General features: G+C 44.0%; 1 long non-coding RNA gene and 1 pseudogene across 1 annotated transcript; both read left to right on the top strand.

Annotated features, from left to right (window-relative positions):
- The first annotated feature begins 1829 nt into the window (after window positions 1–1829).
- On the top strand, window positions 1830–6790 carry LOC114118702 (large ribosomal subunit protein eL20-like; annotated as a pseudogene).
- Window positions 6791–19612: 12822 nt separating this feature from the next.
- On the top strand, window positions 19613–21249 carry LOC121816771 (uncharacterized). Its single transcript, XR_006056455.2, has 3 exons — window positions 19613–19653; window positions 20280–20627; window positions 20956–21249. It is a non-coding gene; the product is annotated as an uncharacterized LOC121816771 (long non-coding RNA).
- The last annotated feature ends 39699 nt before the right edge of the window (window positions 21250–60948 follow it).

Below are 60948 nucleotides of genomic sequence, written 5' to 3'. Positions count from 1 at the left end.
AATACTCATTCACTATCTGAAATAAAGGTAATAATAATGACTACTGAAGAGAGGAATTCAAATGAAGTAAAACTAAGATACTTAAAAAAATAGGAGATAGAGAAGGTGATTTAAATTACAGAATTCTAAAGTCATTATTTTGCTCAGAAATAGGGTAGACATATCAACTTTGACTTTTTAGAGTATTTTTTTAGATGTAAGAGTAATTGCTATAAAATTACAATCTCTAATTTCAAAGGGAGAGAACTTCAAAATCATGATTTTAGAGTAAACATAGGAATGACTGTGACTAATTGTAGATGTAAGTAATTTCTCTAGAGAAAAGAAAGGATCCAAAGGAAATATGACAAAATGTTAGTATTTGTTAGTACCTATCATTTTCTATATTTTTTAAATCCTTTGCAATTAATTTTTTAAAAAAGAAGCTTCTGGTGCTGAACACATATCAAGCCACAATCACTGAACCTTCACTAAATGAAGAAGCTGAGGCAGCAAAGCTCATACTTGTCTAGGTAAGACCTCGCCCCCTGCAGAAGCAGAAGTAGACAGAATGTTCCTTTCTCTTTCTGTAAGTAGTGTCCCTTAAGGCATCTGAACTTTGAGCACGAGCCAGTTTCATAACTGCAGTCATAGCCTGTCTCCCCAGGTCACAGTGAGCTCCATGTCCTGCTTTGTGATGCTTCTGGAGGAGTAACCTTAGTAGTGGTTCAAAGTCCTTTCCAAGTCTCTGTCAGTCTATGTTCATCATTTTCAATCTTCATAAACTTATACAGGGTGTGGTCTGCATGACCACAGTCAAGTTTTACAGCTACAGTAAAGATATTATCTGGACTTCCCTGGTGGCTCAGTTGATAAAGAATCCACCTACCAATGCAGGTGACTCGGTTTCAATCCCTGGGTCAGGAAGGTCCCCTGGAGAAGGGAATGGCAACCCACTCCAGTATTCTTGCCTGGAAAATTCCAGGGAGAGAGGAGCCTGGTGGGCTACAGTCCATGGGGTCACAAAGAGTCAGACACGACTGAGTGACTAACACTTTTACTAGCAGTCTAATCCCTTCAATATACAAAAAAGTAAGGTCTAGAGAAATCAGTTTTCTTGCCCTGTAAATCAGAAAACTGAAAGTCAGATTTCAGACCTGTCACTAGCACCATTCTATAAGATAATGCCTACATTCCTAAGCTATTACAGAATGAAGTATATTATCTGTGAAGATCCTGAAAGTATCATGATTTATAGCCACCTGATAACCCCAGTGGAACAGCATAAGTACAATGCTTCTGACATTCCAGGCCACGCCCCTTGGATATTCATATCTAGCTTGTGCTTATCCAGTGCAGCTGTGCACCTGGGATCTTCAGAGATCAGCTCTCCTGCGTGACTCCAAGTTGTGAAGAATTTGAAGGCATGTTTATTGACAATACAACCTTAACAAGAGTCACAATATTGATAAGATGGAATGATCTTATCACACCTCACTGGAATGATCAAAACTGCCCAGGTCATCTGCTATTGAAAGAACCACTACCCTGGAGAGGACTCTGAGAAGTCACAGAAGGACACCTAGATCTAAATATAGCACTTCTCAAACTTTAATGTGTACATGAAGCATGCAGGAGTCTTATTAAACTACAGATTCTGGTTGAGTAGGCTGGGGAGGGGGAGGCCTGAAATTCTGTATTTCTAACAAACCTCCAGGTGGTACCCATAGTGCTGGTCTCATGAGTACACTTCAAGCAGCAAGGCTTCTCTCTGTGCACAAAACTGTCTCAGAGTCTGTGATGAGGAGACTGTGTTTCTTTAAGGCAGGACTTTGGTGGCCGGGGAGGGTATGAGGCAGGTGAGTTGTTTGAGCAGAACCACAGAGGTAGTCATGTGCTGCAAGAATTATGGCTTTGCAGTCAACACATGACCATTCATGATTAGTGAAACTGAAAGAGACATTTCCTGAAGGCTTCTGGGAGAGAGATGGTTCCTATTTTTTGAGAGAAGTTTTAAAGTTACTCTTGATGGTTTCATTCACCTTTCAACCAAGATGGAGTAGCCAAGACCTGTACCTTCCTGCTGGAATTACTGGGAAAAAAGAGAAAGAAATAGGGTGAAAACTTATAAAACAATGATTTTCAGACACTGGGCATCAAGCTGTGCAGGAGAGTAGTCCCTGAGAAATGGGAAAAACTGAAAAACATGAAACAGTATCAGTGAGCTATGGAACAACTTCAGGCAACTTAATTATATGTTATTGGATTAACTGGGGTGAGTGTGGCGATAAAAGATTGGAAAAGATAATGGTTGAAATTCTCCAAATCTTAAATTTTTTAAAAAATTTAATCTCCAAATTAAAAAAAAAAATCAGAAACTCAAGATTTAAGAATCTCCACGGAGACCCAGGTTTGATCCCTGGGTCAGGAAGATCCCCTGGAGAAGGAAATGGCAAGCCACTCCAGTATTCTTGCCTGGAGAATCTCATGGACAGAGGAGACTGGTGGACTACAGTAGTACATGGGGTCGCAAGACTCGGACACGACTTAGCGAATAAACCACCACCACTTGTCCCCAAGCACAAGAAAAAAAGGAGAAAAGAAAGACCATATCATTATAGTAGGGATAATTTAAATAGGTGGTGGAAATCTGTAAAATATTTTCCCTTAAAAGAAGTCTGTATGTTAATTAGTTTTGAAGAACCTGTTTTAAATGAATTGCTGTTCTCCTTTAAGTCAGTACTGCAATGATGATAATTTGGTTTCTGTTTCTCAAAACTAGCTTGGATAAATGAATAGATCTCATTGTTCTTATGTATTACTCATCTTGTTCACATGTTCAGGCCAGACCAAGCTCAAAGGGCAGCTACAGATTCTGTGCCCATTATCTGTTTCACCATAGTTATACACCCTATATTTCTTTAATGCATGTATTTAGGGGCTAGATTTCAATCCCATTCTTCATTTAGATATACTGAAGGCTGGCATGGTCTACATGACCCCTGCAAACTATTATGAGTGAAAATGTGACGATGATTTTTTTTTTTACTTAATTGTTCCAAGTTTTGTATACCCTTTCTGTCCTCTCAAGCACTGCCTCCTCCCCCCTCAGTTTCACAATACACAAGAGCACAAGGAGCGTCCAGAAATCAAATGATGAAAGAGGGAGAGAAAGAACTGGATGCTGTCATCAGCCCATTGGCACCACTGTCCCTCTTGGCCCTGCTCCAGCTAATGATTGCTTATCCCTGCTCTGGGTTATAGTTCCAAGGTTTCATCTCTTCCATTTTGCAGGCACAAGTCCACCCTCTGATGTTCAGCCATTTTTTTCTGCAAAGGCTTGAAATCATGCCTGGATGAACATGTCATCTAGGAAGTGTTCCTACCTTCATCTGCCTTCCAGTTCAGCCTAACAGGAGTCTGCCTTCAGCAGATCTGGAATATTCCCATTTCTTTCTCGTAGGAAGGCCTGATCTCTTCATGCAATTGGTCTCTCCTTCTCCAGAACTCCACATATTAAGTTAAGGGCTCTCTTCATCAAATACAAATCGTTCTGTCCCCTTTCCCAGGATATCAGCTTGTTTGAGTCTTATCCTTGATAATTAAGAGTAGGCAGGGACTTCCCTGGTGGTCCAGTGGTTAAGACTTCACCTTCCAATGCAAGGGGTGCAGGTTCAATCCCTGGCCGGAGAGCTAAGATCCCACTGCCAAGAAACCAAAACATAAACAGGAACAATATTATAACAAAATCAATAAAGACTTTAAAAATGGTCCACATCAAAAAAAAAATGAGTAGGTCGTTCATCCTTCTCTTAAGGGAGACTTTACACATAAAAGTGAAGCAACTGTCAACAGTTAGGTAATTCTTTTATCTCTTTCTATACATATGGAGTTTGCTCATATGATATTTTAAAATTCTGCTTCAGTTCCTCACCCCATTATTCAGAATGTCCATCACACTAAGAAGGCTAAAGGAATTCCAAATGACATATAAATACAGGTGGGAGAAAAACTGCACTGCTTTTTTTGCTTATTTTAATGCCAATGATCATTTTTAGACATCAAGACCTTCTAACAGATTCTAATTTCAAGGAATCCCGAGCTCCCTAGAAGTCCTCCAGGCTCCAGTCTTCACTGACTTAACTAACATAAATGAGTAAACAGACCTCTCCTACCCACTAACTTGGATACACAAGGATTGCCTTTCCTCCCTGCTCTCAGCCCAGGGCCTTTCTGCCAAGGAGCTGTCTCCACTTGCACCACAAAGAGGCTAAGGCTAAATCACTTCAGTTGTGTCCGACTCTGTGCAACCCCATAGATGGCAGCCCACCAGGCTCCCCCGTCCCTGGGATTCTCCAGGCAAGAACACTGGAGTGGGTTGCCATTTCCTTCTCCAATGCATGAAAGTGAAAAGTGAAAGTGAAGTCACACAGTCGTATCCAACTCTTAGCAACCCCATGGACTGCAGCCTACTAGGCTCCTCCATCCATAGGATTTTCCAGGCAAGAGTACTGGAGTGGGGTGCCATCGCCTTCTCCGTGCACCACAAAGAGTGGGCCCAAATGCTCATAGTTTAGAACTCTTCCCTTGCCCTGGCTGGGTGTGACTGAGAAACAAAAACCAGGGGGGAAACACCCCAGCAAGTGGATGTTTCTCATTTAGACCTTAAAAAAAATCTCCATCCCAATGAACAAACTCTTCACAAACTCCCAATCAGAAAAACTGTCAGTACCTCTAGCATCCGGCCATTGCCTAGCACATAGTAGGTGCCTGTTCAATACTGAGTAAATGAATGAATGAATCTACACCTTTCTATGTATCTCTGACTGCAGCAAATACCATGAACTTCAGTCGCTTAGTATATTAATACTTCTATATTCTCACTTTAACAGGAACATCCCCAAATTTTAAGGCAAAAGAAATTTATTATTGCTCTGAAACACCATGGTTACTCTAATAATAGGACTTCAATACTGCTTATTTTTGCTGTCTGAGGCGGTACCAACCAGGGTGGTTAACACTCGCTTCTACATCAAATAACCCTAAAATTTCATCAAGCCACAGCTGCCTTTATTTCTAGTCCACTCACATTCTGATATTGATTGGGCAGAATCTAGTCTCCTTCCATCTGCCTCCTGGAAAGGAAAAAGAAGAGTAGAATATCTAGGAAACATTAGTGGCTGTATCACTTCTACTAATATTCAACTGGCCAGAACTAGCCTCACGGTTCCAACTAGATGCAAGAGCTCTGGGAATGTAATTTTCATGTTTGCCCCGGAACTGAATGTCATAGAGCTTGGTGAATGCATTGCACTGTCTTTGCCGTAGAGGCTAAAGGAGCATTTCATATTTCATGTTTCAATGTGGGGGCAGGGGAGGGGAGTGCAACATTTTTAATATTTTTAATTATTAATATTGTAGCCTTTACCCTATTTCTCCTATGCATTTCTCTTCAGTACAGATTTATCATGCAAACCCCCTCAAATCAGTCACTTAGAATATAAAAGTTTTCACTATGTTCTGAAAAGTTACAGTAAATACACTATACAAGTAGGGTTGTTCCATGTAAACAGCCTGGTTTCAAAGTCCATGGATGTTGCTTATGAGATAAAATTGTCCAGAGATTCAGCAAATATTTGCTATTGATGGTGAAAATGACAGCAATGATTACTTCTGCCTGATCTCTGACCTTAACCCTTTCCATCTCAAAACTCTCCCTACAAAGGCCTGCTGCTCTTCCCTGTTCCACTGTGTTTAGTTCCTGGTTCTACTGGGGAAATAGTCATTTCTACAGCCTCAAGTGCTCAGTCACTCCATCGTGTCTGACTCTTTGTAGTCTCATGGACTAGCCCGCCAGTCTCCTTGGTCCGTGGAATTTCCCAGGCAAGAACACTGGAATGGGTTGCCATTTCCTACACCAGGGGATTTTCCCCACCCAGGGATCGAACCCACATCTCCTGCATTGGCAAGCGGGCTCTTTACCACTAGTGTCACCTGGGAAGCCTCTATGGCCTCAGGTCAAGCCCAAATGAGTCTTCTCAAGTCTTGAGTTTTGGAGCTACTCCTAACCTATAGGTAGTCCCTCACTTTCTGCTACTGTTCATTATAGGCACTTCTCTCTGCATCAAGGTAGTTTCTTTCTTACCTATCATCACCCTCTACAGATCTGTGCACCTCAGCACTCCCTCTGTGTGGCACAATCAACAGCACACACTGGCCTTTTTGAGGGTGGCAGTGATCGTAGATAGAGCGCCGTGAAGGCCTCAGTGATGCTTCGAGAGTATAAGGTGGTGGGGCGCTGCCTACCGACCCCCAAATGCCGCACGCTGCCCCTCTAACGCATGAAAATTTTGCACCTAATGATGCTTTTGCCAAGTCCCACTTCTGGGACTTTGTGTCTCAGTTGAAGAAGATGAAGAAATCTTCGGGGGAAATTGTCTACTGTGGACAGGTGCTCGAGAAATCTCCCTGGCGAGTGAAGAACTGTGGCATCTGGCTACGCCAGGACTCCCGCAGCGGCACCCACATGTACCGGGACCTGACCACCGCTGGCGCCATCACCCAGTGCTACCGGCACCGAGCCCGGGCCCACTCCATCCAGATCATGAAGGTGGAGGAGATCGCAGCCGGCAAGGGCCACCGACCAGCGGTCAAGCAGTTCCACAACTCCAAGATCAAGCTCCTACTGCCCCACCGGGTCCTCCGTGGCCAGCACAAGCCACGCTTCACCACCAAAAGGCCCAACACCTTCTTTTAGGTGCAGGACCTCTGTCCCCAGGTCTGCCCAAATAAAACTTAGTGGGAAAACCGAAAAAAAGAGAAGCGAGGGCCCCTTATCACTGACTCCTCAATGCTTTCTATGGTCTCCGGGTCAGCTGTTGTCACTGACCTCACCAGCTTCCAGAAGTAAGGAGGGCTCTATGGACAAATGCTTCTTCTCCACTCCCCCAGTTAACTGCTTATACCCAGGGCCCCCCTTAGCCTCAAGTCAGTGATCAAAGGGCCTTGGGGAAATCAGAAGGACTCAGAAGCAGGAAGAGGAGCCCTGATGTCTATCAGCATTTGCCAAGAAACTACTGTTTTCTCCACAATTCTAAGAGCTTCTGATGGACTGTCTCCAGGAATCCTCAGAATGCCTAAAAACTATTATGATTTCCCTTTAACAGAAAGTTACGTAACCTGCCTAAGGCACACACGAGTAGTTGGTGGAGGGGCACCCAACGCAGGATCAAGGAGAGAAACGGAGATGAGGAGGGGACTCCTTCTTTGGTATGAAGAAAACTGGGACAGGAAGATGCTAGCGCCCCGCTTCTCCCCCTCCTCATCCTGCCCCCTACCCCCAGTCCCTTCCCACCTGTCTGGCCCAGAGTGAGGGGATCCCTACCTCCCTCTCTGACAGGCCCAGCTGCAGTTTCTCTGGCTTATTTTTCAACACTCAGTGGCAAAATGGGTTAACTCCATTCAAAGGGGGAAAAGAGAAGGAAGCTGTGCTTTGGCACCTAACCCCAAAAGCATTCTTCCAGCCAGTTTTCCACAAATAAAGTCTTAGACTCAGTCGTGTCTGACTCTTTGCCACCCCATGGACTATAGCCCACCAGTCTCCTCTGTCCATAGGATTCTCGAGGCAAGAATACCAGAGTGGGTTGCCATTTCCTTCTCCAGGGGACCTTTCCGACCCACGGACTGAACCCGGGTCTCCTGCATTTCAGGAGGATTCTTTAACATCTGAGCCACCAGGGAAGCCTTCCATGAATAAAACTGGCCCTTAAAACCTCCAGTTTTCAAAGAAAAAAAAAAAGGACCATTTACACAGTCACAGAAAATACAATCAACAAGCCTGACACTCTCAGCATGCTGACTCTCGTTACTTGCTAAGGAACCTCAGGTTCATGAACTCTTTCCTCGGGAACGTGGAACACCTCGTTCCTGTCAAGTCCCTGGTGACAAGGAGGAGCCACAGCTTTCCTCACGGGGAGCAGCCAGGACGGAAGCGAAGCAGAGCCCTCACCAGCCCGAGAACCCGGCCGACACCCCTCCTGTCCCTGGTCGTGCTGGTGTGTCTGCTGAACAACATGTACACTGTTGTCACCTCCTGGGGCTCCCCTCCCCACCCTCCCAGCTGAATCACTTCTCTATTGTGCACATTTAAAAAGCTCAGTCGGGTGAATGGAAATAGCAGCTCCTGAGAACAAAATCAACTAGAACAGCCTGTGTTCCAAACTGAACTTTCTGCTCTTTTGGTCTCAATTGCTGTTCAGAAAGGAATTCACAATCGCCACCTCTGTCCGATTTTTGCTTTGCAGAGGAGCCCACAGAATTCACTGAAACCTTCCCACCTTCCCAGACGCTCAGGCCAGCTCAGCCATGGGAAGAATGTTGCCAAAATATGTGTCCTTTTTCCTTTTCATTAAAGAACTGGTGCTCAGGGTCAGCTAGCAAAATGACTTAGTTTGAAATTCTTCCAAAAATCACATCAGAATCACGGAATCTCGGAGTCTTTTTCAGATGTTTTGGCCACGTGTTTGCTGGCATTTAGAAACATCAACAGATCTTCTCTGACCAAAACCAATTCTTTTCATTCCTCTAAGAATTTATTTCCATTTTTTCCAACAATCCCAGTGGAACTTCAATTTGAGACTGAGCTACAATATTTAGGATGAAATTTCTTGGCCACTCTTGGTCAGCAGGTGCTCCCTCAGTGGGCTCAGGGAAGCAGCAACCCCCTGGGGCTTCTTGGGATCTGCCTTCAGCCAGTCACTGCAGGAGAGGGGTCACCAGTGCTTGGGCGACAGGGGTCCTGCCATACCCATCCCCACTTCTACTCTCTGATGGAGACTAACTGAGATGGGAAAGGAATATCTAATGCAGGAGCCTGTGCATATAGTTTATATTCATCTTCAGTGTTCAGAATGATACACACACACAGCATGTTTGCCAAACCCATAAGGCTGCAGCTCAGGTTTCACTATTTAAGGAGCAGATGTCCTGTACTATTTTGCTTCGTGGTTTATCATATTTTGCACAGTTGCAGCCGTTTTGCCTCCTCTGAGATGACAGAACATCTTGAGCTGGTATGACACATGGGTGGGGGTGCCGTGGGAGTCTGTCTCTACTTCTTACTACTATGTTATTGGAGACAGCTTTTAATGCTATTAGTAAAACAGTCTTTACTGACAAGGAGAACAGGTCGCTGAATATTGAAGGATCAGGGGTCTGCTTTTCCCTGGCAGGACTCTGTCAGAAAAACAGACAAGAAGGCATCAATTAGCAATGTGGGTTTTGGTCCAGAGGCTACTGGTGCATAGAAGTTGAACTATGTGTGAGGATTCCAGCTTCTAGATTGTTTCTGAGCTGTCATTTGATTTTCACCTGGACATGATTCTAAGCCAGCGCTTGTCTTCATCACACTGTTCTGGAGTTGCTACCGACTTGTGTTCTAGAACAGGGCTGCGGCTCACCCATTTTCTATATGCAGCACCTCACAGGGTGCCTGGCACAGTGCAGGGCACTGTCAGGGGTGACAGGTCAACTCCCCACCCATCCCCGCCTTGCTCTGTGCCTGCACCAGGAGGGGTTCCTTGCCTCCGGCTTCTGGATGGATTCCACCCCTGGAGCACACTGGCAGGAAATGGGAGGGAAGAAGGGAAGGGGAGGAGCAGAAATCAGAGCCCCTTCCAGCTTGGCTTTGGTCCAGCAGCGGCTGCGTCCCTCTGCTGAAGCCATGTGAGCCGCTTCCCCTTTGGCTGCAGCTCTCACTAAATCTCAGCAGCTCTCACCAATGATTACGCCCTCCTTTCACTCTGCAGGCCCAGGGTGAAGGCTCCCTCTGCTCCTAGACTCACTAGCATAAGGGGTCTGGGTGGCCCTACCCATACACTATTTGCAAAGTGGGGAGTCAGTGAGTTCTCACACGCTGAGTGAATGTGAAGAAATTTCTAGAAGCACTCCAAACAGTACTCCCAAAGTCCACTGGGGAAACTGGGGCTGAGAGAAACAGGCAGAACTTTAATCCCTGATCTTATTTCCTTTCTACGTATTTTACATATTGGATTTCCAGGTAAGATTATAACAAATGACTTAATTTTTAATTTAAAAACAGTTGAAAACCATGGATGTATTATGGAATGTAAATGGATTGACATTAGGGTTCTCGTCTTTCTGGTTCACTGAGAACCCCCAAAGTTTGGAGGAGGGTGGGCACGGAGTAGGCTTTTGATAAATATCTGTTGAGAAAAACATAAATGAATAATCTATTAGCCCACTGAATCCTCACAACAGCCGTATATGAAAAACAAGGTGGGTATGTTCTCCCACACTTTCCTAGGAGGAAACCCAGCCTCAGAGACTTGACCAAAGGCAGGTCATCCATGCCCACCAGGAGCTTGGTCTTGGTGGTTTATTAGGAGTAAATGTACCTGCGTGTGGGGGCTGCAGTGTGTTCACATCCTTTCTCTCACCCATATTAAAAGGTGCTCAGAAATGAATAAACAGCAAAGATGACTGAGAAAATTCAAGTATTTCATGCAGTGGAAGACTAACAAATCTTAAGTCAGTACCTTGGTATAACATTAAAATCAAAAGTCTTTCTACTGACTTGAAGGCACCCTTGTGGGCAGGTATCACCCCCTTCACCAGGCCTGGGACACGGGTCCCCTAACTGCAGTGACCTCTTTTTCCAGATCCTATACGTCTGACTGATGTCTTCTTTTCTTCCACACCCTTTCTTCTACCCTCAGATTCCCAAATATTTAAGATCCTCAGAATATCCCCTCCCTACCCCAGTGAGAAGTGCAGAGCTTCCAGCTCCTCCAGGGCATCACCCTGCCTTTTCCCATGTCTTCTTTCTCAGGCCACAGGGGAGAAAGAGGAGCCCAGCGGCCAGAGAGAACAGGAAGTGGAGGGGCATGGATCTCAGTCTGCGGCAGAAAGAAACCAGGCGTCCATCCAGAGAAGGCAATCTCAGTGGGCAGACCATCACGCTGTTACTTTAAGACCCCTCAGGGTCTGGGCCACCTGCCTCAGGTATAAGCCAAAAGAGAGCTGAGAAGGGGTGGGGAGTTGCGAGCATTCCTGGGTCTCCGATCTCTTCCCCACCTGGAGGGCTCTCCTGAAGCCCAGGATTCACTTTACTCAACCTGAAGCAGGAGGAGGCTATCTGGTGTGTGATTTCAGAGGAATCAGAAAATCCTCCCAGCCAGAAACCCCAGCTTGAGGTTTCTTTTGTGTTAATCACCTTCCTTTACAAAGTCTATTACTGAAGAGGAGAACGAAATTAGCAGGCAATCCCACAGTGCTGCACTGGCAAGAGAGCAGACAGAGGAGGGCTTTGAACATGCTGGAAAACTGGGGCTTTGGGTGCCTTGTTCAAGAGGAAAAGAATGCTGGTCCGATTAGCAATAGCATATGCTAACATTCAGGTTTCCCAGGTGGCACCAGCGGTAAAGAACCTGCCTGCCAATGCAGGAGACGTTAAGAGATGGGGTTCCATCCCTGGGTCAGGAAGATCCCCTGGAGGAGGACACGGCAACCCACTCCTGGAGAATGGCATGGACAGAGGAGCCTGGTGGGGCTACAGTTCATGGAGTTGAAGAGAGTCGGACACTACTGAAGTGACTTAGCATGCACGCACATGCTAACATCCCTCTAAAAACACTGACAGGAAAAACCGGAAATCTCTCAAGCTACTCCGTGATTCACCCAGAGTAAAACAAAACACAACTCGGCCAACACAGCAGCCTGACTGGGATGACTTATTTCATCATGTCCCTTCCTTCCTAATGGCTGGCTGATACTCATCCTCCAACTTGGGGCTTGTGGGAGATGGAACAAGAGGCAGTTGTGAAATATGGATGCCAACATAGTCCCAGTTCATTTGAGACAATCGTGACCTTACATGTCCTCTTAGAGGCCCCACTGCACATGATATCTGATCAGTAGGCATGTTTTCAAACGAACCTGTGAAACAGACACACAGAACAGATGGGTGGCCAAGGGAGAGGACCCTGGGGAAGGAATGGAGTACGAGGCTGGGGTTAGCAGACGTAAGTTCTTGTAGACAGAATGGGTAGACAAGGTCCTGTTGTATAGCACAGGGAACTATATTTAACATCCTATGATAAATCATCAGTTCAGTTCAGTTCAGTTCAGTTGCTCAGTCATGTCCGTATGAATCGCAGCACGCCAGGCCTCCCTGTCCATCACCATCTCCCGGAGTTCACTCAGACTCACGTCCATCGAGTCCATGATGCCAGCCAGCCATCTCATCCTCTGTCGTCCCCTTCTCCTCCTGCCCCCAATCCCTCCCAGCATCAGAGTATTTTTCAATGAGTCATCTCTTCACATGAGGTGGCCAAAGTACTGGAGTTTCAGCTTTAGCATCATTCCTTCCAAAGAAATCCCAGGGCTGATCTCCTTCAGAATGGACTGGTTGAATCTCCTTGCAGACCAAGGGACTCTCAAGAGTCTTCTCCAACACCACAGTTCAAAAGCATCAATTCTTCGGCGCTCAGCCCTCTTCACAGTCCAACTCTCACATCCATACATGACCACAGGAAAAACCACAGCCTTGACTAGATGGACCTTAGTCGGCAAAGTAATGTCTCTGCTTTTGAATATGCTATCTAGGTTGGTCATAACTTTTCTTCCAAAGAGTAAGCGTCTTTTAATTTCATGGCTGCAGTCACCATCTGCAGTGATTTTGGAGCCCAAAAAAATAAAGTCTGACACTGTTTCTACTGTTTCCCCATCTATTTGCCATGAAGTGATGGGACCAGATGCCATGATCTTAGTTTTCTGAATGTTGAGCTTTAAGCCAACTTTTTCACTCTCCTCTTTCACTTTCATCAAGAGGGTTTTTAGCTCCTCTTCACCTTCTGCCATAAGGGTGGTGTCATCTGCATATCTGAGGTTATTGATATTTCTCCCAGCAATCTGGATTCCAGCTTGTGTTTCTTCCAGCCCAGCATTTCTCATGATGTACTCTGCATATAAGTTAAATAAGCAGGGTGACAATACACAGCCTTGACATACTCCTTTTCCTGTTTGGAGCCAGTCTGTTGTTCCATGTCCAGTTCTAACTGTTGCTTCCTGACCTGCATACAGATTTCTCAAGAGGCAGGTCAGGTGGTCTGGTATTCCCATCTCTTTCAGAATTTTCCACAGTTTCTTGTGATCCACACAGTCAAAGGCTTTGGCATAGTCAATAAAGCAGAAATAGATGTTTTTCTGGAACTCTCTTGCTTTTTCCATGATCCAGAGGATGTTGGCAATTTGATCTCTGGTTCCTCTGCCTTTTCTAAAACCAGCTTGAACATCAGGGAGTTCACGGTTCACGTATTGCTGAAGCCTGGCTTGGAGAATTTTGAGCATTACTTTACTAGCATGTGAGATGAGTACAATTGTGCAGTAGTTTGAGCATTCTTTTGCATTGCCTTTCTTTGGGATTGGAATGAAAACTGACCTTTTCCAGTCCTGTGGCCACTGCTGAGTTTTCCAAATTTGCTGGCATATTGAGTGCAGCACTTTCACAGCATCATCTTTCAGGATTTGAAACAGCTCAACTGGAATTCCATCACCTCCACTAGCTTTGTTTGTAGTGATGCTTTCTAAGGCCCACTTGATTTCACTTTCCAAGATGTCTGGCTCTAGATTAGTGATCACATCATCATGATTATCTGGGTCATGAAGATCTTTTTTGTACAGTGCTTCTGTGTATTCTTGCCACCTCTTCTTAGTATCTTCTGCTTCTGTTAGGTCCATACCATTTCTGTCCTTTATCAAGCCCATCTTTGCATGAAATGTTCCCTTGGTATCTCTAATTTTCTTGAAAAGATCTCTAGTCTTTCCCATTCTGTTGTTTTCCTCTATTTCTTTGCATTGATCGCTGACGAAGGCTTTCTTATCTCTTCTTGCTATTGTTTGGAACTCTGCATTCAGATGCTTATATCTTTCCTTTTCTCCTTTGCTTTTTGCTTCTCTTCTTTTCACAGCTATTTGTAAGGCCTCCCCAGACAGCCATTTTGCTTTTTTTGCTTTTCTTTTCCATGGGGATGGTCTTGATCCCTGTCTCCTGTACAATGTCACGAACCTCCATCCATAGTTCATCAGGCACTCTATCTATCAGATCTAGGCCCTTAAATCTATTTCTCACTTCCACTGTATAATCATAAGGGATTTGATTTAATCATAATGGAAAAGAATATTAAAAAGAATGTACATATATGTATAATTGAATCACTTTGCTGTACAGCAGAGTCAGACACGACTGAGCGACTTCACTTTCACTTTTCACTCTCATACTTTGGAGAAGGAAATGGCAACCCATTCCAGTGTTCTTGCCTGGAGAATCCCAGGGACGGGGGAGCCTGGTGAGCTGCCATCTATGGGGTAGCACAGAGTCGGACACGACTGAAGCGACTTAGCAGCAGCAGCTGTACAACAGAAGTTAACAAAACAGTGTAAATCAAGTATAAAATTCAATTTGAAAAAAATATTGATTAGAAAAAGGAGGCACACTTTAAGTTTTAGTTAAGAAAGCACAGTCATGATAAACAGCCTTGGGAAAGCAAAGTTTTTCTTTCAATCAGGAAAACGGATAGGACTATGCTCTTTGCCTTTCACTAGCTGGGTAACTGTGCAGCTCAAACTCTCAACAACAATTTTCTCAAAAGCGAATGGGGTAATGCTAACTGACTCACAGGGTGATGAGGGATAAATCAAGTTAGATAAACTACCTAAGGCTGCTATTAAAATGCCTCAGACCAAAAAAAAAAAAAAAAATTCCTCGGACATTAACAGACCTTCAACGAATAGTAGCTTTGAAACAGAATGTAATTATCAGCCAGAAATGGATTCTGGTTTAATGGTAAACCTGTAACCTGCCTTCACTGATCAAGCTCCCTTTAATTTTGGCTAGGAAAAACTTGCAAAAACAAAACAAAACTCCTCCAAGTGTCACGTAGCCTGTTTGCCAAGCTGTTTTTCAGGAACATTTTTGAGTCAGCTGTGTCTAGTTTGAGCTTGAGCCAGTTAGGACTGGTTAAGATCACCAACTGTTCAACTGGCTATTTGTGCATCCATTCCAAAAATAATGACATTTTGACATCAGAGGGTTCAAAATTCACCCTCAGGACCATCACCATTTTCTGAACATGTAGCCCAGGGGAAAGGCTTTGATTAGTTTCAGCTGTGCAGGACAATGATTGCCTCACCTTTTCTTATTTCCAATCACCTTCCCCCACACTCCCCAGGGCTCAGCTTTATCCCATAGATAGCCCAAGCTCCTCACCTTCGGCAAGGGGTTTTGAGACTTGTTTTCCCATTTTCCCGCTTGACTGTCTCATGAGTAAACTCTTTCTCTGCTGCAAACCTCAGCATCTCAGTGTTTGGCTTGCTGCACATCAGGCAAAGGAATCTGGTTCGGTCACAGCTTTTGCTGTTATTTGGGTGTTCAGAGAGCAGCTCACAGGCAGGGGACACAGGCTTCAGGAAAATGTGCTTCTGGGCTAGTTGTATGGATGGATTCAGGGAGCTTAGGTACAGGTAGGCCCAGTGCACTGCCCTGGAGAAGTTCGGGTGGCAAGCAGTGCTGGGAAGGGTGAGAAGAGGATCTAGTTAGCACAGGAACATGAGGCTCCAGGGAGCAGAAGGGTCTGGCTCCCAGTGGCGAGGAGAGGAATCCATTTGGGTGGAGCCCAGAGCCCAGCTGTTTCCTTCCTTCCCCACCTACACCCTGCCCCTGGCATTGCTGACTCCCACATGAAGGTTACTGAAGCCTGCAGGGACCTCAGCTCAAGGCCAGGTGGCCTAAAGAGGAGAAAGACCTGGTGAGGGAAGACGATGGGGACTCAGAACAGGGCCTCCAGCTTTCACTCCACCAACTAGAGCCCAAAGGACAACTGGAAAGGCGGTCAGACCTGTCCCCAGTCTGCCTCAGGCACATCATTCATCTACACGTGCAGTTTATCAGAGTCCAGCCTGCACCCATGCTCCAAAGCTGTGAGAAAACCTGATCAGCTTCCCCCTCCACTATTTAACCTTCCCCTCTCCCAGGAGCTTACAGATGCAATGCCTCCTTCCTCCCTGTGACTAGATTCGAGGGAACCTTGGCACAGCAGGGGCCCAAGATGTGGCTGAAACCTTCACCTTGTAGAGGAGGACGCTGGTGTTCTAAAGGTTAGGAGACTTTCCCTGTCACACTTCCACACGATGGCACAGCCTGGATGGAACACATATCTTAGTGGATTCCATGTGCCGGGTGCGAGTACTTGTCCTGCAATCCCCAAGGAAGGTAACACTTCTCACAGTGTCCTGCAGGGAACACACTTCAAAGTCTGGAATCAAATCCAGACTCTAATCGATGAATGATCTTAGACAAGCAGCTGAACCTCACAGAACCTCAGCCTCTTCACCAATAAATTAGCATAATAATCTTCATAGGTTTCCCTGAGGAGTAAACAGGAGAGTATCTAATATAGCTCGAGCGTGCCCCCAGCGCTGGAGGTACTCCATGCTACTTACTACTATCATTAATCACATCACGGTTCAGTCATTGAACTTCAGATTGCTAGAGAAAGCTGGAGTGTTTAGGAACCAGAGGAAAGAGGACTGTTGTGAAGAGGAGAAGGCCAAGGCCAGTTAGCTTCACGTCTTTAGTAATTCTGAGGCCCGCCAAACTTAAGGTCCCATTGGGGAGGTGGATCCAAGCCAGAGCAGAACAGCGACCTCTGACCTCTAAGTTCTTCTTGGCTGTTTGATCACGTTCTTTCTCAAGCATCTGAACTTGGAACACAGGGGACTCAGGGGCAGTAGGAAGAACGCCGAAAGTGATAGGCACAGCACAGCAGAGCTGTCCTTGGGAAGGAAGCAGAACTCCTGGGACCTCAGCATCCTCCCTGGGAATGACAAGGGTCTAATGTGCCCATACATTGACTCGAAACTTTAAAAAAAAATATGAGAGACGAGCAGAAGAAAATTAACCCTGAAAACTATTCAATATCAAATGACAGCAACTGATTCTTTGTCAATAGTCAGAGAGCTAACAAAAACAGCAGCTGCTGAAAGATGGTCTCTGCCCCACAGACAGGCTTTACACTGGAATTCCAGCTGCTGCCCTATTGGCCAAGATACACTCACAAGTTTTTTAAATTAGTGTCCTAAATTTACCCAAAATGCAAAAGAAACTTTCCAATGGGTATTTTTTAAAGGAAGGATTGGAAGGGGGGAAAAAAACCCTCAAATTTTAAGGACCAAAGCCAATTACTTAAAAATCTTGCATGTAAGATTAGAGAAAGATAACCTGACTTCACTCTAAAAATTGTGAATCCAACATTTAGCCCTTTTAGTAAGAAAAGATTGGAAAGAGAAGGGAGCACATCTAATATTTAGGTTTTCTCAAGGTATAACCCACAGCTGGAATCATTAAATGTCAAAAATGAGAAAGCACTTCATACAATACATGTGGGCTCAATAAACCATGTTCTTGGGTCTATTCCTGCTCCTCTGTACAAAGAGCACAAGTGTGTGTGCGTGCGTGAGTGCGTGTGTGAGAGACAGAGAGAAGCTGAGGACTGCATTTGGAGCGCTCCTGATGTCTTACCTCCCTCTACTGGAGAAAGACCACATATGTGTGTGGTGTGTGCGTGGAGTGGCTAAGGTGGGGGTGGGAGTGTGGGGAGGCGGGGGCAGGCCTGGGGGAAGAAAGAGTGGAAAGCAGAAAGACCAGAATTTCGGTCCCAAGCCTGAAGCTTCTGTATGATCTACCGCCAGCTTTTGATCAGCCCCCAGCACAGGCAGGAGCAGCAGACAGGCCAACTCTGACCTCACAAAGGGGAACTTCAATCTAAAAATGCTAATCATTTTCTCTGCAGAATCTGCCAGTAAAGAGTTACCTCTGGTATGGACTTAGCTATGAACTCATCTCCCAGTGGTCAGGGCCCTCTCTCTGAGGCTACTTTATGATCTTAGGTTACCAGATAGTCAGGCATTGGAAGGGTGAAAATTTTGAATTACCAGGGCCCTAGACTTGATGGGGCTTCCCTGATGGCTCAGAGGCTAAAGCGTGTGCCTGCAATGCGAGAGACCTGGGTTCGATCCCTGGGTTGGGAAGATCCCCTGGAGAAGGAAATGGCAACCCACTCCAGTATTCTTGCCTGGAGAATCCTATAGACAGAGGAGCTTGGTGGGCTAGAGCCCACGGGTCGCAAAGAGTTGGACACAACTGAGCGACTTCACTTTCACTTTAGACTTGATTGGCACCAAACAACCCAGAGAGAATTCTAAGCAATAGAAAAGTAATCTAAACCAGTGAGCCTTAATCTGGGGTCTTCAGATACTAAAGGCTCCTTTACTAAAGGCACCTTTGAATGTAGTGAAAAAAAGAAGAAGTCTAAGATATTTAAGACTGTAGTTCAAAAAAAACACTGTATCTTCATTTGCCTACTCTAATGCTACAAACACTTACTAGACTCCCAAGGTTTTTTCACTTTTAGCTAAAGTTATGTCAGTTCATTTTAGTTAGATAGGTATTTTGTGACTCACCAGGTAATCCAATATTTTAAAAACATAAACATAAATCAGAGTGGTTCCTTACACAATAGAAGTATTCCTCACTTCACCAAAATATTTAGCGTTTAAAAATTAGACTTTTCATATGGATCTCACCTTAACCTTTTAATGTACATTGAGTAAAAGTAAATTATAGTTGTAGTTGTACCAAATCCCTTGGGAATTGTATATTCAGTTTAGTTCTGACACAAATGTTTTAACCAACAGCTGTTCTGGGAGGCTGGCTAGCATCCTTTTTGAATGAGGATATTTTAAATAAATTTGAATGAGGATATTTTAAATTTTAATAAGGATAAAATCTAAATCTGAAACTATCCTGTCTCTGCATGAGTAAATGTACATCTTCCATTTTTAATAGTGATTTTTTTAAATTTTATACATAGGAAAATTTGTGCATAATTAATGTGTACAATTTGAGTTTAGTGATAAGCATGTGCATGCGTGCTAGGTCGCTTCAGTCATGTCTAACCCTTTTCGAAACTACGGACTGTAGCCCACCAGGCTCCTCTGTCCATGGGACTCGCCAGGCAAGAATACTGGAGTGGGTTGCTCTTTGCTTCTCCAGGAGATTTTCCCCACCCAGGGATCGAACCCACGACTCATGTCCCCTGCATTAGCAGGTGGGTTCTTACCACTAGCGCCACCTGGTGATTTTAAACGGTGATAACATGTTGTTGTATTCAATTTTTTTTTCACATAGGTTTCTATTGCATAAAGTCAGGTATAGCCATAGTTTATAAAAGCATGTACAAAGAGGATGAGCGGCATTGATGGAACTGGTGTCATCTATCCCCTCCCCCCATTTCCCTGTAATTGAGATTTGTTTTGAAGCCATTTCCCAAGCAATTGGATTCTACATGAAGTGGTAGTGGTTGGTTCATAGTCAGCCCAGGAGACATCAGATTGTTCTTTGTCCTTTGTTGACACATCAGCAAGCTGAAAATTGTTCTGAGTACACTGAGTGGCTTTGGCATGTTCTACATCTGGGCCAATGAGGACTGCAAGGAGGGTAAACCCTCCTTGTTTACATAGCAGTGTCTCTTTTGCTAGTGACCCTTCCTGCCAAAGGAACTAGAGGCCTTGATTTCTCAAGAGAAGATGCTACATATGGTAAATCTCAGCTACTTACTTTTTCTTGGAGGAAAAAAATACCCTTGCAAATTTTTTAGTAAATAGCTTTAAAAAACTCTTATCTGAAAAGCAAAGTTTTCTAATAGCATTTATTAGGCAGCTTGCTGTAATGTGTTTAGTAAAGGAAACAAGGAAGTGATGGTTCTTGATCAAAAAAGCACAGTAAGAGAAAGAATGTATACCATGTCCCGCCTATTTCACAGAATAGCAGAGTTCTTGGTCTTTCCTGGGACTTCACAGTTTAATTCAACAGGATGATTGCTATGTAATTATAAAACCCTGCTGATTTATTTAGTATTCTCTTGAAATCTGGAGAAGGAAATGGCAACCCACACCAGTATTCTTGCCTGGAGAATCCCAGGGACAGAACAGCCTGGTGGGCCGCCATCTATGGGGTCACACAGAGTTGGACACGACTAAAGCGACTTAGCAGCAGCAGCAGCTCTTGAAATCAGACCTTGAGTTAAGCACCGGGCACAAGGAGTCTATCTCAGAGATTATGCCAGAAGCAGGAGCACGTGACCTGAGAATGAGACAAGGAAAGAGGGAGAGTCCTGGTAAGGGTGCATTACCTGTCTTTCTCTCCACTTTCCTCTCTCCATTAGATCACTCTGTGGCCAATAGCCATGTGACTGAGCTTGGAAGAGGAGCCTCCAGTCAAGTCCTCGAGGGCTGAAGCTGCTGCTCACAGCTTGCCTGCAGCCTCCCCACAGACCGTGGGCCAGAACTACCCAACTAAGCCGCTCAAAGATTCCTGACATTCAGATGCTCCACTGCTGCTGCTGCTTGGTCGCTTCAGTTGTGTCTGACTCTGTGTGACCTCACGGACTGTAGCCCGCCAGGCTCCTCTGTCCATGGGATTCTCCAGGCAAGAATACTGGAGTGGGTTGCCATGCCCTCCTCCAGGGGATCTTCCCAACCCAGGGATCGAACCCAAGTCTCCTGCATTACAGGTAGGTTCTTTACCACTGAGCCACCAGGGAAGCCCTCAGACACTTTGTGAGTTGATAAGTTTGTTGTTTTAAGCTGCTAAATTCTGGGTTAATTCGTACTGCGGCAATAGATAACACTGCTCATATTAAGTAGAATATTAAGTGGTACTAAGATATCAGATTTTCAAAGAATACTTGATGACGTGAAACAGTGATGAGCACACAATATTAGGCGGAAGCAGCAGGAAGCAGTGCCATCTGCGCAGTGGGTTGCGTACATGTTGCTTTTGTCCTATTAGCACATGCCCATGCCTGCTTTCTTCCACTAACAGAATTCCCTTTCTCGTAGGAAAACAACTCCATGTGTTTCCAGTGGTGCTGACTCCAACCCACGGAGGCCAAAGAAGTGACTCGGACCAAATCTTAAGCTCCTCATTTGCTTGGCACATCATCAAAGATGGACTAATGAGAGCAATTCCTGCACTTTTTCTTCCTTGAGTCATTAAGGGAGAAAAGGCCTGAACTTTCAAAAAAAAAGTTAAAGATGGTACGGGTATCAGATGCCCTGGATTGAGTAGTTCTCTAAGTTAGAACCAACCTTGGAATTTTCGATTATGAAACAATAAACTTGGCTTAACTGGGACTGAGGTTCTGTGGTACTACACAATAGTATCTCAAATTTTTATAAAAATAAATAAAATTACTTCCAGAGAAAATGGTAGAACCTACCAAATGTTAACAGTGGTTCTATCTAGATTTGTGGTTTCAAATTAGTGAACTTGCTGCACCAGAATTTCTAAAACACAGATTCTCAGGCTTCACATTGGGAAACTTTAACCCAGCAGCTCTAGATTAGAGACCAGAAATGTGGATTCTTAATAAGCTCTCCATAGTGATCAACAAACAGCAGTGGAAAGAAGTGAGTCTACAGGAGTAGATGATAGGTGAATATTTGTTTTCTCTGCATGCATTTTCCAATTTTATAATGAACAAGTACTATTTGGGTAATGAGTACATTTCTTCAAAGGACAACTGTTAGTGACTTGACAATGTTTAATATTTATTATTTATTTGTATATATTTGGCCCTGCCAGGTCTTGGTTGAGGTGTGTGGGATCTAGTTCCCAGACTAGAGATCGAACCTGGGCCCCTGCATTGTGAGCTCAGAGTCTTAGTCACTTGACCATCAGGGAAGTTCCAGTGTTTAATATTTGACATGAAACTTTTTATTGCGAGGAATCAAAACCCCCATTGGTTAGTAGATCAGCAAAAATAAAATACTTAGACATTATTTGCTATGACAGTAAGCATTTTCTTAACTCTGATAAAGAATATGGTCCAGCTATTGGGGCAAAGTATACAGCAGATGGGAGCGAGAACCCAGCTTCCCGGGGCCTTTCTTATCTCTAAAGAATGTGTGAGGACCACACCACTTCAGAGGAATCTTGAATTTTCTCACCTGGAGGCTTCTGCCTCCAGAAACACATCATTAATATCCTAACTCCAGCCCCTTCCCTCCAAGACAAAGAAACTTTCACATGACTATTACACAGACTTACATCCTTCCTGGTCAGATTTCATCTCTTTAAGAACCCATAAAAGTTCTGCTGCTACCCAAGGGGTTGCTTGCTAAGGGCTGTCCAACACCATTTCTACCATATTTAAAGCTCTGCTTTGTCTACATGTTGATTTTAAAAATTGAAAACAAGGAATTCTCAGATGGTCCAGTAGTTAGGACTCCACGCTCTCACTGCCAAGGGTTCAGGTCAGGGAACTAAGATCCCCCAAGCTACAAAAAACTGTGTTTGACAGTTTCAGGATAATTCAAGCATATTGCATTTATTGTGCAGTTTATTTCTATTATGATTACATCAGTTCCACCTCAGATCAGACAGTAGATTATGGAGGCTGGGGACACCTGCTGTAAAGAACAGAATGGTTCCTTCTGAGAAAACGGGACACAGGCAAACTACAACACAGCTTCAATTTTCCGCAAACCCTGATAAGCCCTCATTCCCTCTTCTTAGCGACTAAACAAGAGAGGAGCGGGGAAAACCTTCTCCGGTGGGGGCTCTGTCTACATTTTTATTCATGCCATTTGGTACACAATCAGTTTATATGTAACGAAGCAAGAAAATATCCAAAATTAAGCGGAAAAAGCTGAATCCACAGATGACCCAGATATTGATGTTAATAGAAAAAAGGAAAATGGTAAAATCAAAAATATATATGAGATTTTAAAAGTCCAGTTTGAATGTTTTCATCCCTAGTGTAATCACTAAAAATATATAAATAATGTACACAATAACCAATGTAAAATTTAATGTATAACCAATAATCTGTAATAACCAACATATATTATAAAAAGAACGTATAGCCAATACGTCATGATTCAGTGGATATGAGTTGAGCAAACTTGATCAATGCAAAGAAATAGAGGAAAACAATAGAATGGGAAAGACTAGAGATCACTTCAAGAAGATTAGAGATAACAAGGGAACATTTCATACAAAGATGGGCTTAATAAAGGACAGAAGTGGTATAGACCTAACAGAAGCAGAAGATATTAAGAAGAGGTGGCAAGAATACACAGAAGAACTGTACAAAAAAGATCTTCATGACCCAGATAATCACGATGGTGTGATCACTCACCTAGAGCCAGACATTCTGGAATGTGAAGTCAAGTGGGCTTTAGGAAGCATCACTACAAATGAAGCTTTTGGAGGTGACGGAATTCCAGTTGAGCTCTTTCAAACTCTGAAAGATGATGCAGTGAAAGTGCTGAACTCAATAGTCAACAAATTTGGGAAACTCAGCAGTGGCCACAGGACTGGAAAAGGTCAGTTTTCATTCCAATCCCAAGAACAGCAATGCCAAAGAATGCTCAAATTACTGCACAATTGCACTCATCTCACACACTAGTAAAGTAATGCTTAAAATTTTCCAAGCCAGGCTTCAGCAATACATCAACTGTGAACTTCCAGATGTTCAAGCTGGTTTTAGAAAAGGCAGAGGAACCAGAGATCAAATTGCCAACATCTGCCGGATCATGGAAACAGCAAGAGAGTTCCAGAGAAACATCTATTTCTGCTTTATTGACTATGCCAAAGCCTTTGACTGTGTGGATCACAAGAAACTGTGGAAAATTCTGAAAGAGATGGGAATACAGACCACCTGACCTGCCTCTTGAGAAACCTATATGCAGGTCAGGAAGCAACAGTTAGAACTGGACATGGAACAACAGACTGGTTCCAAATAGGAAAAGCAGTACATCAAGGCTGTATATTGTCACCCTGCTTATTTAACTTCTATGCAGAGTACATCATGAGAAATGCTGGACTGGAAGAAACACAAGCTGGAATCCAGATTGCCGGGAGAAATATTAATAACCTCAGATATGCAGATGACACCACCCTTATGGCAGAAAATGAAGAGGAACTAAAGAGCCTCTTGATGGAAGTGAAAGAGGAGAGTGAAAAGTTAGGCTTAAAGCTCAACATTCAGAAAACAAAGATCATGGTATCCAGTCCCATCACTTCATGGGAAATAGATGGGGAAACAGTGGAAACAGTGTCAGACTTTATTTTTCTGGGCTCCAAACTCACTGCAGATGGTGATTGCAGCCATGAAATTAAAAGACGCTTACTCCTCGGAAGGAAAGTTATGACTAACCTAGAGAGCATATTGAAAAGCAGAGATATTACTTTGCCAACAAAGGTCCGTCTAGTCAAGGCTATGGTTTTTCCAGTAGTCATGTATAGATGTGAGAGTTGGACTGTGAAAAAAGCTGAGGGCCGAAGAATTGATGCTTTTGAACTGTGGTGTTGGAGAAGACTCTTGAGAGTCCCTTGGACTGCAAGGAGATCCAACCAGTCCATCCTAAAGGAGATCAGTCCTGGATGTTCATTGGAAGGACTGATGTTGAAGCTGAAACTCCAGTACTTTGGCCACCTGATTCGAAGGGGTGACTCATTTGAAAAGAGCCTGATGTTAGGAAAGATTGAGGGCAGGAGAAGAAGGGGACGACAGAGGATGAGATGGTTGGATGGCATCACCGACTCAATGGACCTGAGTTTAGATAAACTCCGGGAGTTGGTGATGGACAGGGAGGCCTGGCGTGCTGCAGTTCACGGGGTCGCAAAGAGTCAGACACGACTGAGCAACTGAACTGAACTGAACTGAAAAATATCGCATAGCCAATAAGTCATGACTCTATGGACATGAGTTTGAGCAAACTCCAGGAGATGGTAAAGAACAGGGAAGCCTGGTGTGCTGCAGTCCATGAGGTCTCAAAGAGTCAGACAAGACTTAGTGACTGAACAACAAGTCAATAAAGAAAACAATGGAAAATTAAAAGTGTCTGGGTATTCCAGAGGAAGATAAGAAATGGGGAGAAATGGAACATAAAACTTACGGGCCAAATAGACAAACAGCAAGATGGTAGATACAAACCTGATTATATCAAATTACATCAGTTCATCACCAAGGCCTGAATATTTTATGTGGTATGTACAACTCTGGCTTCTCTCCTCCCCTCTCTATTGCCCAAATTCCAATCTGTATCAGCACTCACCTAGACTACTCAACAAGTCTCTAACAACTGTCCGTGCTTCTCCTATTGTTTCTTCCAACCCACTCTCCTTAGAAATGCCACCGTAATTTTTCTGATGTGAATTTGACCATGTCCCCCTTCTGCTTAAAATATTTCCAGGGTTCCCATTAACTTAAAGAAGACATCACACATTGAGGCATCCCTGAATATTCTGCCTTTCTGGAAAAAAGTAAAGGGTCCGAAGAACACTTGTGTCACTTCGTGACAATTTCCGAAAGCAGTGTGTTTTTAGAACAGGGGATTTCCACTTTGCTCTTTGCCTCTAGTTCCTGTTTCCTGCCTGGCTCTGGAGCCAAATATCAGTTGCTTTTTCAGCATACAGTATTTCAGGGCCTGTGAATGAGGGGAGGAATATTGCTCTGGATTTCTGTTACAAATAAAAGTGGTAAAAGACAGACAAAGAGGGCAGTATGTTTCAAAAACAAGTGGGAGAGAGCCTGTTCTTTCAAAGACCCTTCCTACAGATAAGTGTAAAATGTCAGCCTGCTCCCCTCCTTGTAAACATTGTCTGCCTGCCTTTGTGGGCACCGCTGCTTAACACGGCACACAAGGTTCTTGGTGATTGGACTTTTGTCTCAGTCCCCATCTTTGTCCTCCTCCATTCCCAGCCTGTGTCCTTATGCTCCCTAAAATGATGAATTTTTCATAGGAGGTCACCTACCCATCCACATCGCTCTGTTCCTTTGTGCCTTTCCTATGCTGTTCTCCTTAATTACATGATCCTCAGTTCAGATGTCATCTGATCTGAGAGTCTTCCTGGAGTGTTCTCCCTGAAGCTCAGTCCTTCTCCACTTTCCAGTATCTATTTAAAATCTTTTTCTTTATATTGGGCAGACTACTGTAATTGCCTTTGAATGTGTTTTCTTCTTGACCGGCTTATGAGTGCTTTGCTGTTTTGTTTTTGTAGCTCCAAGGCCTAGCACAGGGAAAGACACATAATCTTCTAAGTGCTATTGACATGATATGAAAAGAAATCATTTAAACTCAATAAAATGTTAATGTATTTTGTTTCTGTCTCACCCCACCACAAAACCTAAAAATTCTGCAAGCAGACACTTTCCTAACAACACTTTACTAATTAGTATACTTTTAATTGGAAACACTTTACAAAGTTTCCTTATACCAATTATCTCATAACATTTGGTTCTGTATCCACAATCGTTATTCGGGGAGTGAGGAAACCGGCGTGGTGCAATGGCGCCACCTGGTGGCAACATTGAGAAACTGTCTGACAGCCTTGAGATTAGCCATAGAAGTGGGAAATGGTATCTGTTTTAATTCTTGCCTTCCTCTTCTAGGAGATGATGAAGAATCTATCGCTAATCGAACCTGAACCTTTCCTGAAATAGGAGTGAGGACATTTTTGTTTGTTCCCAAGGAGGAAAAGGGAATCCCCACACTGTGGTTTGAGAGCTGGGTATATCGGGAAGGTATGAGTGGACCTACAGGGAAAAGGGATAAACAGTTTTAAGACACAAACTTAAGCATCTTTTTAGATGCCCTCAGCTACCTTCCTTTCTCCTTCTTAGCTGGCATGCCTCTCTGGGTCTTGGGTGAAACACCAGCCCACCAGGTATGGGATCTAACATCCTGAAAAGCCTGAGAGATGGATGAAACAACCCAAGAGCATGAGTTGGGCTCCTGAAAGGGGAGATTTGACCAGTGAAAAACAGAGACATCAGGGAACCTGGCAAATAGACTTCCTCCTGTTCTTCAGCAGACCATCCAAGGCGCGGTTTCTCCCCAACTCCAGCTGGAGAACTCGAGCCCAGGCCCACCGTGCTGGGTCACCTGCTGCGTGTCTTCCCCACTCACGTGAAGGCAGAGGCAGCACGATAACATCCCATCACTTCGTGTGCTGTCTTCCTTCTATCTTTTCTTCCCTCCTAATCACCAGAGCTTGCACAACCCAAAGGGACTGTTGGCATCTAAATTCTGGCTTTAGCCTTTACGTTCTAGAGAGCCCAGCTAAAGACAGGCAATGTGTTTCTTAACTCTGTTCCCCTCTCTTTACACCTGTAATACCTTTTTTCTTTCTCTGTGACATTTGCTGAAGAAATTCCATCATAATTTCCTATGAAACATTCCAATATTCTTGATTTAATTAACTACATTCCCAAAATGCCACTTTCTAAATTAGTAGTTAGAACTGAATCTGGATTCAATTAAGGCTTGAGTCTGAGGTTTTTTGGGCAAAAATACCTAATAGATAGTGCTGCATATACCTACTATGGATTCTCAGGTGGCTCAGGGGTAAAGAATCGTCACCTGCCAATGCAGGAGATGAGTTCAATCCCTGGATTGCGAAGATACCCTGGAGAGAAAATGGCAACCCACTCCAGCATTCTTGTCTGAGAAATCCCATGGACAGAGGAGCCTGGCAGGCTACAGTCCATGGGGTGACAGAGAGTCAGACATGACTGAGCGTACGTGCACACTATTGTGTCACTTTAAGAGGTACAATTTGTCCAGCTGTCTTAACGTTGATTAGCAATTTCAGGCCCACCCATTTGTTACAAAGTTGTGCATCAGGCTTTCACATGCTGGCTTTAGGAGCCATTAGTTGATATCGTCTAGCTCCATTATTTTATTAAGAATTACAAAATGGCAATATTGTACCTCTAACATTCTACTTTTACTAGTGGGACTTCTTATAAAAGAAGGAACATTTTCTTATCAACTATTACTTTACCATGAAATTTGGCTTGAGAAGAGAAATCAGGATAAACATTTATCTACCAGTTTTCTAAGGGGCTTCCCTGGTGGCTCAGACAGTAAAGAATCGGCCTGCAATGTGGAAGACCCAGGTTTGATCCCTGGAGAAGGAAATGGCAACCCACTCCAGTATTCTCACCTGGGAGAGAGGAGCCTGGCGGACTACAGTGGATGGGTTTGCAGAATCAGACATGACTGAGCGACTAACACTTTCACACTTTCACCAGTTTCCTAATAATTATTTGGTGTGCTAAAAACTTTCAATTTTTTAAATGAGTTATTTTGTAATATCATTATGAATTTTCACCTGTTTGATGTACTTCAATCCATTGGCAGATAGATAAAGAGGAATCAGCAGAGGAGAATGAATTCAAGAGCCGTCAGAAAAGTCAGGGGAAGATGGTACACATATATTCAGCCATGTAAAACTATTTCAAGGAGGAAAAGTAATCAGCTGAGTCAAATGCTACAGTGAGGCCAAGTAATATAAAGACTTCAGTTCAGTTCAGTCGCTCAGTCGTGTCCGACTCTTTGGGACCCCATGAATTACAGCATGCCAGGCCTCCCTGTCCATCACCAACTCCCGGAGTTCACTCAAACTCATGTCCATCGAGTCAGTGATGCCATCCAGCCATCTCATCCTCTGTCATCCCCTTCTCCTCCTGCCCCCAATCCCTCCCAGCATCAGAGTCTTTTCCAATGAGTCAACTCTTCACATGAGGTGGCCAAAGTACTGGAGCTTCAGCTTCAGTATCATTCCTTCCAAAGAACACCCAAGACTGATCTCCTTTAGGATGGACTGGTTGGATCTCCTTGCAGTCCAAGGGACTCTCAAGAGTCTTCTCCAGCACCCCAGTTCAAAAGCATCAATTCTTCGGCGCTCAGCCTTCTTCGCAGTCCAACTCTCACATCTATACATGACTACTGGAAAAACCATAGCTTTGACTAGACAGACCTTTGTTGGCAAAGTAACGTCTCTGCTTTTCAATATTCTATCTAGCTTGGTCATATCTAGGTTGGTTGCTCCTTTTCTTCCAAGGAGTAAGCGTCTTTTAATTTCATGGCTACAGTCACCATCTGCAGTGATTTTGGAGCCCAAAAAAATAAAATCTGACACTGTTTACACTGTTTCCCCAACTATTTGCCATGAAGTGATGGGACCGGATCTCATGATCTTAGTTTTCTGAAAATTGAGCTTTAAGCCAACTTTTTCACTCTCCACTTTCACTTCCATCAAGAGGCTCTTTAGTTCCTCTTCACTTTCTGCCATAAGGGTGGTGTCATCTGCATATCTGAGGTTATTAATATTTCTCCCGGCAATCTTGATTCCAGCTTGTGTTTCTTCCAGCCCAGCGTTTCTCATGATGTACTCTGCATATAAGTTAAATAAGCAGGGTGACAAAATACAGCCTTGACATACTCCTTTTCCTATTTGGAACCAGTCTGTTGTTCCATGTCCAGTTCTAACTGTTGCTTCCTGACCTGCATATAGGTTTCTCAAGAGGCAGGTTAGGTGGTCTGGTAGTCCCATCTCTTTCAGAATTTTCCAGTTTCTTGTGATCCACACAGTCAAAGGCTTTGGCATAGTCAACAAAGCAGAAAATAGATGTTTTTCTGGAACTCTCTTGCTTTTTCCATGATCCAGCAGATGTTGGCAATTTGATCTCTGGTTCCTCTGCCTTTTCTAAAACCAGCTTGAACATCTGTAAGTTCACGGTTCATGAATTGATGAAGCCTGGCTTGGAGAATTTTGAGCATTACTTTACTAGCATGTGAGATGAGTGCAATTGTGCAGTAGTTTGAGCATTCTTTGGCATTTCCTTTCTTTGGGATTGGAATGAAAACTGACCTTTTCCAGTCCTGTGGCCACTGCTGATTTTCCACATTTGCTGGCATATTGAGTGCAGCACTTTCACAGCATCATCTTTCAGAATTTGAAATAGCTCAACTGGAATGCCATCACCTCCACTAGCTTTGTTCATAGTGATGCCTTCTAAGGCCCACTTGACTTCACATTCCAGGATGTCTGGCTCTAAGTGAGTGATCACACCATCGTGATTATCTGGGTCATGAAGATCTTTTTTGTACAGTTCTTCTGTGTATTCTTGCCACCTCTTCTTAATATCTTCTGCTTCTGTTAGGTCCATACCATTTCTGTCCTTTATTGGGCCCATCTTTGCATGAAATATCCCCTTGGTATCTCTAATTTTCTTGAAGAGATCTCTAGTCTTTCCCATTCTGTTGTTTTCCTCTATTTCTTTGCATTGATTGCTGAGGAAGGCTTTCTTATCTCTCCTTGCTATTCTTTGGAACTCTGCATTCAGATGCTTATATCTTTCCTTTTCTCCTTTGCTTTTTGCTTCTCTTCTTTTCACAGCTATTTGTAAGGCCTCCCCAGACAGCCATTTTGCTTTTTTGCATTTCTTTTCCATGGGGATGGTCTTGATCCCTGTCTCCTGTACCATGTCACAAACCTCCGTCCATAATTCATCAGGCACTCTATCTAGCAGATCTAGTCCCTTAAATCTATTTCTCACTTCCACTGTATCATCATAAGGAATTTGATTTAGGTCATACCTGAATGGTCTAGTGGTTTTCCCTACTTTCTTCAATTTAAGTCTGATAAGGACTTACAGTTGTTCATTATGAATTTAAAAGTAGGTCAGTGAGCATGGTGTTATAGTTTTCTTTAGGCCTTTTTGGCTGGCAAGTGCAGGCATTAGAGATGAACTTAAAGGGGGTTGTGGTTTCTTTCACCAAGTATAACAAGATGGCAAAGATGTGGAAGCCTTATGCAAGAGTGCAGATATGATCATTAAACACAGGACTTCTCTGCTGGCACAGTGGATAAGACTGCATCTGTAAATACAAGGGACATGGGTTCATTCCCTGGTCCAGGAAGATTCCGCATGCCTTGGAGCAACTATGCCTGAGCACACCAACTACGGAGCCTTCGAGCTGCAACAGCTGAAAGCTGCAAGCCCTAGTGCCTGCGCTCTGCAGCAAGAGAAGCCACCCTGACACCCCACAATGAAGAGCACCCCCACCTGCCTCAGCTAGAGAACGCCCACTTAACACAGTGAAGACCCTGTGCAGCCAAAGATAAGTCTTTAAAATAATAATTAAACAAGAAATTTAAGTTGGGTAAAGAGAAGACATGAGATGGAAAAATGAAAAGGTGTAAAGTTTAAAAATTAAGGGCTCTTGTGGGGTCAAAACTGTAGGAATCCAGATATAGTAATTGAGACAATGAGTTAAAAAAACAGAAGGAGATGGTCAGAGGCGGGGATGTTAAAAGTGAGAGTATGAAAGCACTGAAGTTACTGAAAATTTGAAAAAAGCCAAGGGTATGGTTGATACGCAACTGTGAGAGAAGAGCACATCAAGAAGAGACTCGGGTAAATTAGTTTCCAAATGCTTCTGTGAAAAAAAATGCCACAAACTTCATGGCTTAAAACAACATGAATTTATCATCTTACAGTGCTAGAGGTCAGAAGTCTTAAATTAAGGTGTCGACAGGGCTGTGTTTTTCCCGAAAGCTCCAGGGGAGAATCTGTTTTTTCCAGTTTCTCAAACTCACCTGCACTCATCAGTTCACGGCCAGCAGCAAGCATCAAACTGTGATTACATTGGGCCTACCGGATAATCCAGGGTGATCTTTCATCCTCAAGATCTTTTTTTCTTTTTTTAATAAATTATATTTTAAAATTTTATTTTTTACAATGCAAGGTTTAAATGATGAGACAATTTCAGGAGATTGAATGTTTTGAACCCCATCTATTAGCTCAGAATGTTTGCCATGCTCATCATCAGACTGATCTATTGTTTGCAAAATTTGAAATCCCATGGCCAATAATTACTACATTGCTTTAGTAACAAATCTGAGGAAAATAATATTTATTTTATAACTAAAATATCCCAAGGACTATTTTGAGACTTAAAGGTGGTAGGTGGATACATGCAATGTTTCCACTTTAGGACTAATATTACAACATTTAAAGAGAATGTGAGCATTTTCCCACCAAAAGTATAAATTGTATCTCACATTAGCAAAAAATGACCACATTTCTGTTTTCTGGTGCCACAGTTCCATTTGTCATGTATTCCATATAGTTTTAATATAATTATTTGCCTTAAGATTGTTCCTATAAAGATATATATATGTCCAATAAAGCTATATCTTTGCAATAAAACTACATATTTGCATTAAAGTTATGTGTACATTAATCTCTACAGATTGAATATTCTCACATCGATTCAATCACTGCAGATGGTGATTGCTGCCATGAAATTAAAAGACGCTTACTCCTTGGAAGAAAAGTTATGACCAATCTAGATAGCCTATTGAAAAGCGGAGACATTATTTTGCCAACAAAGGTCCGTCTAGTCAAGGCTATGGTTTTTCCTGTGGTCATGTATAGATGTGAGAGTTGGACTGTGAAGAAAGCTGAGTGCCAAACAATTGATGATTTTGAACTGTGGTACTGGAGAAGACTCTTGAGAGTCCCTTGGACTGCAAGGAGATCCAACCAGTCCATTGTGAAAGAGATCAGCCCTGGGATTTCTTTGGAGGGAATGATGCTGAAGCTGAAAGTCCAGTACTTTGGCCACCTCATGCGAAGAGTCGACTCATTGGAAAAGACTCTGATGCTGGGAGGGATTGAGGGCAGGAGGAAAGGGGGACGACAGAGGATGAGATGGCTGGATGGCATCACTGACTCGATGGACATGAGTCTGAGTGAACTCCGGGAGTTGGTGATGGACAGGGAGGCCTGGCGTGCTGCGATTCATGGGGTCACAAAGAGTCAAATACAACTGAGCAACTGAACTGAACTGAACTGAACTGAGAATATTTTCTGTACACCTAACCATTTACATTTTACCTTTTGGACATCAAATGTTTCCATCTCTGTCCATTGAAATGTGAATATGAATTAATATACTATGTTTAATTTAATTTGAGCAGTATGAAGTGAAATAAGATTATTTCTTCTCTTAATCTCAGTACTAACCTTTACCTAATTATTGCTTACAAAATGTATAATTTTCAGTTTTCAGTAAACCTATGAAAATTTTGTTGTGAAATTTCTGTTTAAGAAACTAAATTTTAAAAAATCATCATTATATATTAATATCAAACACTTTCTGCATATTTTTTGCCTAAATTCAGGGCTCTGTTTCTTAGTAATATCCCCCTTTGGGGTTATTTATTTGGATCCATGTGATTATTGAATATGTATTGTCATTCCTTCCAACTTGTTTATTTACTTTTTTCCAACTTTTCCAAACTGTGACGTTCCCAGGTATTATAAGCCTGATTTATCTGACCTAAACACTAATTAATATAGAGCAAAACAAAGCCAAAGGCATAGGTTTCAAACTTCACTACTTTCAGTGAATAAATTATTCATAAACAGTTGAATAAGGCAAAACATAGATTGACAACTGTATATTTGGAAAAGGGGGTAACATTAAACATTCAGATGAGATAAAAGACTTGGAAAATTAGACAAGCAGGAAGTAGTGTAGAGCATAGCAAAGAGGCACAAACAGGCATAAAGGCAGTGGTGGCGGTTTAGTCTCTAAGTCATGCCCGACTCTTGTGGCCCCATGGACTGTAGCCCCCCAGGCTCCTCTGTCCATGGGGCTCTCCAGGAAGATCTTTAATATAATCATATCTATAAAGTCCCTTTTTGCCATGTAAGGTAACATATTCACAGGCTCTGCAGATCAGGACATGGACATCTTTAGAAGCCATTAGTCTGTCTACCAAACACCGTGTCACAGCTCATGACTCACTAATACAGATTAAGACAGCTATGCAGTACTTGTGGAGAAAATAGTCCCTACTGCCCTCCTACCAAAAGATACTGCCTGAGTCAAGAATTCTAAATAATTTTTTTAATATGGTCTCTGAAACTTCATTTCTGTCAACAGAAGTATATTTTAAACTATTGATATGGAAAGAGTTTTTAGACCAGTGGGTTTAACTTTTATGAAACATTCAATTGAGGTATGACTGACATACAGGGCTTCGCTCAGGGTTCCAAGGGTAAAGAATGTGTCTGCAATGCAGGAGATGGGGGTTCAATCCCTGGGTCAGAAAGATTCCCTGGAGAAAAGAACGGCTACCCACTCCAGTATTCTTGCCTGGAGAATTTCATGGACAGAGAAGCCTGCAGGGCTACAGTCCATGGAGTCACACTGAGTCGGACACGACTGAAATGACTAGGCAGCAACAGCAGCATGCATTGGTAAAACCACAGTCTGTGCTGCAAATACATCACCTCCAAACGTTTCCCTTCACCCCCTTATTTTTTTGCATGAGACAAAGACACTTAAAGTAAGATCTCACTTAGCAAAATTTCCAGTATGAACATACAGTGTTGCTGTATGGCTGAGTCCTTTTGCTGTACACCTGATACTATCACAACATTGTTAATAAGCTATACTCCAATACAAAATAAAAAGTTAAAAAACAAACAAACAATATTGTTAACTGCAAGCACGATAAAGGACCAGAAGCAGGGATGAGAAAGGAAAGCAGGCGACAAACGGGCTTCTGAACTTTGGGTTTTAGTCTAAACCCACTCCCTTCCCGGTGAGGGGAAGTTCTAGTTCTCTCCCTTGCCCACTCTCTAGTTCTCTCTCACTTCTGTTAACAGCTGCATCTTTTGAAATTCTCTATACACAACTTATATGCAGAGTACATCATGAGAAACGCTGGGCTGGAAGAAGCACAACCTGGAATCAAGATTGCTGGGAGAAATATCAATAACCTCAGATATACAGATGACACCACCCTTATGGCAGAAAGTGAAGAGGAACTAAAAAGCCTCTTGATGAAAATCACTGCAGATGGTGACTGCAGCCATGAAATTAAGAGACGCTTACTCCTTGGAAGAAAAGTTGTGACCAACCTAGACAGCATATTCAAAAGCAGAGACATTACTTTACTGACTTAGGTCCGTCTAGTCAAGGCTATGGTTTTTTCGCTAGTCATGTATGGATGTAAGAGTTGGACTGTGAAGAAGGCTGAGCACCGAAGAATTGATGCTTTTGAACTGTGGTGTCGCAGAAGACTCTTGAGAGTCCCTTGGACTGCGAGGAGATCCAAGCAGTCCATTCTGAAGGAGAACAACCCTGGGATTTCTTTGGAAGGAATGATGCTAAAGCTGAAGCTCCAGTACTTTGGCCACCTCATGCGAAGAGTTGACTCATTGGAAAGGACTCTGATGCTGGGAGGGATTGGGGGCAGGAGGAGAAGGGGACGACAGAGGATGAGATGGCTGGATGGCATCACCGACTTGATGGACGTGAGTTTGAGTGAACTCCGGGAGTTGGTGATGGACAGGGAGACCTGGAGTGCTGTGATTCATGGGGTTGCAAAGAGTCGGACACGACTGAGCGACTGAACTGAACTGATGAAAGTGAAAGAGGAGAGTGAAAAAGTTGGCTTAAAGCTTAACATTCAGAAAACTAAGATCACAGCATCTGGTCCCATCACTTCATGGCAGATAGATGGGGAAACAGTGGAAACAGTGTCAGACTTTATTTTGGGGGGCTCCAAAATCACTGCAGATGGTGACTGCCGCCATGAAATTAAAGGGCGCTTACTCCTTCGAAGGAAAGTTATGACCAACCTAGAGAGCATATTGAAAAGCAGAGACATTACTTTGCCAACAAAGGTCCCTCTAGTCAAGGCTATGGTTCTTCCAGTAGTCATATATTGATGTGAGAGTTGGACTGTGAAGAAAGCTGAGGGCCGAAGAATTGATGCTTTTGAACTGTGGTGCTGGAGAAGACTCTTGAGAGTCCCTTGGACTGCAAGGAGATCCAACCAGTCCATTCTAAAGGAGATCAGTCCTGGGTGTTCTTGGGAAGGAATGATGCTAAAGCTGAAACTCCAATACTTTGGCCATCTCATGCTAAGAGTTGACTCATTGGAAAAGGCTCTGATGCTGGGAGGGATTGGGGGCAGGAGGAGAAGGGGACGACAGAGGATGAGATGGCTGGATGGCATCACCGACTCGATGGACTTGAGTTTGAGTGAACTCCGGGAGTTGGTGATGGACAGGGAGGGCTGGCGTGCTGCAATTCATGTGGTCGCAAAGAGTCGGGCACGACTGAGCGACTGAACTGAACTGAACTAAATACACTCTTACCTCCAGTGACTCCAGCCACAGGTGCGTCAAGGTTTTGCGGAACAGGAAGCTTATGCGGGGTGAGGGGCGTCTTTAAGAAAGACGGGGGTGGCGGGGGGAAGGGGAGCGGGGAGGAATCTTAATTTTGTGAATTTTACCTGAAAGCTCAAGTCTCACTAGCTCAAAGGTGAACCTTCCCCAGACGCCAGCTTATGAATGTTAAATTATCCCAGTGTTCCTTTCCCGCGGCATCCTTTTCGAGGGAGGATGGAAAACGCAAAGGAGGGCGATCCGAGAAAGGAATACGCTCACTGGAAGAGCATAAAGCAGACGGTTGCCAAGGAAGAAGGTGACTATTCCAAGATCACGCAGAGCTTACTTTCTGCCGAAAACTGCCCCCAAAAGGCGCTGCGCTTTTTTATGAAGCCTCTGCACTCCGGCTTCCCCCGGCCACCGGTGCTCCGACGCTCGCTGTCCACTAGGTGGCCTCTGGTGGCCGCAAATCCCTGGGGACTTTTGGGAAATAGCTCGAAACCCCACAGCCCCCCAGCACCGTACCCGCAGCACCCTGAGCCAGCGCAGCGCCCCCAGAGGCCCCAGGCGGCGGCAACCCTCCCCCTATTCTTTCGGCGCTGCTGATGCTTCCGTGGGCCCCTGGAGGAGAGATCAGCGGCTCCAGGCATCTGAGTGGGCTGTAAACGGAAACCGAGGGAATGGGGAAGGACAAAGAGCTTTAGAAACCAGCGGAAGACGCTGCACCCCCGGGTGGCTAGGACCAAGCCCGCTCCGCCGCCCGCGCGCCTCCAGTCCTGAGCGTGGCCCACCCCGACCCCCCAGCCCCCGCCTCGGGACCCAGCTGCTCTTGGCTAGAGCCCTCTGAGAGGACGAACTTTTCCGACCCTTATAGTCCTCTTAGCGTCGACCCCGCTTCCCCACCAACCACCCGCAGGCTTTCTCCTCCGATTCTAGGCTGCCCACCTTGCTCCCCCAACCCCAGCCCTGCGAGCCCCGGCGCCCGCGCGCCTTTCCCGTCACACCGGGAGAGTGGAGGGTGCAATCCAATTCCCAGTTACCAGGTGTGGATCCCGGCCTCCCCGCTGTACCCACCGAGAAGTCGTGGAGCCTGGGGGAGAGACTACAGGTCATCCTTCCGAGGCCGGCGGGGAAAGCCGTCACCCCAGGCGAAAGGAGATGCCGAAGAGAAAGGAGGCGTAGGTTTAGTCCCGGCTGCTGCAGCCCCCACGAACCCGCCCGGACCCCAGGCCCGCCCTTCTGCGGCGCCGGCGGGAGGCGGGGATATAGCAACACAGCCTTAGGTGAAGGGTTGGATTCAGAGCTCGGTTCGCTGGCGAAAGAAACAGTCCTTACTGAATGTGCCTGAGTTGCATGGAATTAAAAGACGCTTACTCCTTGGAAGGAAAGTTATGACCAACATAGAGAGCGTATTAAAAAGCAGAGACATTACTTTGTCAACAAAGGTCCGTCTAGTCAAGTCTATGGTCATGTATGGATATGCGAGTTGAACTATAAAGAAAGCTGAGTGCAGAAGAATTGATGCTTTTGAACTGTGGTGTTGGAGAAGAGTCTTGAGAGTCCCTTGGACTGCAAGGAGATCCAACCAGTTTATTCTGAAGGAAATCAGTCCTGGGTGTTCATCGGAAGGACTGATATTGAAGCTGAAACTCCAATACTTTGACCACCTGATGCGAAGGGCTGACTCATTTGAAAAGACCCTGACGCTGGAAAGGATTGAAGGTCGGAGGAGAAGGGGACGACAGACATGAATTTGGGTAAACTCCAGGAGTTGGTGATGGACAGAGAGGCCTGGCGTGCTGCAGTCCATGGGGTCGCAACGAGTCGGACACGACAGAGCGACTGACTGAACTGAACCGAACTGAGTTCCTACATGTGGCATCATTCAGTCCTCACAAAGAAGAAATTTACTGTCCACTTTTTTTCAAGTGAGAAAACCAGCTCCGTTGGGGAGGTTAGATCACTTTAATTTACCCAGTCCTACAGCTGGTGAGGGGCAGAGTTTAAATTTTCAGGTCTATTTCCAAAAGTTACTTGTTATGTTTAATTCATATTAATTCCTGTGGTAACCCTTTTTAGTATTATCAAAAAAAAATGCACTCACTTTGGAAAATGAAAGTAAATGACCTATAATTTCAACAGGTACTAACACCACTATTCGTTGACATTTTCATATATTTGGCTCATATGTATGCTTACTTGTGGAAATGCATGTAATACATACATGCCTACAAAATCAAGCTCATTCTCTATACGTTAGCACTCAAAGGGTCAGTTTTGATATTTTTTCTAAGAATTTTTTATTTCAAATTTACAAGCAGCAGCAAAAAAAAGTTGAGAGAGAAACCCAACATTCTTTAAAATCTTGATAGGAATAATCAATGAAAACTGTTCAGTAAACTAGGATTAAAAGAAACATGTAAATATGGTAAATTGGCTTCCAGAAACCTATTTAAAAGATTAATTATCTAGGGATTTGTCTTTCTTTAGGCAAATTGATCCAGAAGAAAAGAATAACTAAAAGATTGATAATTTTTAAGTGAATATTATCCACTTATATAAAGATATAATGGGGACAAGCCTTAAACTATGTAACCAACATTTTGATTTTTAGTTTTCTACTTTTGGTTTTTCCTATGAAAGCAACCCCAGGAATTGCAACTATTAATTGCAATATTAATAGTAAGAATGATTCCATAATGGAATGGCATGATTTCCCTCCTCAGCTCCATCAATTCTGGCATTTTTAAATCAATGTCACCTAAGATCAATGCCAACACCCCACCAAGCTGCTGCTGCTAAGTCGCTTCAGTTGTGTCTGACTCCGAGCAACCCCATGGACAACAGCCCACCAGGCTCCTCTGTCCCCAGGATTCTCTAGGCAAGGATACTGGAGTTGCCATTTCCTTCTCCAACACCCCACCAAGACAGCCCACACAAACAGTGGAGTAAGTTCAAGGTGAATTCAGGGCTCTGGCTAAAAGGGATCACCCAACTTGGGGTCCTAAGACAATGCCTACTGCCTAAAGCATTCCTGGAAGAAGGCTGAGGATGCCTGAAGCTCTGCTTCCTCTACCACAGAATTTCAAGCCTGCTTTCTGTAGGAAAAGTGTGGCTGTGACCTAGCTTCATCTCCAGGTCTAAAGAAGAAGTGTGTCTGGGCTAAGAGATAAAATGAAGTTTGCTCCAGGCCTCTTAGGGTGTCAGAAATCCAAAAAGGGCAGAATAGGGGGAAATTGGGCCATCCTACATGTATTTTTCAAAGTTGGGTAGACTGTAGTATGGATTGGAACAGAGTTGGGAAAACTTCAGTAGAGGGCCTGGTGAAGAAAGGTCATTTAGGGGCAGTTATTCACAACTTTTACCACCTTGGCAAGTCTGCTCTAGAATGTTTATGGTGTCTACTTCTCTTGGCATCTCTTCCAGGCAGAAATTGTCTGATTTTTTACAGAAAGTTCAGCTCACAGTCCTAGTTAGTTCTGGGGCAGGAGTGGAATTCAGGTCTTCCAAGGAGCCTTCTGCTGGGAAGAAGGAGCAACCTGGTATTTGGTTCAGGCAGTGAGGAGAGGTAAGACGGGCAGATGGCAAAACACTAATCCTCTCTCTCTCTACTTATCTACCTATTTTAATTTTCTACTTTTGAACATCCCTTTATAAAAGTAAACAGATTTTTTTTTTAAAGTGCAACTGAGCAAAATTACAAGATCCTGAGTTCTGGGATTCAAACTATCTGGGTGCAAACGTGAGTCCCAACACTTACTAAATTGTATCAATATTATCTCTAAAACCTTAGGTTTTCTTACTTGTAAAGCAAGGGCAGTAAGAACACAGATCTTCCTAGACTGATGATGGGGTCCCATCCTGATGAACCCATGGTAAGTTGAAAATATTGCAAGTCAAAAATGCATTTAAGGGCCTCCCTGGTGGTCCAGTGGTTAAGAATCCACTTTGCAATGCAGGGGACATGGGTTTAATTCCTGGTCCAGGAAGATCCCACATGCCTCAGAGCAACTAAGCCTGTGTGCCACAATTACTGAAGACTGCATGCCTATAGCCTGTCCTCCTGCAACAAGAGAAAGCACCACCACAAAAAGCCCTGGCACCGCATCTAGAGAGTAGCCCCCGCTCACCTTAAGTAGAGAAAAGCCCACACAGCAATGAAAACCCAGCACAGCTAAAAAGAATTTTTTTAATACATTTAATATATCTCACCTACCAAATATCATAGCCTAGCCCAGCCTACCTTAAATGTGCTCAAGAACACTGTAGACTTAAAAAAATAAATTAAGAGTTGTAAGTGAAGTTTTACCTGGGGCAAAATGAGTACTATGGCTCAGGAGATAGTATTTCAGATAGCTCAGAGAAACTGCTCCAAAGAAGTAGGGGGAAGGTCAGTATATATGTAATTTTGGTGAAGGGGTAGTCCATGCAATCAAGCACATGTGTTTTTTTTTTTTTTTTTTTTTTTTTGCAGAAGCTTTCCGCTAGTCACGAGGAGAATTCCTCACCATGAAGAATATTAGTGCTTTTCTAGATAGGACGAGATACAAAAATTGGGCTGATAAAATTGGCTCTAGAAAATATCCATCTGAAAACCTATTCTGTCAATTCCCCACTATCTCAGTACAGAGTGCCTCATTTCTGCTCTCCCCCACGCTCCTTTCAGAGGGTGTTGAAGGTCAGCAGCTGCAGCAGCTCTTGATTTAATCCTTGTAGAGGTAGATGGCAAGTGCCAATCTGTACTTGTCAACACTTACATAGACCTACAGTTGAATAAAATCACCTAACACAAAGCCCTGTTTATAATAATGTGTTGAACAACTGGTGCAGTTTAGTGAATGCTGTACTGAAAATGAAAACCAGAATGGTTGTGTGTGTACTGGATGCTTGTAAGAGTATCAGTTGTTCACCCTGGTGATCCCATGACTTGGAGCTGTGGCCGCCACTGCCCACCATCATGACAGTGTCATAGGGCATATCACTAGCCCAGGAAAAGATCAAAATACAAAGTGTGGTTTCTTACGGATGTGTGTCGTTTTTGTACCATCATAAAGTTGAAAAATTGTGTTAGACCAGCATAAGTCAGACTGTCTGTACCTACCTCGGAGAGTGACTAGGTAAAGTGCTTTTCAAAATGGTGACTACAAGGAAGGTGCTCAGTAAGTATCTATTGTTATTTCTTAAGGTAGAAACTTACCACTAGTGAAGAATATTATTGTTTAGTGCTGAGTCGTGTCTGACTCTTTTGCAACCCCTTGGACTGTAGCCCGCCAGGCTCCCATGTCCGTGGAATTTTTCAGGCAAGAATACTGGAGTGGGTTGCCATTCCCTTCTTCAGGGGATCTTCCCAATCTAGGGATTGAACCTGAGTCTCCTGTATTGCAGGCAGATTCTTTACTGCTGAACCACCAGGGAAGCCCTTAGTGAAGAATATATGCCCCCCCCCAAAAAAAAAGAGTAGCTGAGTTTTAGTGTGCTCTTGCTGTGAAAGGATAATTTTGACTTTTAAAATCAAATATACCATGAAATTATTTTCTAATTCTTGTATGTGTGTATGTTAGTCACTCAGTTGTGTTTGACTTTGTGGCCACATGGATTGTAGTCCACCAGGTTCCTCTGTCTGTGGAACTCTCTAGACAAGAATACTGGACTAGGTAGCCATTCCCTTCTCCAAGGGATCTTCCCAACCCACGGACTGAACCTGGGTCTCCTGCATTGCAGGCAGATTCTTTACCATCTGAGCCATCAGCTGCTGCTGATTAGTTAGTTTCTAATCTTCTTTTCAGAAACACTGATGGAAACAGATTACAGTTTTCCTCCACTGAGCATATAAATTGATCATGCCTTTTTTCCTAATGGGCTGATTCTGTCCAGTAAAATTCAATTATCAGACATAAAGGTTAATGGACATATAGTGCCTGCTTTATCCTGGACACCCCAAAAGTGAGTGAGGCCTGGTTCCCATCCTCCTTACACAGTCAGTCTAATTGGGGAGCTGGACAACACCAGGACCCCATGAGGTTGACTTAAAGACCAGAAAGACCAAGTTGAATGCTCAGGAAATCTTCTATAGTGGCTCATATTTTATCATGATGTACTGAGACATCAAAGACATTTTTTAGACATTAAGAAAATAAAGAGAATCCAAGAAGACAGTTTAGACCCTACAGGGTGGCAGCAAATAGAAGCTTAGGCCATAGGAGGGGGAGATAGCCAAGATGGAGTAGGAAGACCTGAACTCACCTCCTCCCATGGATGCACTAAAATTGTAACTACTCACAGAGCTACTATCCGTGAGCACAACCTGAAGGCTAATAGAAAAAAGTTTCCACAATGAAAGGCATATAGAAGGAACCACAGTAAGATGGATAAAAAGGGTGGAGATGAAGTATGTCAGGACCCACATGCCAGGGCCAGCAAACCCACAAATGGGAGGATAATTACAATCATAGAGGTCCTCCCCAAGGAGTGAGGGGGCCAAACTCCACATCGGGCTCCCCAGCCAGGGTTTCTGCACTAACAAGTCTCCCAGCAGGAAAACTGGAGGGCTAAAGAAAGAGATTCTGCTCTTATAGGGCGCGCACAAAACCTCACACACTCCAAGTCCTGGATGAGAGGCGGTAATTTGCAAGATGCCTGGGTCAGACCCACTTGCTGATCCTGAAGCATCCTGGAGAGGCAGGAGACAACTGGGACTTCCCTGGGGCTAGAGACGCTGGCCACAGCCATTCTGGGAAGCTCCACCGGTGCTGGCTAGCACCATTTAGAATCCTCCCTCCAGCCTATTGAGCTTCCCTGGTGGCTCAGATGGTAAAGCATCTGCCTGCAATGCAGGAGACCCGAGTTTGATCCCTGGGTTGGGAAGATCTCCTGGAGAAGGAAATGGCAACCCACTCCAGTATTCTTGCCTGGAGAATCCCACAGATGGAGGAGCATGGTAGGCTACAGTCCATGGGGTCGCAAAGAGTCCGTCAGGACTGAGTGTGACTTCACTTCTCCAGCCTATTAGCAATATATTCTTTGACATCAGTCTTAGCAATGTGTTGTGGATCTGTCTCCTCGGTCAAGGAGAAAAAAAGCAAAATTAAACAAATGGAACTATATTAAACTAAAAAGATTTTGTAAAGTAAGGGAAACTATCAACAAAATGAAAAGGCAGCCAAAGAATGGGAGGCCGCAGGCCAGGCCCTGGGGCCTTGGATCCCAGTCTGTCTCCAACCTTGATGGCATAAGAACAGAGTTATTAAGAGCTTAAGGACAACAGGAAGCCAGCATCCCAGACGGACAGTTATACCACTTTGTCACTGCCCCAAGACTCAACTATGTATTTCTTCCTGACTCAGGAAGAGATTAAAAATCTGTGCCCAAATGTAGTCCCTCCATTTACAGTCCCAAAGGAGAGGAAGCCAAGACCTCGAGATCCTTATCCTTGGAAGTAGTGAGGTTCACTCAGATTTGCCTGATCCCATTCCCAGTGTCCTGCTAACCCCACGCCTGGTACTCTTATCTATGAGGAAATAGCATCTATGCTGTGGTGGGAATTTCCTTTTGAAATTGAGCCTATCAAAATTTGCTTATGTTGTTGACCATTTTTCAGTGGTTAAGAAAATCGCATTGAGAAAAGGAGTCCCTTGGCAAAGGGTGGGTGGAGGATACTGTGTTTGTGTGTGTGTATGCTCAGTCATATCCGACTCTGCAACCCCATGGACTGTAGCCCACCATGCTCCTCTGTCCATTAGATTTCCTAGGCAAGGATACAGTGGAAGTGAGAAATAGATTTAAGGGTCTAGATCTGATAGATAGAGTGCCTGATGAGCTATGGAATGAGGTTCGTGACATTGTACAGGAGACAGGGATCAAGACCATCCCCATGGAAAAGAAATGCAAAAAAGCAAAATGGCTGTCTGGAGAGGCCTTACAAATAGCTGTGAAAAGAAGAGAGGTGAAAAGCAAAGGAGAAAAGGAAAGATATAAGCATCTGAATGCAGAGTTCCAAAGAATAGCAAAAAGAGATAAGAAAGCCTTCTTCAGAGATCAATGCATAGAAATAGAGGAAAACAACAGAATGGGAAAGACTAGAGATCTCTTCAAGAAAATTAGAGATACCAAGGGAACATATCATGCAAAGATGGGCTTGATAAAGGACAGAAATGGTCTGGACCTAACAGAAGCAGAAGATATTAAGAAGAGGTGGCAAGAATACACAGAAGAACTGTACAAAAAAGATCTTCATGACCCAGATAATCACGATGGTGTGATCGCTTGTCTAGAGCCAGACATCCTGGAATGTGAAGTCAAGTGGGCCCTAGAAAGCATCACTATGAACAAAGCTAGTGGAGGTGATGGCATTCCAGTTGAGCTGTTTCAGATCCTGAAAGATGATGCTGTGAAAGTGCTGCACTCAATATGCCAGCAAATTTGGAAAACTCAGCAGTGGCCACAGGACTGGAAAAAGTCAGTTTTCATTCCAATCCCAAAGAAAGGCAATGCAAAAGAATGCTCAAACTACTGCACAGTTGCACTCATCTCACATGCTAGTAAAGTAATGCTCAAAATTCTCCAAGCCAGGCTTCAACAATATGTGAACCGTGAACTTACAGATGTTCAAGCTGGTTTTAGAAAAGGCAGAGGAACCAGAGATCAAATTGCCAACATCCTCTGGATCATGGAAACAGCAAGAGAGTTCCAGAAAAACATCTATTTCTGCTTTATTGACTATGCCAAAGCCTTTGACTGTGTCGATCACAATAAACTGTGGAAAATTCTGAAAGAATTGGGAATACCAGACCACCTGACCTGCCTCTTGAGAAATCTGTATGCAGGTCAGGAAGCAACAGTTAGAACTGGACATGGAACAACAGACTGGTTCCAAATAGGAAAAGGCTGTATATTGTCACCCTGCTTATTTAACTTCTATGCAGAGTACATCAGGAGAAACGCTGAACTGGAAGAAACACAAGCTGGAATCAAGACTGCCGGGAGAAATATTAATAACCTCAGATATGCAGATGACACCATCTTTATGGCAGAAAGTGAAGAGGAGCTAAAAAGCCTCTTGATGAAAGTGAAAGAGGAGAGTGAAAAAGTTGGCTTCAGGCTCAACATTCAGAAAACGAAGATCATGGCATTCAGTCCCATCACTTCATGGGAAATAGATGGGAAACAGTAGAAACAGTGTCAGACTTTATTTTGGGGGGCTCCAAAATCACTGCAGATGGTGACTGCAGCCATGAAATTAAAAGACGCTTACTCCTTGCAAGAAAAGTTACGACCAACCTAGATAATATATTCAAAAGCGGAGACGTTACTTTGCCAACTAAGTTCCATCTAGTCAAGGCTGTGGTTTTTCCTGTGGTCATGTATGGATGTGAGAGTTGGACGGTGAAGAAGGCTGAGCGCCGAAGAATTGATGCTTTTGAACTGTGGTGTTGGAGAAGACTCTTGAGGGTCCCTTGGACTGCAAGGAGATCCAACCAGTCCATTCTGAAGGAGATCAACCCTGGGATTTCTTTGGAAGGAATGATGCTAAAGCTGAAACTCCAGTACTTTGGCCACCTCATGCGAAGAGTTGACTCATTGGAAAAGACTCTGATGCTGGGAGAGATTGGGGGCAGGAGGAGAAGGGGACGACAGAAGATGAGATGGCTGGATGGCATCACTGACTCAATGGACATGAGTCTGAGTGAACTCCAGGAGATGGTGATGGACAGGGAGGCCTGGCGTGCTGCTATTCATGGGGTCGCAGAGAGTCAGACACGGCTGAGCGACTAAACTGAGGCAAGGATATTGGAGTGGGTTGCCATTTCCTCCTCCAAGGAATCTTCCTGACCCAGGAATTGAACCGAAGTCTCCTGAATCAGCAGGCAAATTCTTTACCAGTGAGCCACCTGGAATGCCCTGGCAGAAAAGAGGGAAGATATGAGAGACAGAACAAAAGATGAAAAAGGGAAGTGTTCTGATGAAACTGTGTCCCAATTAGGATTCTCATTTACCTTCTGACTTTTTCTGAGTTCAGGGGAAAATGTTTCAAAATTGTCGATGATTTCAGCTATTCTCATAGGGCTGGATATCTCAGCACATGGAGCCTCAAGAGGGGTAGTAGCAGAGCTAAACGTTAACTGTTGCCTTCAAGGGCTTCTGTCCAACAGTGAAAGCCTCTTAAAATCATGAACTGCAGTATTTTTTAAATGCTTCTATAGTCTAAAGAGATTTTATAGTTTATCACCTTGGTAATAGCAGTTATCACAGAAAGCATTATTGGAATACAAGTATTCATTCCTCCTTGCAGAGATTCAATGTTTTCACAAAAACACAATGAATGAGGCTTTTAAAATATCAAACATCCATTTTTTCCCCCTAAGTCAGATTGGTTACGATTACATGAACAGGTTTGGAAAATATGTGACAGTTATAGCTTATAACTAAGTGGTGCTATAACTTCAGACAGCACTTCTTCATGTTTTCATATCATGACACATAAAAGATGAAAATATTTGGCATCTGGGATAAAGTGAAGAGAATTGTGTGTGTTTTGGCACCTAGGATAAAGTGAAGAGAACTGGGGAGACGTTTACAGGGCTTGGTTTTAAAAATCATTGCTTTTTAGTATTATGATTTTATGGTAAAAACAAAGTATTCAGGAAAACAATAAATATTGAATTTGCCTAAAATTTCCACATATGACACTTTCCAAGTTTTGATAGATTTGAGTTTTCTAATATCAGTAACATTATAACCAATTCTTACTGAAAGAGAAAAACATTTTTCATTGAAAAAAAGCTGAATTCACTGTGCAGGAATTCTGTTTCAGTCACAAAGTGTATTATAAGACTATAATTCTTGATGTTTCATGATATTTCAGAATTAGCCATGTTGATATTCATAGTTTCGAATGCATCAATCGCTACCCTAGCACCAGCTGGGGGCTGGGGTTCAAGCCTTGTTGTTTACCGGGACTATTGCCTTCAGCATTAGCCCTCTGGGAGGCCAGCTCTTTAAAAGAACAAGTAAGTCTACGCTTGCACAAGCTTCCAAAAACCTGGAGAAAGGGAACACTCCCCAAGTCGTTTTGTAAGACCAGAATAAATTTAACACAAAAACTGAAAAGGATATTGTTGGGGGTAGGGGGCGTGAGGGAAGCCACTAGCCAATCTCATGTATGAAAAATAATGCAAATGTTTTAAAATATTAAAATATTTTAATATATAAAATATCAAGAACAAATTGGGTATATCTTAGTGTCAAATTGTTCAGTATAACTCCATGCTCTAAAAGAATAAAATTAAAAAACTCAACCGGTAAAGAGAAAAATCATTTGACAGAAATTCAAGATCTATTCATGCTTTCCTCTTTTAAAAAAATTTTAAAAATTCATTCATAAAGATCCTGCCATCTGCCCCTCGATCCACCCTCTAAGTCAATCTGTCTGACAAGAATCAGATGATTTTAATTTGTTTATATCACGGACTAGCCCATCCCACAGTAACTCTCAATAACAAAAATGTAACTGTCCTTAGGTTTAGAACCAGGAAAGGAGGAAAGAGACACTGGTAGTTCAAGCCTCAGTCTCCTTCTCAGGAGCTGACTCTGACTCTAACTGGCTGGGAATCGGAGCAGCATGACCGCTCTCCGGAGCCACGGTCCTAGACTGAGCTGCAATGCACCATGCTTCTCCCAGCTGTCACCTGAGGATCAGATGACTGCATCTGGCCTCTGCATCCCTGGGACCTCTTACGAGAAACTTGTTTCCAACTCCCAGCACACAATCTGAGTGCTTCTCAGCTCCAGAGTGAACACAAATCACCTGTGGGTACCTTTCAGTTCAGTTCAGTTCAGTCGCTCAGTCGTGTCAGACTCTTTGCAACCCCGTGAATCGCAGCATGCCAGCCCTCCCTGTCCATCACCATCTCCCGGAGTTCACTCAGACTCACATCCATTGAGTCCGTGATGCCATCCAGCCATCTCATCCTTGGTCGTCCCCTTCTCTTCCTGCCCTCAATCCCTCCCAGCATCAGAGTCTTTTCCAATGAGTCAACTCTTTGCATGAGGTGGCCAAAGTACTGGAGCTTCAGCTTTAGCATCATTCCTTCCAAAGAAATCCCAGGGTTGATCTCCTTCAGAATGGACTGGTTGGATCTCCTTGCAGTCCAAGGGACCCTCAAGAGTCTTCTCCAACACCACAGTTCAAAAGCATCAATTCTTTGGCACTCAGCCTTCTTCACAGTCCAACTCTCACATCCATACATCACTTCATGGGAAATAGTGGAAACAGTGTCAGACTTTATTTTGGGGGGCTCCAAAATGACTGCAGATGGTGACTACAGCCATGAAATTAAAAGACGCTTACTCCTTGGAAGAAAAGTTATGACCAATCTAGATAGTATATTCAAAAGCAGAGACATTACCTTTAAAACTTTAAAAACGAATTCAGTCAACTGGTAACAGAGCAGGACCCCATGGGGCCTTTGTGGTGGTGGTGGTGGGGGGGGGGAGTGGCCGTGCGGAGGACCAGCCTTCCCCCATATCCTCTACTTTAGCTCCTCTCTGAAGTTCCTAGATAATAGTATTTTATGCAAATGTCCTGAGTTGTTTTGCAGATGTGAACTTCCACAAGACCACCACCAAAAGGAAAATGTTAACTACTCGATAATCTGAAGCACGCACTCCCAGGCCTCCTGGAGCCTAAGACCTGATAGGCTGTGAAACCGCCTGCTGTCTCACCATCAGCCAGTCAGAGGGCTGTGCACAAGCTGACCCTAGACACTGCCTCCACACCCGCCCCCCTCACCTGGCCTTCAAAAGAGACCTTTTAGGCTTTGCCTAAACCTTTTGGGGAGCTCAGGTTATCTTAGGGCATGAACCACCCTTCTGCTTGCACGGCCCTGCAAGAAACCCTTCTCTGCTCCAGACTCTAACATTTCTGTTTATTTGGCCTCACTGTGTGGGAACTGGCACTAACAAATCTGGAGTAAATCTGCCAGGTGATGCCTGCGGAGCTCCTTCTGCTGACCACACTTTAAGTAGCAAAGTAGACTACACACTATCCCAGCTGGCATCCCACCCAATGGGAGGGCAAGGTAGGAAGTGGGGAAAGCCATTGCTGTTTTCCATTAACCAATCAGGCCCTGCTGTTGGCAGCTGCAGCCACTGACTTAACAGTGCAAAGGTGGAAGGTAAGTCCACCTGGGGAGGTATGAATGAACTTCTTTTGAGGGGGACAGCTGGGAATGGGGTACAGGATGAATAATATCTAAGCAAACAAACAATGTTCTGCACTGTTTCTGTTATAAGTCAGTCAGAAACATTCATCTTCCAGGATGTGATCTGGAGACAGCAGTCAGAGCAGTTTCAAATTCTGAATGACACTGAGGTTTTAGCGATGTTGGAGAATAAAGTTTCATTTTAGGCAGTGAAACGCATTTTGAAATCTCACGTCTTTACATTTCCAGATCCAATGATCTCTAGAGTGGTTAAGAATAGATTTTATGAATTACCATTAGCTATGTTTAAAATATTTTCTCTATTTTCTAAAACATCTTGTCACAGACCTAAAAATAACCATAACCAATAGGAGATCAAGAGAGTATCTTTTCACAGCTATTGGTAGGAAACCAGGAAAGTAGAATTTATTTATCTGAATGCTACCATTTATGAATCAAAATTAAGTCCCTTCATTCTTGAGTGAAAGTCACTCAGTCGTGTCCAACTGTTTGCCACCCCTTGGACTGTACAGTCCATAGAATTCTCCAGGCCAGAATACTGGAATGGGTAGCCTTTCCTTTCTCCAGGGGATCTTCCATCCCAGGGATTGAACCCATGTCTCCTGCATTGCAGGCGGATTCTTTACCAGCAAAGTCACAAGGGAAGCTCTCATAAGAGAAGGAATCCCTTTTCTTCCATCCACTCTCTACGTTATTTTTCCCCTCTATTTTTCTCAATCTAAATCAATATGGTGAGAGGGGAAAGGGAGAAATTTCACTTTTCCATCACAAATTATGTCCTTTACCAATAAGAAGATGTAATGAGACTCCTTTATGGAATCCTGAAAGATGGAAGAAGATGGTAGCCAAGGGAGAAGCCAGGCTCTCTCTCTCTGTCCATGTATATATGGAGCACACTTGGGCTGAAGCTAAACACCTCTGAATATAATTTGTAGATTTTTATTTGAAAACAAAGTTTGCTACATTAAAAATTGTTTATAATTATGTAAAATAATTTTTAAAATTGGAACCAAAATGAATAAAAAAGATGCTAAATGTGTAAAAGCTGGTGTCATAGCCACACAAAGAGGAATTCTTTCAAGTGACTTTAAAGACAGTAATTTTACAATTTCTCTCCAGTGGGATATACCTAAGATTGGAAAAACTGCCCCCAAATTATAGCAATTTTGGTTATCATATTATGGGTGTTGAAACTGTTGTTCTGACAAGGTTTTGTTGCATTGTGTTTGTATTGGAAATGACTGGGTCATAGGAGGGGGAGAGAACAGGGAGGAAACTTGTTTCATCTGGAGGAAACTTCTCTCTCTGGTTCAAACGCCTTTCTGTGCTCCCATTTTTATTTTTGTTTTATTTTTTAAGAAATACAATATAATGATTTAATATACAGTCTGTTGTGAAATGATTAATATAACCAAATTAACACATCCATCACCTCCCGTAGTTGTGTGTGTTGAAAACAGTTAAGAGTGTTCCCCATTCTTCTTTAGTGTCAGGCGGGTGTATTCTCGGTTCTGTCTCATCACAACAAAGATTGGGAGTGATGGACATTAAAGTCCTTGGCACGTCACAGCTCTAGGGTGTTGGACAGACCGTGTAGACAAATCAGTATTACAGCTCTGTGTTACAGTTCTATTTTATTTAGAAAATAGCAGGAAAATCCATCCTTAAGGCGTGAGGGCATGTTGACCCTAAGATGCGAAAAGAGTGCCACAGCACGTGGAAGAGAAAGAAAGAGAGCCCTGGCCCTTTGGCTTCTCTTTTTATGTTTTCTCCCCAACCTGGGCCTGCCCTGTGTAAATTTGGCTAGCCAGGAGAGTTGTTTGTTCTACCTGAGGTCCTCATTCCAGTCCTTGGACCTTCCTTTGTTCTATTTTCCTGGGCTTTTTCCTTCCTTGTCTTTTAGCCACCGCCATTCTGGACTCCTGTTTCCTATTCTTGCTACCTAACATTTAGGTTTCAGCTTTTTTGCTTTAATGGCTACTAACCACTTGGTCACTTTTAATGTAATGTCTTCTTGGTGTTGCCTAATAATGCTGTGCAATTGGGTCACTAGTCTTATTTTAAGCAAGCTTAGATTTGAAATGCAAGCTAATACTTTCAAATACACGCCAGGGCTTAACCTGGAAGGCAAAAGATGAGCACTAAAGACTTGCATTTTCCCAATTAACTGAGTTCTTTGCTCTCCTCAACATCTAAAGAAAAAAATCAACGAAATGACTTACTTTAGGGCTGGGAAGGTAAATTGTCATGTAAAACATTTCCTCATAATCTATAAAACCTGTCAGGACAAATTGTTACGTTATTATTGACCAAATGAGGGTGATACAGTTCGGGAAATTTTTTATATGCGTAGAAAACGAAAGGTACGGAAAGGAAACTGCCCCTGCCTGCACTGAAGCCCTCGATCACTGTGTATCCCCAGGTCATGACCTCAGTCCGCACTGCGCCCCCCTTTCTGCCTGCTGTGCCCAGTCCCAACACTCGTAAACCCCACAGCGCCTGCAGAATTCTGCACCCGCTTCAGGCTGAAGAGAAGTGGGCATTAGTTGTCTTTGTATTTATAGTGAAGGAGGAAACAGAACAGGCTCTATCTTGAAAGCAGGACTCCATCTTGGCCAGACTGTGGAGCTATATGCCCAGTATCTATGGAAACCACAAACCAACTGGAAAAAACAGGCCCCCTGAAGGAAGAGCCCCAGGGCTCTCCATTGCCTGAAAGAATACCCTAATTATCTGTGTAACAGAATAGAATCATACATTCTATTATGCTTATTGGGGTATGAACGACAGTCCTATTGATAATTATCCATTGTTAACTACCTAGGCTTAAGGCATATGAATCAACCGTTAACTTTGATTGTCAGGGAATTTGGGGAGGTGGGTTTGTGCACAGACACTTAGGGTATATAATGTTTTCCAAAACCTGGTCGGGGTCCTTGGCTAAGAGGAGACTCTACCTTGGGCCTGCTGGCGTAATAAACTGCACTCCACTATATGCACTGTCCTTCTGAGAGAGTTTGTTTCCCAGAACGCATGGGTACAATAGTAGCTCTTTTCATAAAAGCTGACAAATGCCAGGCTCTCCATAAAGGATTATTAAATTAATGGCATTATGCAAAGTTTACAACACTGGAGAATAAACTTTGGTCATGAAAGGTACTAAACAGAGGATGGCTATTCTTGTTACAGTTTTACTGTGGATCCATATAATAATGTAAAAATCTACCTTAAGGATATTTTTAAAGGCCATTGGTTCTTCATTGGGAGTATCCTTCTATCATAACGTTGTTTAGTCACTTAGTTGTCGAACTTTTTGTGACCCCCATAGACTGTAGCCCGCCAAGGTCCTCTGTCCATGGGATTTTCCAGGTAAGAAAACTAGAGTGGGTTGCCATTTCCTTCTCCAGGGGATCTTCCCTGCATCCAACACGCCTCTCCTAAATTGCAGGTAGATTTTATTTTACCACTGAACCACCAGAGAAGTCCTCTATCATAATAGTATTGATCAAATAATGATGATTATACCTTTACTAGGGTTATTAATTATATTGTGTTAGAAGTTAGCACTATAAATAAATAAAATTACTTTTTTTTTTAAAAAAGAGCAGAGGAATGAGAGGAGAGGAATATATGCATGAGAAAGTGCTTTTTCTTTCTCTTTAATATTTTGAATTACAGTTTTGATCTACAGAAAGGCAAAGGGCAGGGGACCACACTGATCTTGAGCTCTCCTGCTGTCTGCTAACAGGTCCTCTCTTGGTCCTGGGCATGGCAGTGGGAAGTGTTCAACCTGGCCAGTGGCAGAGGCATACTGATTGTCAGCCTCACACAAAGCCGGTCTTTAAATCTGGGCAGCTATGAGAGTGGATATGCAGTGAGGCAGGAATCTGGTTAAGTGGGAGATATTTCTGCTTGGAAAATGTTCCTTTCCTGAGAAACATCTTTTAGGTCTTCCATTTCTTGACCCTCTACGCTTGTCACTGTTATGCCCAAGTCGCGAAATCTCCCAATGACCACCAGGGAGCCGATATCCGATGCAAAAGCAAGAGTTTTTATTACCAAGCTCGAGCTGGGGCTCCCACCGATGACGCAGCAGCTATAGGGAGGAGCCCTGAGCTCTGGGTTACATTGCTTATATAGGGTATTAGCGCGCAAAAAATTCAAAAAACGGGAGTGTCTGGGGCTGATTAGTCACCTTCTGGTGAAGGGTTAGGTGTTGAGTTCTGATTGGTTCTCCTTTCCCGGGCTTGACTCGAATTTCCCTGGCTGGCCAAGGGTTCTGATTGGTTCGCAGGTGGTGGGGTGAGGTCAGGGGATTTCCAAAGGCTCTTTTCCCTGAACCTTACAAAATGGAGTAGCTTTGATTCTTCAGTCACCAGTCCACCACCACCACTCCCAGACCCTAGCCACATTCAGACTCCAGTCTCTGGCCTAGCAGAGCAGCACCCAGCCTGGATCCCACGAGGTCCCAGGATGCAGCCCTCCTCGATCCTGTCCTATGATCCCCATGTTAATGAAAATTATCACAAAATATCTTTATTTTGATAAGAGATAATTCATAATAGAAAGGCTGATAAGAAAGGAAAAATAAATTCTTAAGATGAAATATTGAGAAAAAAATTGGGTTTTTTTCTTTTATATTTCCCTTTTTCTCATCTAAAAGTCATGAATGATATCAAACTAATATTCTCAAAATATCCCAAACACAGAAAAGAAAAAAACCTTGAATACTTGAATATTTTCTAAAGATAATCTAGATTCATTCTATCAAGGTTGTTAGAAGACAGAGAGACTGTAATAAACTTTAAGAAGTATAAAGTTGAATGTCACTGTTGTTTCTTTTTCTGGTGTTTAGCAACAGAAATAGAATGCACTTAACAGTTTAAGCATAACAGGATTTATTAGGATATAAAGATCACTTAAAATTCAACAGAAAGATGAATCCAGATTTTAGACTGAACAACAGAGAGTATCTTTCAGAAGCTCACTGCAAACTAAGGCACAAAGAGAGATTCTGTCAGAAATCAGAAAATACTGCATCTGTGGCTACCACCCCACATCTGCTGAGAACCATGCAGCCACTGGCAAATGTTGGGATTTGGGGTCATTCAGAGTGTTTGTGGGAAATGTGTACATCAAGTGTTAATAAACTTCATGCACTATTTTTAGAGGGTAAATACTACATTCATTCTAAAGAACCACCTAGCAAAAGTTGGTAGAGTTAGGTTTATATATTTTCTATGACATGATTCTGCTCATGGGTATATATCCTACAGAAATTTTCTCACAGATCCATAAGGGACTATTAATGTGGTGGTGACTTAACAGCTATCTGAGCACCCGCCTGGGACAGCAAATATATAATGTGCAGATTTATCAGAGGCTAATGTGCCAGATGTGGAAGCAGATCAAAAGTCCATGTAAAGATCTTGAAGTGAAGTGGAGTGAAGTGGCTCAGTTGTGTCTGACTCCTTGCGACCCCATGGACTGTAGCCTACAAAGCTCCTCCATTCATGGGATTATTCAGGCAAGAGTACTGGAGTGGGTTGCCATTTTCTTCTCCAGAGGATCTTCATCTTAGGAATTTGCAAATGAGTGGGAAATAATAAATAAAATAACATGTTTAGCCTAATATCTTTTACATGAATTGAAAATATAAGCACACAAAAGAATAAATCACATATTACAAGATGGACACAAGAAGAGACTTTTAAAATAAAATATTCATAGGAAGAAACTGCAGTGGAAGAAGGGAAAGCAAATAATAACTAGTTGTGCCTCCCCCCACATTGGATTTCAGCTGTGACTGGAATTCTGAGTTGGCCTCACTCTCCATCCACAAACGCAGAGCTCTGCTATGTACTCTGAATATCTTTGAATCTTCACCTTAGCTGTAAATGTCTTTAAATTACCTCCTAAATTCATCCAGCTAGAGTTCTCAATCATCTGCCATCTTTACTGTCTGTTCTGTTTGATTTTTCAGTTTTGTTACTTTTACCATTTATTGTTTCTATTATGGTGTTCCCCCACTGCAGCTAACAATAAAAAGCTGGCTTTCAAAAACAGAAATATAGATCAATGGAACAGTACAGAAAGCTCAGAAATAAACCCATACACCTATGGTCAATTAATCTACGACAAAGGAGGCAAAAATATACAATAGAGAAAATACAGTCTCTTCTATAAGTTGTGATGGGAAAAGTGGACAGCTACATTTAAAAGAATTACATTAGAATATTTTCTCACACCATACAAAAAAATAAAATGGACCAAAGACCTAAATGTAAGACCAGATACTATAAAAATCTTAGAGGAAAACATAGGCAGAACACTGACATAAATTGCAGCATAATCTGTTTGGATTTACCTCCTAGAGTAATGAAAATAAAAACAAAAATAAACGGGACCTAATTAAGCTTAAAAGCTTTTGCACAGCAAGGGGAAGCATACACAAAATAAAAAGACAACCCACAGAATTCAAGAAAACATTTGCAAATGAAGTGACCAACAAGAAATTAAGCTCCCAGGTATACAAACTCAATACAGGCTCCAAAGTATTCAGCTCAATAACAACAACAAAAATTCAGTGAAAAAAATAAAAGATCCAAATAGACATTTCTTCAATGAAGACATACAGATGGCCCAAAAAACACATGAAAAGATGCTCAACATCACTAATTAATACAGTAATACAAATCAAAACAACAGCTTACATCATCATAAAGTATACAAACAATAAATGCTGGAGAGGGTTTGCAGAAAAGGGAACTTCCTACACTGTTGGTGGGAATGGAAATTGGTACAGCCACTATGGAGGTTCCTTTTAAAAAGTAAAACTAGAGCTACCATGTGACCCAGCAATCCCACTATTTGGCACGTATTTGTATAAAAGCACACTTAGATAAGATACACCCCAACGTTCATTACAACACTATTTACAATAGCTGAGACATGGAAGCAACCTAAATGTTCATCAACAGATAAAGAAGACAATATAGGTATATAGATACAATAGAAAATTGCCTGCCTGCTCAGACTCTGAGACACTATGGACTGTAGCCCACCAGGTTCCTCTGTCCATGGGGATTCTCCAGGAGCAGGTCGCATGCCCTCCTCCAGGGGATCTTCCCAACCCAGGCATTGAACTTGTGTGTCTCACATCTCCTGCGATGGCAGATGAGTTCTTTACCACTAGCCCACCTGAGAAGCCCTTCTATACCCCAGTGTTCCGCTCAAACGTTTTTTTCCCTCCAGTGTACTAGTACTTTTCCCTTTCAACCCGAATCCAGCCTATCTTGAAGAGATTTGATCTGTGCAATTTTATCCGAGATATATGTTTTTGTATTAATAGTATTAGGTATTCTGATGCAGTTATATCCTAGGATTAATGCCGCCACCCAACCTCCTTCTATCTGATTCGGCCGCCAGGAGGCCAGAAGAGCATAAAAACTGCGGACTGAGGACTTCTGAATCTCAGACACTCCTGCATCTCCTGGTGTGAGAGCCACGCGTTGGCGCAGCGCTTTCCCAGCTGTGAGCTCAGAGCCTAGGGTACAGCCGGCGGCGCTCCGGGGCCCTAGAAGTCGCCAGACCAGAGCTCCGCGGACTCCCCGTGACCGCCGCTCCCTTTCCACACTGCCCTGTGTCAGCTCTCCTGGCACCGTCCGGGTTTCGATGGGGAAATGCTCTCTAGGTCCTGCGGGCTCCGGCGAAATGGACGCTTTGCTGGAGCCCGGAGCGCCTCGCAGGGGGATGCAGAGCCCCCCTGCCCCGGACACTACGCTGGAGACCCACCCGGACCCAGAGGAGCCCGGGGGAGAGGCGGCCGCCGCCCCTGCAACTTCCCTCGCCGGGTGGCACCTTTTCCTAGACCGACGAGAGGATCCAAGGAGCGCCGAGAGAGGGGACACTACGGAGCCTCGCGCGGCTCCTGCCTTCAGAAGCCACCGCAGGTGCCAAGGCTGGAGGCACCGGATACGACGCGCAGGGGCCTGGAAGACCCAAATATGCCAGGAGTCCGAGGTTTGCGCTGAGTCCCTCATCTCCGCGGGCATATGCTACCGTAACAACTCTGCCTTTGCTCCGCAAGGATGGAGGCCCTTTGCCTTCAGAGTTCTCGGATGATTTTCCTTTCTCTAATCAATAAAGACGACGAAAAACGATGTCACAGTTAGTTGTTCCTCCGGTGAGTGAGTCTCTGGTTTGTCTGTTTGGGAAGACGACACGCACGGACGACGATGGCTGCCTGTTCCCAGCGGAGATCCTGGGTCGCCCGACTTTGATGGACGCCGTTGGGACCCTGGGGTCGCCTGTGCACCCAGGGGAGGGAGGGGGGACATTGGGGGAAGGGCGAGGCCTCCCGTCGACTCCCCGACCCATCTCCAAATAGAGCAGAGTAGCCCCGAGGACTACGCTCGCCCGGGAAGGGCCCGGCTCCAAGGCCGTGGTCCCTTGGGCTCCGGGTCCAGCTCAGGGCCCTCCAGAACCTGCACGAGGTTCTGGAGCCGCCTCCACCGCACTCCTCCACCCCTTCCCCAAACTCTCGCAGAAATTCAGGGTTCCTAAGGCCCAGATGTTTCGGCTTTCTCAGACGCAATCCAAATCCCAAAAGAGTCCTTTAATCCCTCTGACCCTAGCCACCCTCCTTGCCCAACGGACGCCAGCGACTGGCAGAGATGACCTGCTCCGAGACCGCTGGCGTGGAAACCGAGGGGATGATGACCGTGGACTAGAGGAAACCAGACACCCAGCTCTACTGGGACGGAGCGATCCCGGTCTTTTCTACTCCAGCCGAGTAACTTGGGAAGGTGGGACTCCCAAATAGAGACGATTCTACCACTGAACGGAAACGACCAGGAACGAACCTCTCTCAAAGGGGACCCTCCTCTCCTCCCCTCCCCCTCCTTTAATCCCATCACCGAAAACCACTCAGAATTTACATGCCCCTCCCAGAAAGATGTAGTTTTCTCCACAGTCTCCGGAAACCCTGACGTAATTTGCAAGGCAAATAATTGTGTAACCCACCTATCAAAACCAGAGTATCCCAAAACCCGGTCAGGCCGGCACTATAAAAGGCACACTCCGCACCCAGCCCAGTCATTCGCGCCTGTGCTTAGACCCACTGAGCTCTGGGCCTGGTGAGGAGGCTGAAGCCATGGAAGCGCAGTGCTGCAGGAGGGCACGTCCCGAGCCCGCCTTGCCTCCGGGCCTGAACCGAGAGCAGGCCTGGGCCTGGGCTCTGGATAACTTCCCCGCGCTGAGCCGCCCCTCCTGCCTCAGCCCCGAGTTCTGCGGGGACGCGCACTACTGCGCCTGTGGGCTGCCGCGCCACGCTTGCCCCGGACCCGCGGACGGTCTCCGCGTCGAGATGGGCCAGAAACGCTGGCGAGAGCCGCAAGGCCACCAGCCGGCTGCTAGTCCGGGATGGAGCGACAGTCCCGTCAAGAAGAGGCCCAAGCCGCCCAGCGGCGGGCCCAGCAGGGTCTGAACAGCCAGCCGATGCCAGCAGCTGCGGAGGCTGCCAGACCCGCGGCCAGATCGCCGCCAGGAGGCCGGGAGGCCCTCCAACCCACCCCGCCCCACACACTCTTAGGCTGAGTTAAAGTGAGACTTGAAACCCGGTGGAACCCGGCAAGGAAAGGAATAGCAGCCTCCTGTCTGGCTCACAGCACCCCTTCAGTCACCACTCTGGAGTGGACCCTGAGTCACCCCAGCGGAGGCCCAATCTGCCGGGGAGAGGAGGGGGGGACGGCGGGTGGTGGGACGGGACTTCTCCCCTCGGCTCCTCTTCTCTCTGGGACGAGCCTGGAGATATCTGTGGGGCAGAACATTCCTTTTTTTTTCTTCCGTTTTTGGATAATTGACGGGCTTCTCAATTAGAAATCTCTAAAGCCATAAAAAGGAACGCATTTGAGTCTAGTCTAATAAGGTGGATGAACTTAGAGCTTATTATTCAGAGTGAAGTCAGTCTGAATGAAAAAGAAATCTATACTAACGCGCATATACATGGAATCTAGAAAGATGGTGCTGATGAATTTATTTGCAGGGCAGCAATGGAGAAACAGACATAGAGAACAGATTTATTGACAGGGCAGGGGGAGAGAGGAGAGAGTGAGCTGTATGGGAAAAGTAAGAGGGAAACTTACATTAGCATATGTAAAGTAGACAGCCAATGGGAATGTGCTGCAAACTCCCTGAACTCAAACTGGGGCTCTGTAAAAATCTAGAGGGGTGGGATGGCGAGAGAGATGGGAGGGAGGTTCAGACCAAGGCGGGACATATGTATACCTATGGCTGATTCATGTTGGTAGTTGGCAGAAAACAACAAAATTCTCTAAAACATGACCCTTCAATTAAAACATAACTTAGAAAAAAAGAAATCTCTCTTTAGGAATCTAAGCTATCAAGGAACTTTCCTGTTGATGTACTCAGAATTGTCATACTTCTTACATTAATTCCAATTTGCACAATGATTAAAACATACTTCCTTATTCTCTGTTTGTGAATTGATTTGGGTGGGTGGAGTCAGGACTGGAAGTGGTATTGGAACTGGGGAGTCTTTGGCTGAAAGAACTGAGACCCAGGTCAGGGATCCAAAAGATTAAGGAAATACAAAATCAACCCATGATATATAACCTTGAGTACCATGGTGGCCTATATTAATCTGTTTCATTTGTTCAAATATTGGTGAAGTAGTCCCCAACATAGCTTTTGAGAAAAATTTTGAAAGGATCTTTGGAAAGCCAGTATAATACACATTAAACATTTCAACAGGAATACTCTTGAGCCAGAGTACTAATTCCATAAGCAGAAATTGTACTTAAAAACAGACATGAATGCCAATACAAGATTAAAAAATGTAAATGATAGTCATATCTGCACAATTCCAAACAATATTGCTCTTAGAGATAAAATGGAAGGCATGGTATTTAAACCATATTACTTCTTGACTGTTATTGCTTTGTTGCTATGCTGGCTTTTCTCTCCTTGTGGTGAGTGGTGGCTACTCTTCAGGGGCAGGTGCGGGCTTCTCATTGCCATGGCTCCTCTTGTTGCAGAGCATGAGCTCTAGGGCTTCTGAGCTTCAGTAGTTGCAGCATGTGGGCTCCAGAGCACAGACTCAATGGTTGTGGCACCAGGGCTTAGCTGTTCCCACAGCATGCAGGATCTTCCCAGATTAGAGTTTGAATCCATGTCTCCTGCCTTGGCAGGCAGATTCTTTACTGCTGAACCACTAGGGAAGACCCTGCAAGACATGATTTTTAAAAGACACCCAGAGGCTGAATCTTAGACAGGTAGTGGCTATAGCAACTAAGCTTGAAGGGCGTGCTTCTAAGCAAGTTGGAAGGGAAAGCACTGAGGCACAGCTACCCATAAGGCTGAGGGAGGGCAGACTTTCCAGAGCCTTTCCTATGAAACATTCTGCTGCAGTTCCTTCCTCAAGTGCCTACCTCGGTCTTTCATGGCTTTTCTGGGTCTCACGCAGCCACCTGATCTACAGTATTCAGCTTCCTGGGGGCTGAAGTTAGAGATAATGGGGAACCATCATTCCACACAATTCTCATCCCAGTTCAAGTGGAGCATTCCCCCAGGCTCTCAGCTCTGGGGGTGGTTCAGAC

This window comes from Ovis aries, chromosome 16 (assembly GCF_016772045.2).
Source record: "Ovis aries strain OAR_USU_Benz2616 breed Rambouillet chromosome 16, ARS-UI_Ramb_v3.0, whole genome shotgun sequence".
Taxonomy (NCBI): Eukaryota; Metazoa; Chordata; class Mammalia; order Artiodactyla; family Bovidae; genus Ovis; species Ovis aries.
Note: the sequence above shows the minus strand (reverse complement) of the source record. Positions and strands in the feature narration are given on the sequence as shown.